At 41.4% G+C, this 62873-nt stretch overlaps 1 protein-coding gene across 2 annotated transcripts; it reads right to left on the reverse strand.

Moving 5' to 3' along the window:
- Positions 1–15407: 15407 nt before the first annotated feature.
- On the reverse strand, positions 15408–60732 carry flrt2 (fibronectin leucine rich transmembrane protein 2). Of its 2 annotated transcripts, none has more exons than XM_080048013.1 (2): positions 60422–60732; positions 15408–22148 (listed from the first exon to the last, which is right to left on the reverse strand). In XM_080048013.1, the coding sequence occupies exon 2, from the start codon at positions 21698–21700 to the stop codon at positions 19718–19720; it is 1983 nt and encodes a 660-aa protein (XP_079904139.1). In that variant the 5' UTR covers positions 21701–22148; positions 60422–60732; the 3' UTR covers positions 15408–19717. The 2 variants fall into 2 exon arrangements, with proteins under 2 accessions (XP_079904139.1, XP_079904138.1); XM_080048012.1 differs by lacking the exon at positions 60422–60732 and adding an exon at positions 24536–25099.
- Between the last annotated feature and the right edge of the window lie 2141 nt (positions 60733–62873).

Below are 62873 nucleotides of genomic sequence, written 5' to 3' on the forward strand. Positions count from 1 at the left end.
TGTGCTGGCCTTAGTGAACTGCCAATGCTCTTGATTTCACTTTTCCTCTTTGTAGAAACTCTGTAGCGTTCACACTGCCTCGTTCAATTCAAATGCCCTATTACATAAAAAGCTGCAGAGGCAAAAGGGAATGACCCGCAAGGTTTTTGCAAGATATCTCTCCACTGCAGAAAACTATTGATCCAGCTGGTGTTAAGAATCTGCTGGTGTGGGCATGAGTATTGGTTTCACCTTAATTCACTTGTTGGGGAGGTATTTTCAAGGTTTGACTGAAAGAACATCTGTCAGCCAACACATACACATAAACACACAACCGGACACACATACTCATGGAAAGGCTCAGGTTGTCCACACCAAGAAGAAAAATACACATCCAATACTAATCAAATGAATCAGTTTAAGTGCATTTCTGCCCTCCTATTTATCCCCTGGCCCTGTCTAAACAGCAGCTCATATGCTGTGCGGTGCGCATTGCGGTGGAGCGCTAGAACTGACACACTGCGGGGGCCTATTTCACGCCTGCCCAGTTCAGGGGGCTAATGAGTGCAGTTAACGTCTCGTAATTGGGCAAACCCAGTAATCGAACATCATTTATTCCACTACGATTCATTTTGTAACCAAATCACTGATCAAAGTCCATTTGGGCTGGTTCTAATAGATCTGATGGAAAAATGGATGCTCTGATGATGACAGGCCTCTGCCTCGCAGTAAACAAATTATGTGGGTTGCATATGTGTCTGTAGCCCTGATTAAAAGCAATGATTATGTGTAAGCTTCAATAGTATCTTCAATTTGTGAATAGAATGATTAATCTAATTCTATGATTGGCTTAAAAAACTGTATCTGTATCTAATGGCCTCAAGTCTTGCAGGGCACACACTGGAATGTAATATTATATTGTAAAAAGCCTGGTCCTCGAGTATCGCCGTATTGCTTGGACAAGTGCTAAAAGTAATACTTAAGTAGTAGAGTCAGCAATATTAACAAAACTGGGATTTTCATAATCAAAATACTTGTGGTCATAAAATCCACAGAGTACCTATAAAAGGTACAATATGGTGTAAATTAATTTTAGCACTCTCATCCTTCTAACCAGATGACCTCTCCTTTGATTAAAATTGTACCAAATGGGAAAAAAAGAAAAGAAAAAAAGCTGCTACCATAGGCTAATTTGAATCGCCCTGAGAGAGTGACTCAGAATATTTCCCCATCCAGATGGACAAGCAGAAATAACTGCAGCAATAAAAAATGATTTCATTGCAAGCGGGAAGAAAAAAACAGAAAGGCATTGCAGTACTAACTATAGAGCAGGGGTTTTCAAAGTGTGAGAGAGTAACCCCCCCTCAGAGAAAAAATTTCAGCGGAGCCCCCCTCCCCCCAAATTTTTATTTTTTCAAAATCCCTGTGTGTTTTGAAAGATCTTTTCATCATTTTACACATTTTAAACACATTTTAAAACATTTTAACATCTTTATCGAAGTATGTTTTTGTTTAGCTTTTTTGAAATACATTTGAACATCTTTATCCAGTGGTGTAATCCTGCTTCCTGTAAGCATGGATAGTAGTGACTGAGTGTGCAGTGGAGTGAGAAAGATAGGCAGAAAGACTTGCCCAAATTATTGCCTACTGTTAAATGGCATTGACACACCCAGTGTTTTTTTCGCTAGTACCTCCAATGTCCTGCTGGATGAAAATAATAGCCAGCAGAGAACCAGACCCTCCTAGGGGGGTCCGGTGGTATGCCCCCTGCGAGATTTTTTTTACCTTTTTAAAGTGAAATGCATGAATCTGGTGCACTTTGAGAGGAAAATTAAGAGGCTAAATCTGAGGAATTTTGTGTGAACAAATACTTTGGAGACACTGGGTCGGATGAATTAGAAGCTATTGAAGAAAGGCACATGGATTTTTCATAAAAATATTAATTTAAAATAAAATATTATGCAGGGTCATCTGGGTTGGGCTTGGTGCTCTTTTTCTTTAACGAGATATATTTCTCTGTGATTTAGTGAATGCATTTAAATGCAGAGGAACAAAGCAGAAGAACTCTTGTCCAGCTATCTTTATTTCCACAGACAAGGCTGAAATAGGCTATAGACTATAAACAGTGCATGGGAAACTGAGGGCAGCCCCATTTCCAAATGTTTTTAAATAAAGTCAACACACACTGTGCATGGACGTGAATGTGACGTGATCAGTTAACCTCGGATTATCTCCCAGATGATCTGATTCAATTATTAGGCTATTAACTATCTAGACCAAAACATTGTATTCTTTTTTTGTATGATAACAAAAACACAAACTCACATATAAAAAAATCACATATTCATCTGCGCACCCCCCTGCCATAACTCTGCTCCCCCCCGTCCCACATTTTGAAAACCACTGCTATAGAGAATACGGCATTATAGTCTTTGCAGCTTGCATTTATACCCGTTTTCTCAGAGGTAGAAGATTAATTCAGCAGCCGTGCAGCAAGAATGTAGCCTTAACATTCGTTGGGCCTTGCACAATGGCTACAAGTGTTTGTCCTAGCCCCAGAAGCCTCATGCATTTTCCAAGTGCATTGACGTGTATGTCCTGTTGCCTGCCTAAGATGACAGAGATGGCACAGCGCCCAAATACCCCGCACTGCATTCCAATGGCCATTAATTGAGTACCTGCTCGTCAGCTCGTCCCTGATTGATGACATAATTAGAGACGGGCCTGTTTGATGGAGATGCCTGGCAAACTCCTCTGTCTGTTGGCCTTTGTGTGGATGTGAGGCCCAGGTCCCAGGAGCTTTGGTCTGTCGCTAACCTTGCCTCAGCACGAGGAGGTGTATGCTTTCATGTGCCTGTGTGTGTGTGTGTGTGTGTGTGTGTGTGGACAGCGCTCCCCAGTCCTGCTCTCCTTAACAATGAGCACAGCTTCAAGCTTGGGGAAGCTGATTAAATTAAAGTGCCTCACAGGCAATCACGCCAAGGTCAAAGAGATGCTGTGCAAACTGCTTTTGGCACCAACTTTCCCCGGTGTGCGGAGACGCTTATCAGCAGATGTGTGCGGTTTAGGCTGCAGAATGGCTGAACAGTCGTGGATATGGAAAATTGAATTGTCACTGTTGATTTTGCTGCTTGCATATCACGGAGAAAATGAACTCTCAACAATAGCCCGATATGAGGTCCGGGGGGCTGCGCCTTGTACAACAAAGATCCCAAGCAGCCCGAGATAATGGGATCGCTGCCTGCTTGTCTCCGTATCGGAGATGCAGTGTTGTTGTTGTTTTTTTCCTGATGCGCAGAAATTCTTTTGATTACCATCTCGGCTATATAAATGATATATATATTCACATCATATCATTTACTCTTAATGAATGCAGATGCTTCTGTACAGGGCACAAGGGTTCACTAAAGGGTTTAATGAGTATAAAATGATGTGTATCATATGCTGTGGCTTTCACAGTCACCGCAGCTCAACCCAATTAAACCCCATCATCAAAACACCAAATGAGGAAAGATATTGTGGTAGAATACTGTTTTATCCTTTGAGGAGTGTTCTAGAGACTATTAAAAAAAAGTAAAAACATGTCCATTAAAATTGATTTAAAAGTTTTAAACCTATTACATTTTAATGACACAAAACTGTTAAAAGTGAAACTAAAAGTGTTGTACTATTTATGAGCAATAGTCATTCAATATATTTTCAATTAGTTATTACTAGACTTACATTTGTAGTGGTTTTCAATATAAGTGGATTAAAAATACCTTCTCTATTTATCTTTTAGTAACACAAGGGATTCACAGGAACTGATGCATGAATGTAATCTCATTATTTTATGTAAATTGATCTCACTGATTTGGTCCTTACTGAGTGAAGTCCCCTTTCATTTTTGAGACATGACAAAGCACATTCTAGAGCAACAGACGACATTAACAGATTTTTATGTGTAAAAAAGGTGGAATGCCCCCTTAAAGATTTTGATTTTTTAAATCCAGTAACGATTTGCATTAGTATTATACTGTATTATCCATACATCCATAATTAATCATCCACATACAAGTAATGAGTTGATTTGGGACTCTTTCCGGTTAGATAAAACTGATAAGTCGGTTCCACTCAACTTTCTTTGGTAACAAAACAACTTCCCATGTAGTACTATTATTTACAAACAAAGATTACCAAAAAGTTCCCGGATAAGAAATAATGCCAAAAAGTCCCAAGACATATCAGAGAACACAAAGGTACATCAGGAAAATGGAAAAATACAGCACATCTTAACATCTGCCCAGAGAAGGCAAATGTCACAAATGAGTTGTGTTTGAAAAGGGCAGCTGAGAAGGAGGCCACTAAAAGGTCTGAGGCATCGTTTGAAAAGAGCTGTGCGGTGAGGTGGGACATATTGTTCGTATAACAGCTGTTGCCTGCGGGTCTTTACCGGTTGCTGCTTTTGTGGTGGGAGAGACACAAGCACTGTTAAAGAAAACTCATGTGACTGAAAGATGTGTGGTCTGATGAGACATCTGATGACAGCGTGCCAGATTTAAAAAAGCTTCTTTCAGTAAAAACTGTTTTTTTAAGGGCCCACATGTGATGCATTCTGCCCTAAACACATGGGCTGTTTTTATCAAGCAGATCTTCTAGGTTGGAGCTGCAGTTCTTCGTATCATTCGGTGCATCTCTCAACTCATTGCAAATGCATTCAAGGGAGGGTCACGCAAGATATAAAAGGAGACACATTAACAGAGGTTGTTTATGCATTAATATATACAGTATATACTGAGATCATGCTACTTGCAACTGTCAGTTTTGCAGGAAAAGTTATTCGTCTCTGAGAAGGAGGCAAAAACACAGTGCGGATGAGATTTATAAAAAGCCACAAGGAAGTAAATGTATGCTAATGATTATAATACTTATACATTGTGTTATTTTGAGTTATAGTGATAGTTTTTCCCAGGTGGCCAAAGTAAATATTTAGTGATCAAGATTACCATGTTATGGTTTATCTTTTGAGTTCACTGATCTCATGGGAGTTCTCACCTCTGATCAGATTTGTCCGGGAGCAGCCGACATAATACGCTGCCTTAGCAAATCAGACCATTTTCCTAGTAAATCTGGCCCCGACTGGTACTGTATGTTTGGTGTCAGCAAAAATGCCTTCCCCACAATGAAGTCTGGTAGTGGCAGTATCATATTGTCGGCCCCGGGCGGGTTGTGAAAAAAATAAAAAATCTACGGAAAACAAATACTGCCAAATACATAGAAACCATGGCTGCAAGTGCGCAAGGGAACTTCTGAGAAGAGGGAAAGAAAGAAAAAATGCCTTAGCTAACAGGACCAGTTTCAAAACAACAAAGCTGCTGTCCTCAAGTAGCCACGCCAGACCTCAATCAAATCCAGAACTTGTGGCTGGACATGAGACACATGGCTCATTCATGTACCTCATGCAACTTGACAGAGCTTGAGTAGTTTGGCAAAGACAATGGGGGGAAAACCTGCAGCTTCCAGACCTCAAGTGTGCTGCCAAAAGGTGCCTTTACTCAGTATCTATTAGAAGTGGTTGAACAATGCAATCAACTGTTACTGTATGTGTTTTTATCACTTGTCATCATTAAGATCAACTTCTTTACACTAGGATATGTTTTTGTCATGAAATAAAAGCTTATCTATTTGGTTCTAGGTGTCTTGCAATGTTGTTGGCCTTTGACATAGCTGTGTCCAGGGGTCCATTGTCTCATAAGCTGTCCATTGCTGTGGAGGCTATTTGGAGTTGCTAATAACAGATATTTATCTGAATAACACTCAATACACAATGTAGCTAAACTACTAAACAAGAACCAGGTACTTAAATATATGTCTTAAAAACATTTATTTATATTATTTTGCAAACATTCTCTCTGCGAATGAAATAAATCAATTTATCTCTCTCTCTCTCTCACACACAGTATATGAAAAACTATTATTACAATGCTTATAAAAACTTATTTCAAATTCCTTCCACTTCGGTAAACCACTTCAGTTACAAACTTAATGTTACTTTAATAAGACGCCATTCCTCAGCTGCTCAGCTTTCACTGAAAAATGGAAGTGCTAAAGCGCTGGAACACAGTTTGTTTACGTGTTCACAGACAAACATCATCACCAAGTCTTAGACTAAACAGATGAGTGAGAAACAGAGAGACGGCGGTGCGCCCGTCAAAAGACTCATTGAAGCATTGAGGTATGATGGAAGCTGAATGAGTGATATCCAATCAGCAGCTGCTTATAATCTTCAGCGGTTTTCAGGGATGTCTGTGGCTAATGACTAACCATTGGAGGGACTCCACATCCCAGAGATTCAGATCTCCAGGCCAAGCTTGAGCGCTATCAGATGCTTGTGTCTGAACACCAGTGGCGTCTGCAGCATATGCTTAATTGGCAGTTTGAGCCTCTGCTTGGCTGTCTGTGTTCCAAGTCATTAACATGTAATGTGCACACCGGACCTGGGGCTCATAAGAACCATTCCTACCCCGCCATAACATTTAAACAGCTTTGAGCCACACGTTCCCCCCAGCTGAGAGACAAAGGGAGCTTCTGCGTACTGTTTCGGGTGGACTTCACTCCAGTCTCGCTGTGTTCCCTGTCACCACCTCTCCACAGTGGCCATTTTCTGACGGGACCTCACTGAAGTTCTGGCTGCGGCTGGCTATTGTCTGCACTACTCACAGCAAAGGGAAGGGTGAAAGAGAGGGAGAGAGTGGGATGGTGGGAGTTGTTAACGGCTTGTAAAACATGGCTGTTTAATTCAAAACCCTTCTGCTGATCTCAAAGGCAACGTTCATCTCCTCTAATGCTAATGCACTTTGCTTTTATGGACCAGATATGGAGAAATGTATTCATACTTCCTTTGCATTTCCGTGCTCTCTGTGGATGTGTGATGAGGCTCTAATGAGCTCCCAGTTCAGACCAAAATGTTTGTTTGGGGGATTGAATTTTTTCCTCTTAAGAGGAGGAAGTACAGGTTCAGCGAAAATACATGAAACTGCAAACAGATGTTCAGGCGAATGAGACAGGTGCATAATTATTTTTCTTTTGAATGTGTTTTAGGTTGTAAGCAGGTAGTGTAGGACAGAAGTGGAAACGGCCGTTTTATGTCTTTCAGCCAAGGACAGAACTAAAATCAGCTACCACACACACCTACGTGTTTCTGCCTGAGTGGGTTCTATTAAAAGCACATTAAGAGTTATGAGCTCATTAGAAACTACTGCTAACACAAAGGAGGAAGAAAACACAGTTAGACGACAGTAAGGCTAACCTTTAATTATCAAACAGATATTAGACTACTTCTGCAGTGCAATTAGTGTGCTGGGAGAAGGCATGGTGCAGTATTAACCAACATTATTATGAACAAGGGAGGTATGATTGAAATGTTAATTTTTTAAAAAGTGATTTCGTACAAACTCTCCTATCTGTTTGTGTAAAACCTTTCAGAATTATGTTAAAGCCTTTTCTTTAGGCATTTGCCTTATGTAAACTGACTGTGTAGACATTTGAATTTAAAGCTATATTGTGTAACTTTTTCATATAAATGAATGTCGGTTACATTCAAGCCATTGTGAAATGAGTTGACACAAAATTAATTTAGCTCCACAAAACTCTCTCTGTATTTCACAGTATGGTAGCATTTACAAACGGGTGTCACCCCCCTATCACAGACACTATAGCTTTAAGTAACATGAACCTCTTTTAATGCCCCTCAAAACAGTCATTGACCCAATCAAATTCATACTACCAAAATCGTCAGACGGGAGAAAATTGGCGCTATAATGAAAGAAAAATGAAACGTAAATTTGCACTTCTTGAGACATGACACAAGTCAAAACAAATACTCAGGGCATATATTTATGATTTCTTGGACAAACGTTTTAGTCATTTCAGTCTGACTATAAATAAGTGCACATGAAAAGCTGTATCCTGTGTAAGATCAGCTGCAGATGTTTGCCAGGCAACAAACAAACACTTAGCAGTCTTTCCATCACAAATAGGAGAATACAGTATGTTTTCCCCATAAAAGCCCTGTTCTGATCCTGAAGTACCACAGACTGTACTTTACATAGGGTATTTATGACTTCCACCTAGACGGGAAAAAAGGAGTTCATGACTCAAGGAGAAAATCCTCACTCTGTTTTTGAATCACAGTTGCAGGATTCCTTGAGGTAGGAGTGATTTTTAGGCAATGTTGAAACTTGAGCCGACAGCATATACCTGAACCTACATAACTCGAATGCACAGTTCACTTAAAATGTCATAGCAACACATTTTTTTCTCCATCTTTTACTAGTTGATTAACATATGATTTTATTATAGGCCTACTTTGTCACAACTTTGATTAATCATATGCAGTGTCACTCTCAGTAACTCAGATTGTACACTGCACACACTACTCATTTTCTAATCAGGCCTGGTTTCCAATTACTTTAATTTTGTCGCTATAGTGTTATGTCAAGTCTGGTTACTCATATGCTGTGTCGCTATCAGACACTTTTCAGCCAAGATCAGTGCTAATAGATACGGCCTTTGTGGCTTCAATGAAGTACAGAGGAATAAAGTACATAGGATGAGTCAGGGTTGAAGTTGATACCTGACATCATTTGGGTTCCATTCATTTTACTTTTTTTGAAACTAGGACCCGTTAATAAAGACAAGCATTAAGTCTACAGTGTGTACCTTTCTTCAAGGTTACACACTGTAGACTTAAAGCTGGGGTGGAGGATTTGGGGAGAATATGGCAGTTGGGATTGAGATTCGAATGTGTGTTTGTTAGTTAGTAAAAAATAGTTAGTTAAACAACCAACCAACCATTCAGTCAAATGTAAAGTTACAAGTATGACTGACTTAATAATAAAATAATAACTGATTCAGCATAATTTATAACAACATGTTACGGTGTAGTGGAGTCTGGTAGAAAGCAAACATGGACACCACTCTGATACATAGTTTTCCTGCATTCCACAACTTTAAAAAATTAATAAAAATAAATTGGCCTATTGGTATAACTTCAATGTTTTCTTTAAATGCAATTTCTGTTTCATTCTAAGTCATAACCACCTGCTGTACAAGCGATAACTTGGCATTTTCACGGAGTGCAGCATACTTCAATTTCTGCTATCAAGGTTCCTCTTAACTCATCAGAAGAAACTTGACCCTGAATGAGCACGTCATTGTCACTGTCATAAAAACATCCCATAAGGCCTTGCTGTGGGATAAATCTGTTTGCTGTGAAATCTTCACCGTGATATTATGGGTCAAAGTTTGGTTCTCAAATGTTTTTATTTCTATCTTAGTCGTTGCCATTTAGTATTCATCATCTTACACCGCAACCATTTAAAAATAAAATAGACAAATAAATATAATATAACAAGCACACTATTTGACTTCTGCACTGAATATGTTCAGATCTTGTTTAGCCCACTTTTTAGAGTAATCCACTTTTTTAGCATTTTGAAGTTCACCTTTTGGCAAAATCGATGAAACTCCCTCTGCTGAGGCCTGGCACAGTTTGAACTTGCATCCTACATAAAAGAAAAGAGAGAAACCACTTTCCGAGTTCTCCTCCTGGTCACCTCCAGAAAGCCTTGAGCTCTTTGCCTTCGCTATTCATCACCGTCTTCATTCATTACGGGCCAAGGCAGACGGCGAGTCGGCGCTCTAGGTCACAGCTGCTCCGTCCCACCTGGAATACTGAGTCCTGTGACCCACTGGCCCGACATATGGAGGCGCTACCATGCTCCATGTGGTTCAGGCTAGAAAAGTTAAACTTCAATCTGGCCGACTACTGGAGAATTTGTTTTGAGTATTCTCTGACAGGTGGTGTTTTAATTACTGCAAATGCTCGGTTCATATTCAGTGCAGCCCGTGACTTACTTTCCATCGAGATCAACAACTTGAAACCCGGAGCTGTGCGTTAATTGCGAAAAGGGAAGTATCGTTAAGCCCTTCTGCCTTCCTCCTCTTTGTGCTGCCGCGTTGCACATGCATAAACATCTTCTCTCTATTAGGCATCTCCTGAGCTTACCCCTCTACAACATTTATACTGTCTATTTTTATGAAAATTCAAGTGGCTGTTTGTGAAAGCACAAGTACTCTCAATCAAGCCAACCAGACATAGAGGAAGTGTTGTGTAGATTCATACCAATTATTTCTCTATGCTGATTTGCTTGCAGAAATCACCTTTCCCCATGATAACAGCTTCTCTACGGCAGTCAACATCGGAATATATGCTAGACGGAGAAATCGCCAATTAGCATACAAATATGGACAAGTTTCACTCTGTGTAGCTTTGTGTTTAAACAAGTGAAGAGGAATGTTATACATGAGGAAAATGTGTCCTTGACAGTGAGGAAGTATGCATTGTTCGCTTGAGAAACAAGTGAGTGTGCCAAGACAGCTTGATATTTTATCCAACTAATGAAGTGAGTCTGCTCAGCCACAGTGCCACTCAGTTGTGGATTCAGGCTATGAAGCAGCTTCTTAAAAAACAAATGAAGGAATTATTCAATATAAGATCATTGCATTGTAACAGTAACATGAGTGCAATTTGTACTGATCTGCTCTGTGGTCTCATTGATTAAGCTCACAGCACAGAGCATTCCATGCACCAGCTGCATTTACATAGTTCATATTTAAAGCTGAGCACAAGGGCAATTTAGAGCAGTGGCTTTTCAGGTAGGTAGCCACTGTATTTCATGTAAACCAGGTTATAACAAAAGCCAACATGCTGCCACCAGTGGAATGAAACTATAGGTCCATTTACACAAGCACTGTGCTTAAAGATATAGAGTCAGCGATTCTGGAGAATGCTTGTTGTCAAAATCACTTTTTGACTCTACTCACGATCCTCTGCTTGTCAGTACTGCGTGTCCGCTGAAAAAAATCTGGTGTAAAAACAAAGCCTGGGTTCTGTAAACTAGCATGATGCTAGTTAAGGTAGGGCCCCGTTGTTTACCCCTTGTTTAAATACCAGTTAAAGAGCATAGGCTGTGTACTGGATTTGGAAATGGTATGGACAGGTGATGGATCGTGAGGAGCTACTTGCTGTTTTTGACAAAAAGTGATTTTGACAACAAGCATTCTCCAGAATTGCTGACTCCACATTTAAAGCAGCCATAATTTATGTATTTATATATGTGAAAACAGCAATAAAATGTGAATAGGGGTCGCTTATTGTGATAACTATCAGTCCATCTGCAGCTCAAATTTTCAGAGCTTTAAAGTGGTTTTCAGTTCATTTTTGCAGCTCGCGGCTCGGCGGTTTTGGTTCACTCTCTCTGCTCTCATAGCAGTGTTTTTAGCCGCAGCAGTCAGCTGGGTTTTAAAATGTTTCGAGCTCTTATAAAACGTCCTCTGTACACTATGTGCTCAGCAGCAAGCAGCAGACAGACATTAGTTTCCTGGGGAACACAGTGGAGCATTTAGCAGCTAAAGTGCCAGCTATTTCTCTCAGGAGCTGGTTTAGAACAAATCAGGGCCAACAACATAAATGAAAATGTTCACCATGTCAACTAACAATCTTACTGTTGCCCTTATTTGACCAAAATCCCCATTTTAGTAGAACTTGTACCTTACTTGAGTATTGTATGTAACTGCATGCTTCTGCTCCACTTTATGCTGATCATGATTTTAAATTGGCTTGTAGAACATGGTGCATTGATATTGAATGACTATTCAACTTATAAAGTAGTTAAACTAAGCTTTATTTGCGGGTAAACTTTAGAATATGATTGAGCCCGATACAGCAAAAGCACAAACTACAGACTGGAAAAGGACCAAATTGTTGAATCAATGCCTCGAGGACATAGTGTCAAAACAAATTGACAATTGCAAGCTTCACAATGGCACTGTTGCATTACCCTGTTTGTGGGTTGCATCATACTGAATACAGCAGGGGTTGCCATCATTGTGTCCACACCTGTGAATGCCTTCCAGGCCTGAGAGGATTTCATGCAGTTAGACAACAGTTTGTCCGTGTAAAACTCATTTTGGCACCAATTAGGACTCTATACAGCTGGCAAGTCACTTTTCATAAGCTGAAAAGGGGAGGAAGACTGTCTATACTGTGTTTATATTTTTAAGAAAAGTGCTGTGGTATTCTTGTTTTTCTTGCAGACGCTAAAGACTTGTCAGGCAGTATGCATCATATGTATTTTGGTGCAGAAAATGTCTTACTTATCTGAGTGGCACTAAGCACATTTTCTTTGCTGCTGAGACAGAAAAACAGGCAAGAATTGTGTCTGCAGTTTACCCTCACATGGTAATCTGCAGCTCAGTAATCTACAATTGGGAGGACAAATTTAATTTGCATCTCAAAACAGTCCCCTGATTGATAATTGCTTAAAATATTCCTTGTGTTCCATGTTTAGATCTTGGAATTCCTATGGTCTGTGCTGTTTTTTGGTCTCTTTCAACTCACGACATCAAATTTTAATGACTGCCATCAAATGTAGTAAGCACCTTCAGGAAACAGCAGTGCTCAACAAAAAGCAGAAACAGACCTTGCAAGTTTTTTTTTTTTCTTTCTTCCGCCACATGGATTTATGCAAACATTGTGGCCTGTTTAGACCAATTTTCCATTCCTTTAGTTTTTTCATGGGTTCTCAAGAGTACAGCAAGGTGACCATGCATCGATTGAGTGGGTTTTTACCTATTGTTCATGGCATTCACTTTTGGCAGCAAGTGATCAGAAATCCAGTGACCCATCGTGACACGCATTAGCCTCAAGTACTGCAAGGAAGCAAAGGTCTCCCCAACATCCAGTCTTTAATTAAAGGCTACCAAGGGCAATATGAGATGAGAATAACAACAGCGCACAGCTTTAAGACACTTCAATGTTAAGTCTATGCCAGATGCCAATGTATATATGTAATACCTGGAATGAAATTGCTTTAAAAAGGCATCCTCTAATGCTTTCCCCTTCATACTGAGGCTGAATAGAAGGTGTTTGAATGAGAATCACAAAGTGAAGCTCTTGATCTTGTACTTAGCAGAAAACTGAATATTCTTTTGGCAGTGAGATATTAGAAAACAGCTACTCTGAGCTAACACCTGTTCAGTGAGCAGTTCAAAGGCAAAAACCCACATTTCATTAGTCCCTGGCATATGGAATATGACAAACAGCCACTTTCTTTCAAATTAATCACAACGTTCGCAAATGTTGGGACACATTTTTTAAGCGATGAGATAATTTACTTAGTGGCCTGGAGCTCTAGGTTTAAGCTTAGCTATGACATCAGTGTTTGCTCAGTGGAGAGTTACACATCACTACATTAAAACAGGTAGCAACACTAAACTAGTTCTTACAGCGAGATACATTTGTACCCTTGGAGAAGGAGGTATTCTGATACTTGGTAGGGATACATTACAAGTAAGAATTGCATTGGTAATGTTACATAAAACAATGTTTGTATTAGGAGCTAAATGTACTACCTTTAATATCAAAGGTAAATGTACCCCTTATTATGCATAAAATATGCAATTTTTAAGTATAAACTAGCTATATTATCGTATCATCATTACTGCTAGCTTTATGTGTAAGAAGCTGTAGTAGTTTAAATATATAGCTAGTTTGAACAGCGTTTTGCTGTTGAATAATTTAATCCATCCTATGTGTCATATTTCAACTAAGGAAGTCATTATTTCATCCTGCTGGGCTGTTGTTGAGTAAAGGTATAAAATAACATAAAATATTCAAGAAAATGTACTTAATTACTTTCCATGATTTACCACTGTATGTGTAAAAAAACAAATATGCAAGGTGGACCAGCCGTGTAATGGATTGAACTGACAAAGCTAATGCTAGCTTCCTGATTTGACACATTTGTGTTGAAGGGGGTCATCCCAATGTTCCCAGGGCTTAATGTTAGCCATATTTAGATGAAGGCTAATATGCCAGTGGAATGAAAAGTGGAATATGGTTTTCTGGAAGAAATACAGCTGTAAAGTAAACAACACTGACTTGATATTCAAGATTTATTTGTGATGTGTTAACTCTACCTGATTGATTAATCTCTTAACCACTCGGTTGAGTTATGTAATGAGAGTAATAATGAGCTAGTTTCCCCAAAACATATTATCCCTTTGAGGCCTGGGAACATGTAAACGCTCTATTGAAGACAGAGAGAGAAGTAACATTGACTATGGGCGACACATCACATAAGACCTGTAACTTGACATCAAAATGCTGATTCATTCTGATGTTTTCTGGAAAGCTTTAGAATGACATTTTACAACAAAACAACAGTTACGTAATAATGGAGCCAGGTTAGCATGATAGCAGATGTTCCTCATTGACGGGTTCATACTAACTGCGGAAAACATATTTCTCCCTGTATGCATTTATAGATAAAAAACACATGTGAAAGCGACATTTAAGGGGCAACGGGTAAGTTTAATATCAGGTTTTCCCACCTGACCCTGTGATTTTTTGGAATTTATGCTACAGCTTGTTATGCTACAGTCGCTCCCTGTTTTTAACTGACAGTGTTACCGAAAGTTAAGTCTTTTTCACACAAATAAGTCTTTATGGGATAAGATATTCTTTAAATTGTAATGGTGCAGTGCAAATGGGTAAATCACTACTTTGAAACTAGCAAGTGATTATTTAGAATTTAGGAAGAACCTTAGGCACAAACTTATCGACTCAGTCCTGATAAATGCACAGGGGTGAGATCACACACTCTAAATCTTTCATGGTACTCATTACACAGCACGCTAGGAGGGGAAAATAGCAAAGTAGGCGATTTTGGTGCCAAAGTCTTGGTTCTCTTCACTCACTTGGCCTCCCCCAAAAAGCCCACAATTCTGCAATAACAAATCACATTTTGACATTTGGGGATTTTGGGGAAAAAATACCAACTTCCTGCTCAAAACACCAGAGCGGCACACCCTCTTCTGTTTCAGCTGAATGTATGTGGTTAATTGTCATAGTGAGTTAAGATTGGGCTAATGTGGGTTTTTCAAGCGGGGTGGAGGTTAAAACAGCCACATTGGGATGTGGTCACGGGTAGAAAAAAATAAGTTGGACTTTAGGTAGAACACAGAGATTTGGAGAAAGAGTCCATCCTGGGATTTAGTTGTGCCATACAAGTTGAACCAGAGAGCATCCTGGATTTTCCCCCAGCTAAACGCTAAGCTGCAGTGGCTACGCTAAGATGTCTCAAGCTTCCCATAGAGAAAATAAGAGGATAACTTGGCATGGTGTGGCACGGCACAAATCGTTGACCCAGAATTACTAATGTCTGAAGCAAAATAGATTTAGCTTGTTCCTTGACAAACTCTCCTCAGACTGCTTGACAGCTCATGCCAGCAGACAGGGCCAACATAAAAAGACAGAATGAAGGATCACTCATTGACACATGACAGAATATGAACTTTCTCAAACAAAAAGGGAGCGGTCGCTCAAATCCAATGGCTCTTTTATTTTCAAAAAGCTTCACTTAAGTATTTACAGTTTGTGCAAAAACATTTAAAGGTTTCAAGGACTTTACATTGTAAGTTCAACCTCAAGGCACATACATGGAACAAACATCAATATTTCATCATGAGAACAGAATTTTAACTTTGGTTCCTAAGAAAACTCAGTGTGGATGGCCAACGCAACACTGCAGTGTCCCGATAAGTATCCCAACATAGCCGCTTTACATGCACTGTAAATCTCCAGCATTCTTTCTTCAAATCATATGATAACCTTTCAGTACGGTTGCTCATACTGTACCCCAACCACCACTGGGTGATTGCATGGAAGAAAAAAAAAATACTATATATACGTCCAAAACAAAAACGAAAGGCTATGAAGCTAAATACAGTACATGCAAAAATCCTTGATTGAATGTCTCTGGCTAATGGATATTTGCAGTGAGGGTTTGGCGCACAGGAATAAAAAGATGACTTTCAATGTATTCTGCTTTTAAACCACTTTTTTTTATCTGAACTGACCTCTAAGAGATTAAACATAATTATTTCTACGTGATTCAGTGAGCTCCAGGGGAAATTACATCTCGGCACCCTGAAACAGTAATAGTCCCACGTTAGCAGTCTGTAATACCTTTTGTGTAATTTCCATTGGTCACGGCACGGCTGCCACATTCTTTCATCAAGCAAGTAGAAAATTAAGAGTAATGTAGGCTGCAAAACAACCACCAAAGCTCCTTCTACCGCCTGCTTGAATCATTAGCCATGCACCGCTTAAGGTCTGGCACTGTGGACCAACAGTCTCTCGTTAGCTACTGAGTGTCACGCTTAGTGTTGTTCCTCCTGTTAATACTGTTATTGTTGCCACCGCGGCTTCAATCTGTTTTAGAAAATGTGCTTTCTGTTCAGCATTCCTGTTGTCGTCTTGTACGTATGTGTCTCATCCTTTTCTTCTCTGTCTTGCTGCCTCCCACCAAACTCTTTCGGTCTCTCTAGCTATTCATTCAGTCCTGCATAAAAGGTAAGGCAAATATCCGTCTCCATGACACATTCACAGGGGCGAGACGCTATCTGTTGCAATGGTTTGACCCCCCTCTTGTCTGATCTGTACGTGGCCTAAAATATGGGCTTCCGTCTATGACAAAATATAATAAAAATAATAACAGATGCAAATGTTCAAGTGTTCATGGTCGGCTGTGGATATATTAGTAGAAAAAAAAATTCAAATAAAAGAGTGGACATGCTATGATAACCACAGAAGACAGTATAAATGAACCCCAGATCTAAACTGCTTCGAATAAATGTAATAAATTTGCCGTTGGAATCAGATCATTACAAAAAAATAAAATAAGTTTGTTGCAATGCAGATTAACTTATTTTTTGATTTTTTTCTCTCACTTAAAGCAATAGTTTGACATTTTACAGAATATGCTAATTCATTTTTATTTCTGTAAGATGACAGGATTGATACCACTCTCATCTTTGTATGATACATATGAAGTCATTGCCAGCAACCAGTTAAGCTTAAAAGAAAGGTGGAACGCAGGGTGAACCAGCTCGTCTGAAATTGACAAACTCCAACTATCAGCACCTCCTAAGGTCACAAATGAGCATGTGTCTGTTAAATCGATGTAAAAATGAAATGTTGCTATTTTACAGTAGATGTTTTTAAGAGTGGATGGGGGCTAGTCAAGCTGTTTACCCCTGCCCCCAGTCTTCATGCTATGCTAAACTAACATGGCTGCTGGAGGTGGCTTCAAACTAAAGTAAATGTATCTCCCGAAATGCTTAACTATTGCTTCGTATATATGTAGGCCTATATGTCTTTTGAAGATATTCTAAATGAATGTCAAAAAAAAGGGAAAACAGTTGTTTCTTTAAAAAGCATGATTTAAAGACATAATGGCACCAGATGACAAGTTAAGACAGATTTCATTCACTGTGTTTTTTCAGTTCTTACAACACTGTCTTTATTGAACAGAATTGAAACACTGCGGGCTGTGGAAGTCTTGTGCATCCCATGTGATCGTAATCGGAGCTATTGCGGGAATTACAGTAAGTGCAGCTACTTTCAGATATTCCAACTGCAGAGGTGAATCCTCTCAGAGATAATCTCCACAATATGGAAATACTTACAGTACAAGCCCTTTAGAAAACATCATTCCACTTTAGACGTTCGGCCTAGTTAGTGACGATTCCCCCCCCCCCCCCCCGCTCTGTGTATATGTCCGTAGAGCCGTATATGTGCGCCTCACAAAGAGTTAACACACCCTCTCTCTCTCTCTCTCTCTCTCTCTCTCCCAGCATGAGCTGCACGCAGCCAAGTGAAAATAAGGTCTACATATTTTTCTCCCTTATTTGGTCGAGGATTATGAGGAGAGTAAGGGGTAAGGGGGGGATGGCGGGTGGCTGGGAGCTGAGGGGGTCGTCGGTGGGAAATTTCTAAGCTTGGCCCCTCAAAATAAAATCGTGTCAAATCAAATAAAGTCTCCTTAAGAAGTGCATAATGAAGCCCTCTCACTGGCACCTCGCACGGAAAGGGCTGCCACCGGGAGCCAAGGAGCTGAAGGGCTGCAAAACGGTTTTAATTGAGCCCATGCAGGGATCAGAAACGTACCGACGGACAGGGAGACCATGAGACAGAAAATGAGGGTAGATGGGTACAGAATCATAATGGCAGACACTGATGCCGCGGAGTGAGCAGGTGCATTGTTCAGGTGAGCACGAAATAAATGATGTTGGCAGCCTCATAAGTGTATACACAAAGGGGATAAATGATGAGACGCTGGATGAGACGCTCAGTCACAACGGTGCGGCATTGTGAGGATCATGGGCGGAGTGCGATCGTATTGTTCTAATTTCCTAATTCATCAAAAAGCCTAATGAACGCTGGGACAAGGCTGAAATGAGTGGGTGTGTTATTAGCATTACGTGAGCGCTTCCGCAGGATTCATCAGGCTGTCTACACAAAGACACAGATACACACACAGGGAGATATGGAGGCCTTCCCGCGATAGACCACAGTGGTGAAAATCCATATTATTTAGCCATTGAACGCAGAAAACACTGTTAGTTTTAAATGATTCCACATCATTAAGTTGCTCGATGAGCAGTAATACTCTAGACAATGCTGTTTGAGCATGAGTAATGTCGTCTGGGTAATGGACTCCAGGGGAATGGTGGAGGTAAAGTGATATATGCAGCTTTTCTTTCTTTCTTTCACTCTCTCTCTCTCTCTCTCTCTCTCTTTCTCTATCTGCCTTGCCCTCTGCTCCTCTGTCCCACACACGACGCTGAGGCAAAGCGCCCCCTTGTGGCGCCATTTGCAAAAACATGAAAAACCGAGAGTACAGCAGAACAAATCAGAGCATTTCTTCAAAAGGATCTGTGAGTCTCAGCACATCACTGCACCTCAAGGCCACAATAACCCTTTGTTGCTTTTTTTTTAAAACGTGTGTTAATTATTGCACCTCTTCACAAAAAAAGTGCTGAAAATGACAAATCCTTTTTTCAGAGTTTTCCAAAAAGTGTCTCACCTTTGATCCACTAGAAACCAATAGAACAAAGTTAGTGTTAAGGCGCTTTTGGGAAATCTTATTCCAGGCTTTTTAAGCACACCGATGATATTCCCACCTAACATCAGTCTTTGACACATGATCACCACCTCTGCTCATTTCCTGACTCGCTTCCATTAATAAGAAAGTGCACTTCAGTTCTCTTTTGTACACCATGCCACCAGTGAACCAGTGCTATATTTCCACAGCGCTCTAATCAGCAATGTTTGGATTTCTCCTGTGCCGTGTTGTCTTTTCTACTGTTCTGTTGTACTGGGGGGAGGGTTTGCAGTTTCAAAGCGCAAGAAAGGCCATATTTTTGCTTCTGTGGTTAGCAAAGGATCCCAGCCCTCTAAGCGCCCCGACGTTTCCCGAGGCGGACTGCGTTTTGTCAGAAGCTACACCCAGGGTGCCTTGATTGTACAAATCCATGTTCATGTACAGTATACTGACCATTAAAACAACTTCCAAACCCTGCTGGTTATAAAAAATTAACACTTTTATCTCTTTTTCTAAGAATAAAAAAGATAGCAGAGAATCCCAACATTATTATCCACAGTATAAATTACACATCGTAGACAGAACTTGGAAATATATATAGTACAGTTATATTTCACTAGAATTTTTATGTATTTCTGTTGTCTACACAAACAGTGTACGTGTATGTGTTTATGCATGTATTGTTAAGTTTCTCTGGTGTGTGTGTGTGTGTATGTGTGAATGCCACTGTACTATTTGCTGCGGCATCACGTGTGGCAGAACTCTGTACTGGGCACGTTGCTGCTCTTGCAGTAGGCTATGCTGTTGTTACTGTGGTGACAGTCTCTAAATCCAATTCCCCCGTTGGGCGTGTAGATGGGCTGAATGCGGAAATCTCCCTTGAGCAGCTGCTCATTGTTCAGCGCCACTATCTGGAAACTGGTCTCAGTCATCTCAAGAATGGAGTTATCCTTCTTGGTCCCGGCCTCGCAGTAGTCGTCTTTTCTCCTGCCCCGGTTGTATTTCCACTTGTTTGACTCTGACCGGCTCTTCCTGTGCATGTGCCAGCAGAACAGGCTGAGCAGTGTCACCAGGATGATAAGCACCGCCCCGCCAATGATCCCTGCCATTAGCAGCGTGGAGTTGATGCTCTCCTGAGGAGCTTGCTCTCTACCAGGAGGCTTGGTAGACGTGGCAGCCTTGGTCCTGGCCTCGGAGCATATAGTATCCTCTCCGGGCCGGTAGGAGTTAAGGGTGTCCAGCACGTGCACACAAATCCGATACACTGACCGCGGCTCCAGGTTGGTGAGGCTTATGTGCCGGCGGTCCCCACTCACCGTCCTCTCTCGCATTCCTTCGTTTATTTGGCTCTGAGCTCTTTTGACCCAAGTGACCTTGTAGGCTGTGACAGTGAAATAGGAGGCCCAGCTCACCTCAATATTGGTGGAGTTGATTACGTGGAAGGAGATCTGAAGGGGGTCCTCGTAAGGAGGCAGGGGCCCCGAAGGGTTGTTATGGATCGGGGGTAAGGGAGGGGAGGGTGATTCAAAGTAGTAAGGAAGGGATGTGGTGATGGTGGTGGAGACAATGGTGGTGATAGGGGTGGTGGTGGGTGGGGGAGGGGGTGTGGAGCGGAGGGTGGGCCAGGGTGGTTGGTCAGTGTCTACTGGGCACTCGATAATATCCAGCGTGAGCTCTCTGATCGCCATGCCACGCACCTGGTCTGGACTCAGGCACACGAACCCTCGGGCGTTGACAGAGGACGGCAGGGACTTGAGCCACACCACCACCCATTTCACAGCACAGTCACATCGCCAGGGGTTATTTCGCACCATGAGGTGCCTGAGGCTCGACAGGCCATCAAACACACCCTGTGTAAGAGTCTGAAGCTGGTTGCTGGAGACATCCAGTTTTTCTAGCCTGTTTAGGGCAGCGAAGGCCGCTACGGGGATCTGGTCAATCTGGTTCTCCTGCAGGCTGAGTTTGACCAGTGACTGGCTGGGTAGGAGGGGAGGGGGGAAGGTGAGTGAATTGCGGGCCAGGGCCAGCTCACGGAGGGTGGACAGGTCCTGGAAGGTCCCTGGTGCAATGCCCTCGTCCGTCAGCAGGTTCCCGTCCAACAGGAGGCGTTGCAGGCGCGTCACATTCTGAAAGGCATCCTCTGCAATGACAGCAATGCGGTTCTCGTCCAACCGCAGCTCTTTAAGGTCCTCGGGAAGGCCTATAGGGATACTGCTTAAGTGGTTCTTGGTGAGGAAGAGGAGTTTGAGGCTTACCGCCTCCCTAAAGGCCCCTTCTTCCACTCCCACTGTGGAGATGGAGTTATCGTCCAGGTGCAGCTCCTCTAGTTGAGTCAGCTGAGCCAGGGCTGCCTTGGAGATCGTTTGGATATTGTTCTCCTGGAGGTGCAAGATCCTGGTGTTTTTGGGCAGATTGATTGGGAACTCGTCCAGCTGGTTGCCATAGAGATACACAGTTTCTACAGTTTCCACATTGTGAAGTTCCATGGGAAAGCCAGCATTGTTTATCTGGTTGTTATGTAGGTAGAGGACTTTGAAGCCCTCCTGTATCCCCAGAGGCACTGATGTCAGGCTGCGTTCGTTGCAGTACACAAACTGGTTGTCACAACGACATTCATCCGGGCAAGAGGCACCCGGGCTGAACTGCAATTGGAGGCTTAGGATGACAGTCAACCAACATTGCAAGAATGAAGCCCAATCTTTATTCCAAGGTCCAGCCAGAAACTCCATAGTGGAAAAACAAACCAGGAAAGGGCAAAACCGACAATAAAAAAGAACTGTGAGGGAATAAGACGAAAATGTAAATCAAAAAAGGCAATGACGTATATATCCACCAAAAAAACAGACGCACGAAATGCCCAGTTAGGAGAGTTTGGGAATGATGCAGTTTAGCTGCGAAACGAGCAGGAAACTGTGGGAGTAATCCTGTAAATGCTAGTCCTCAGCTCGAGAGCGATGGTCTCATTAGTGGTGGCCGGTCCTCTGACTGACTCCATCCATGCTGAGACATCAGACCATTGCAGGACTCTTCACTCGTTGCTCCATGCAGAGCTCAGCCAGGGCCAATTTGAAGCCACACAGTAGAGAGCCACCGCGGGCTCCACTCGCCTGTCCGTCACACACTGCTGGTCCCCGACCGGGGCAGAGTCCAAGGGGGGTGACATTTGGATTCAGAAACCTGTGGGAAAACAAAGAAGTACCAGATTAGTATAGTTTAGGGGTGGCCTGTTCTTGGAAAAAGGGCCTCTCTTTCCCACCGTCTTCCTCTGTTTCTTTATTTGACATACAAACATGCACACGAACGTACGCACTCACACACACACACACACACACACACACACATACACACAGAAACCAACTGTTCCTTTCCATGCATTGTTTCCCTCATGGGCTGGGTATTAATGAAAAAGCTTGAGTCAAAAATCTGATAAATATTCAGAACTGCTCTTGCACATCCGGTTTCACAGACATAAAGAAGGCTATTATCCCTTCCACTGAATCAAAGGAGGGAATAGACCACTTCAAGGACACACACAGACTTATGGATTCAGTGGTTCTGAGCAACATCAGTGCTGCTTAATGGAAAACATGCTAAAACGAGATTACGCCAATGAAAAGACAACACCTTCTTTGTGTGACAACATTTCCTAGGGGGAGAGGACAAACCAGAAAACAAGTAACAGCTGTCTTTTTTGTCGTATGCTGACCGTGTGGGCAGAGGTACACGAGTAAACACACAGGTGCTTACAGTAAACAGAGGCAATTGTTCTGCCCTTGGCCAAAGGAGGAGCTCGTTATCAAGCACAGCCCTGTACACACCATCAAACGCAACAAAGATTTAAGGCCAAGAAGAGTGGAATTAAAAAAAACAAAGGACCATGCATATCGGCTCCCCCTCTCTCCAGAGTGACATACACGAGCTGTCAAATGAAATGGGATTGGAAAATAATTTAGTCCCACCACCTGCAATAAATGATCGATACAGGCTATTTTTCAGCACGGAGAGGCTTGTAGTAAAGCACAAGGCCACTGGCTTACAGTAGACCCCCAGATCCATTATTCCAAGTTTTATGACCCATCAAACATTTTTTCCCCTCCTCTTCCCCCGACACGATTGAAAGATACCGCTTGTCATCGTCGGCTTTTAGCTTAACTTGCAGCTCCACCCGGACTCAATGTGGGATGACACACACTAATGGGAGCGATGCCTTGAATGCTAAGCACAGGCACGGCCATGAGCGTTGGCTGAGGTGTCCTGCAGGGTTGTCAAGGAAAAGGAGTAGCCCAACAGCCTCATAAATAAGGAAACATTCAGAATTCTTGCTGTTTTGCCTGAATTCTGTGTTACACAATTTCAGGTTTTCCAGATGTGTGGCAGCCATGACAGAGAGCTTTAATGTGTAGAGAAAGAAAGAAAAAAATATATATATAAAATAATAATTGAAATTGTGAAAAACATAAAATGCATCTATTTGCCGTTGTGGCCCTGCTTCTTCAAAGTCCCTGTATTGTTTGTGGATGCGCCAGTATGGGCTCATTGTGGCAGTAAGGAGAGGAAAAAAAAACACGATCCTTTGACACACTTCTCTTATCTACTTCTCTAGATTAAAATAGCAAAATGTAATCAAATAAGCTTTGGGGAGTAAAAGCAACCACATGAGGCGATCAAATGTGCCTGACACAGCAGCAGAATCAACAGCAGAAGGCAGCACCATCAAGATTATTATAGCTGCATAAATAATATGTCACCGTGAATTCAAATAATAATGTCAAAAAAAGAAGAAGCAATGATGTCAGGTCGCTCTTTACTTGACACGAGCAGACCTGGTAAATGGCCGACATGGATAGATCAGGGAGGGAAAGTAAATGAGGACTCTTTTTTTCCCTTTCTTTCTTTTTAAAATTGTATTTCCAGCCGAGGGAGCACAGCTTCTCACCGCCGTATGAACGCTGTGTGATATGTGGCCCGGACAATCCGATTAGAATCGGATTTAGCAGCAGAAACGCAATTAAAAGTTTAAAATGGATCGAGTGTTAAAGAGGCGATAAGAGGCGGATCAGGTAGTATACTTCAAAGCCTGCCACACCGAGCGTTGTTCATTTGAATTAATTATTTCAAAAGGGGAATTGAAAACCGTGCATTTTATTGAGAGTGACCCTCTCTCCCCCCCCCCCCCCCCCCCCCCCCACCACACACACACACACACACACACACACACACACACACACACACACACACAAGAAAGGAAGAAGAAAAAAAGTCAGATTTTCTTTGTGGGGGCAATCTTTTAGGCGATCCAACGCCAAATGTACCTCCTGATAAAAATTTTTAATTGATTTTAAAAAGTATGTGGGATTTGAGGAATGGATGTCGTAATTATGAATATATTTGCCGGCTGAATTTTTGGGGCAATAAGGGAAAAGCGTTATTCTGGATCTGCTTTTATATGGGCTGGCTTTAGGTTTATACATCACACATTTCATTGAGATTTTATTTTGCCTGGCATTTAACCTCTACATTTCTATGCCCTGTGTTGATTGAGAAACATCCACTGTGTAGCCTACCTTTGGTGAGCCTTTATCCATTACAAACCCCCGCTATCGCGTTCAACTTTTCCCCAGTTCTCCGAGCCACTGTCCTTCATGCGGTCCTGCTGTATGACCGTGCGTAAAGGTCCGTTCGGCAAAGCTTGCGCGAGTCTGTTCCGATCGGCAGCGTGAACCCGGTACACACGATACACAGCATATTCCCTTGCATGGGTCCCCGGCTGTCCAACACTTTTTTTCTGTCTTTTAAAAAATGTATGGAAAATAAAATGTTTCCCAGCTCCCGTGCGCTTCACAACGCAGCTCCTCCGCTTTAAGTCAACGCCGTCTGCAGAGCACGGGGACCGGAGAGAACGGTGGCGGCAGGGTTATCGCAGAGCCCACTTCTTCTCCCCTTCCACACTGTGCCAGAACGGTGAGGAGGACGCGCTCGCCCAAGTGTCCGCCGCCTGATCCGCCACCACCACGGGCCATGACGGGCCAGCTGCGTTCGTCCGCTGAGCTCTTTTAGTGGGGAATCTAGACAACTTGCCTTCGGTGTCTCCTCCGCGCGCGAGTCTGAGACCGGTCTCCCTGCGAGTTGTTTTCTTTAGATGGATTCAGTTGATAGTGCGACGTGTGTGCTCTGCTCACCTCTCTCTCTCTCTCTCTCTCTCTCTCTCTCTCTCTCTCTCTCTCTCTCTCTCTCTCTCTCTCTCTCTCGGTCCCTCCCTCCCTCCCTCCTCCCCTCCTCAGAATAAAGAATGCACATCTCCTCCAGCAGCTTTCAGCCACAGATCCTCCCTGCTGCCCTCACACTGCAGAAAATAGTTTGTCCCTCAACACACTTCATACATGCTATCTGTGTGTCTGGCCGATCTTGCCCCACGACGGTGCCTGAGCTGCCATGCATTTGATTTTTTTTTAAATGCAGGAATTCGGCTTGAACTCACATTTTGAACGAAAAATCACTACAGGCCAGAGTCCCAGTTCGTCTGGATATATATGGGGTTGGGGCCATAAAGTGCCCCTAAGCCGTATTAGCTGTTTTTTAGGAATATGTGTTGACTGCTATAAGATCCTATTTTAAGGCCTGTTCTCCCCAGTTCTTTCGGAAGGATGAGTTTTTTTTCTTCATAATTGCTGGTTAATTGAGAATCAGTCCCCCTTTTTCTCTACTTCCAGAACTTTCTCCCAGTGATTTGAAGCATTTGCCTGCATTGTGTTGTGTTCCACTCCCTGTCTCAGTGATAATAGACTCATTAGGCTATTTGTAAGGCTTTGTTACTTAACATACACAAGCCTAGAACAGGTTGATCATATCAGTAAAACAAAACCTTGCTATCTCTTAATTTTGAGGTTTTGACAATAGTCCCAATCGGCTGGAATGAATAATTAGCTTAGGGTGGCTACTACTTTGCTAATGTTAGCAAATGGGAAATAAACCTGCTTTTCAGTAACTTTATTTTTTTCTCCTTTTCCCAAATACAGTATATTCAGCTTGTGTTCATGACTGTAATGCTCACTTGGTCAAAAATGAGCAAAGAGTATAGGCTATACATAGGGATTTAGACACAGCAGGTAAAACATAGTATTTTTTCCAGGTTTAGTAGCCCATACCTTGCCTGTTTGTGCTATATTATCAACCAACAGACATTATCTCAACATTTGTTCAACCATAAACCTCAACTTCTAAAGCACTTACATCAACTAAACTTTCCATAATGGTTCTTTACTCTGCAGGTCATCACATCAGGATTTATTCATATGTTGTTCATTGTCTGGTTTATAATACATGCTGAACATGTATTGTTGAGATCTGTATATAGACTTGTTGTATTAATAATGTGAAAAGAAAGTCTGTAAAAACTTTGGACACTAATATGTTGTACAATGAAATAAGATTTTAATTCTGGCTTTATCAAACATCTTGATTTGATTTTGTTTAAGAGATGCAAATGTGAGCATAATTAGTCAGCTATTGCCAAATTTGCATAATTATTCAACATTTCTGGAAAAAAATTGTTACACAAAAAAAATCATTGTCTTAATTGAAGTTATCAACTGGCAAAGTTTCATGATTTAAAAATGTTTCCCTGTTCATCAGCAGTGTCTCAACCTTAGAAAGTGTATTAATAAAAGTGATAGTGCCTCTTACTTTGGTGACGTGACTTTGTGGTACCAACTGACAATGTCATGCGGGTAACGTTACAAAGCTAGGCCAACTGGCTTCCATTAGCTCGCTCGTTTCCACTTTCAGAGTGAAATGCAAAGTAGCACAAGAGTTCCTCCCAAATGTTGCAAAGTGACAGGCAGCTGCTAGGGGACATCTTATTGGCACATTAAAACCGGAAAAAAATACTTTTATTATAACATTTTCTGTTGGCTGCACAGGGCATTGGCGTGCAAGACAGAGCTTCCTCTAGTTCACCATGGTCAAATGCCTGTACCCAGAGGCTTGAAGATTCAATGCCGTTTCCACAAATATGTCAAAAGCAGTCCAACAATAAAAGTACAATGGCCATAGCCTCAATACAATTTGTATTTCCTTACACAGGAAAGGGAATGCAACTAACTAGCAGAAGATAGGAGAATTCAGTCTGCATTCAGTCTGACTTCAAAACTACCAAAACTGTCATGATCTGAGTTTTGCATATTAGTTTCTAGCCAGGGGGGCACACAGGAGTCATGAGACCCCCATAGGTCAGCAGGTGCACTTCTGCCTTTGATCTTTGCCTTTGCTTGCCAAATATTATTCATGTACAGTAGCTCTCTGGCTTTTCTGCATATATAACTCCAGGAAACTTTCCGGACAAATTATGCGTTTCCGGCTGAAATCACTAATGTCATTTTGTCCAATCAGGCGGTTTCGTTGCGCGTGCCATTGAAGTCTTCTGATACGTCGACTGTGCACGGGATGATTTGGTTGTTCTCAGTGTTTGCCTTTCATGTTTAATTTGGGCCGCCACGTCCCCGAGATAGACGGCCGTTGTGAGGCCCAGTCCACAGCATTTAATTCCTTCATAAATCAAGCTTCTGTACGTGGCATGAATTATTGATTGAGTGAATTTAGAGGAAACAGCCTATTTTTATTTTCCCCTTGATGGACATGTTTTGCAGCAGTGCGCTCTCTTCCTGCTCGATGCAGCACTACGGAACGTCTGTCTCTGGCACGCCACCGGGTATACAATGACAGACACTTAAATGGACGAGAGAGGGGCTCAAGCCATTGTCTGGCGTGTTAATTTGATTTTCTTCCTTGTTGTCAGGCAAAATAACGTGGTGAGAGTTGGATGTGAAATAGCCTGAGCATAGTGATTGCATGAGATCAACATTTATTTTAAATAAAGCTTATTGGAATTGATTTTAATCTTCTGCAAGTGAAAATGTTAACCATGTTGTACCTTCTTCTGTCAGCCTTGCTCTTAGTCCCTTTAAACCCAAATCCACCAAATCCTTCTAACTATGTCATTTTGAGAATTAGGGGATATCAAATCAGATTTTTGTAAAACTTATTGAGACTGACAACTTTAATATCATGTACTGTATTGTTTTTTGTTTTACTATTCTTGAACAGATTTCCAATGGCTTCAAGGTTGGTGAGAAAAAAAGTGCACATATTTACAATCTTTAGCCTACTGCACAAATGCATAGAGATATTTCAGTCTACGCCCTCTACTGAGTCTCAAAGTGGAAATTCCCCTCGTCAGAGACCTTCCCATGGTGTTTGGTGTGGCATATTTACTCAGCACGCTTGTGTACCTTGATAAAACTGCTGATACACGTGACCCCGGAGCACATCAAAGCCCGCTCTGTCCACATGTGACTGTTCAGGCCGCTAGCAGTGTTAAAGAGTGGGTAAATAGGGCTGGGTAAAAAAAGAAGTCTACTCAGATGTGCAGATATAGGTTTCTCCCTTGTTGGTGTTCATTCAAATCCCCTGAGACATCATTAGCTTATCACATTTCTCCTTGCATGAATTTACATCTGGACACCGAGAGACACTTCAAAAGGTGCCAACAACATCAGTGTTTAAAAACCTCCCCACAAGTATTGGCAAGATCTCTTTGCAAGAACAAACTGTGTGGAAGCCACAGTGATATTGCAAATAACTGAAGCCGTGATATAATCAGTCCTTCCCCTGGAGATTTCAGTGGCTTAAAGAAAAATATGCGGCCAGTGTTTAGAGTGGGCAATCAATGCCTTCATTAATTAATGTATAAGGCAATGTAATTATGTTTACCCCCGTCGATTATCAATCAACAGGTATCTAATGCAACAGCATGGCCCCCAGAAGAGAACAGTGTATTTTCACTGCTGAGGAAACTAGTCAGCCAACAACATATATTTTACTCAAGGAGTGATGTTAGGGGAGGCCATGGAGTCAGGAGATTGCACCGAGTACCAGAGCCGGCTTTGGCCAGAATTAATTTTTTTCTTTCACTTTTAGATCTTTTTTTGTTGTTGTTGTTGTTGTTCTTTCTCTGTGTACTGTAAACACATCAGGATTGACACAGAGAAATTCAATATACAGTTCAGGCACAACAAATGCAAAGTAAACACCTAGTAAGACACCATGTTATCTCCCACATGATAAAACACAGCCCTGTAATCAGAGTGAGATTAACCAACATTTACCTCCTCACCTTCTTCCCTGGTTAAAGTCAAACAAAATCGACTCCTGAGTCCTGACTCAATACAGCACTGCTGCGTCTGAGCCTCCCTAATGCCACATGGGCTGTACTAATACAATATATTGGTTTGTAAGGGCGTACAGTTGCTAATGGCAAGAAACTGCAGGCCAAAACATTGTTTTTTTTAAGAACTGGTCAATTTTGAGATTATATGGCTATTTTGCTTTCATTACATGTCTTACTTCATATAGTACAAATAAACGGCCCAAAATATACATTCAGGTGTGTATTGGACGAAACCTTGTTTGTTTTTGTCTGTATAGTTCTCCTATACAACCATCTTTAAAGGCCATTATCTCAACATTCTTTTTTTAATGCTCTGAACCAATAATCTTAACTTCTAAAGCACTGTAAACATAATAAGTAAGATATTGATACATTTGCATATTATTTCAAATGTTTCTGAAAAAAATTAATACAAAAAAATACTGAATTATTTTAGTAGTGAACTGGCGCAGTTTCAGGATGATATATATAAGTTAAAAATGTGTCTGGCCTTAAAAGAAGAGAAAAATAGTGTGTGGGCAGTCAAAAGGCCGGCGGCGACGCTCAATCAGGGTCATTTCACGAGTAGCAGCACACTCTCACATGAGCATGTGAATTATAGGGGAGGCAAAGTGAATGCAGTGTCCGGACTGAATGCTGCCCTGTGCTAATGCCAGGCTGTAAAAACACTGACTTGACAACAAGCAAGCCCCTGTAGTTCTGCTGAGGGAGGGACAGGGGGAGAGAGAAGCAGTGAGAGAGGCGAGTAAGGGGAAATATGCAGAAGAAAAAAGAGTTAAAGAGGTTTAAAAAATCGCTCAAAAAGAGGACAGGGAGAGAGGATTGTGGATTAGAGCTGTGTATCTGCCATGTGGCTGCCATGTCATCCTTGTCCTCCTAAGATGTAATACCTCAGACAACTGCTTAGCAACGTATCATTTGTTGAGATAAGCGGTGGCCATTTTGAGCCGCTCTCTGCTATAAACACAGCATGAAGGAAGGATCCACGCTTGCAAGGTCCTACTTGGTTTGTACTGTCCTGTTCAGTGCACCCATAGGTGAGCACTACATTCAGTACATCAGTGAAACCCCAAACCTTACTCTTATTTTCAGAATCCTCAAAGACTTTTAGATCATTTCACAACTTGTGCATCTTTTAAGCCACGGCTAAATTAACATTTTGTACGGACTGTAGATAAACAGTTCTAATTTATTGATCGCCTGACTAGGGCCACCATCTATTTGCCTTGTTTATATTTAGTGATGTCTTTCAAACATTTGCATGGACTATCATGAAATTTGGTACATATCTATGCTGCCCAGAATATGAACCCTACTATTGATCGACTTGATTTAACTCTTTAAAATACAATTCCATATTTGTGCAACCTTCATTGTTTTTATAAACAAAGTTGACCGTTTACCTACTTACTTCAGCATGTTAGCATGCTAACATTTGCTAATCAGCAATAAACAAAACAGCCGATGTCATAGGTTTTGCAGGTATATCATCATAAACCCAAGTATTGAGCCAATTATAATGAATTATTTTTGACCTGATGGCAGCGCTGGAAGAAAAGTCCAGTGATCACCAACGTTGTTACACTAGTGACTGTCAAGGCAAAGTGCTAGTGCTAGACCTGGTCTATTGTCTGGATGGAGAAAACGAAGGGAAACAAAAAGGTTTCAAGCATCTGAAATGCATGGGTTTGAAACAGAATTTAGGATTTAATGAGATGTCTAACTCCGTATGACATGGCACAAACAACACATGATTGTTCACTCAAATATGTTATGTTGGTGTTGTATTGCTTACGTTAGCATACACATCCTCACACTGCTTCTCCTGCTGGGTGTACGCTCAGCTTTGAATGAAGGTTTCCAGGTATATACGCATATTTCTTTTGCAACTTCAGGCATTAAGGCATGCATAACTTGGGGATATAGGTCAAACGCCCTCATTTATACTTTATCTGTATGTCCACTTCATTTAAGTCGTTTCCTCCAGTCCCCAGTGTGACTTCAGGCATCTTCTTGGGATTAGATCTATGGGCCGTGTAATTATGTTGGTAGATTAAGTTTAAACTGGTCGTTTAAATGAGGAAAAAGGTCCTCGAGATTTGTGCTTCAAATACAAAAAAAAATAAAAAATGCTTCTTCCTGCGTGTGCAAGAAACTAGAGAGAAGCCCTTGTTTTGTGCTGCCTTATCTCCCAAAACCTATTGTTTAATTACCACTGGTGTTTCACAGCTAAACATTTTTCAGCCCTAATCTTCACTTAAGCGTTCCCTGGAAATGGTGGTGGGCAATAATGCTGTCTACATTTGGTCAAATATTCATGAGAAAAAGATACAACGCAAGGTTGCACAATCCAAGTTCTTTATGTGTGGTTGTTTTTAGCATTAAAAGGCTCAAGTGTGCGTGTTTTGAGAACATTACCAATCCCATGAGTTTCACCTTATTTGGTGAAAATATGCTGCTACATTAATTTGTGTAGCGCGGTGTTGGGTATCTTCTCAGCCAAAAACAAGAGTAACACAGCACTGACTTGCTAAAAACACCCGTGCTTTTTAGGAGTCAAAGTAAAGGGACCTCTGAGACCGGAGATCATCAGAGGAAGAATAGAAGAGGAGGGAAATAGACAGATGCCAGGAAAGAGCAGGTCTTGGGGTCACGCGAAAGATGGGCCTGATCCCACCTCCAATCCCTGAAGCTTTTCTTTTGTTTGAAGTCACATCTGGGCTACATTTCCCCCTCTGAGTTGAGTCAAGAGGAAGTCTTCTGGGTGGGTGGAAGGGCCGCTCCTGCCTCCCAGGCTAAACTGTACAAATAGTGCAGATCCATGAGTCACTAAAACTAGGGACTGAACCAGCCAATGTCCAGACCATGATTCGAATCTCATCTCTGATGACTGTTGCAAATACAAAAGGTGTCTTATCAATATCAGTCATGCCAAGATGTTTGAGATAAGATTAAGATAAGTAAGCAAAATTGCTTAATCCATCCTGCAAAATGTGTTAACTTCCTATGGGGGTGCTAGGGGTAGGAAAACATTCACTACGGATCCAAACATAAAGCGTAAATTACCGTCTTCAGCAATGCCAACAAACTGGGTTAATTGTTTGCTGCTGACTGGTGAAAAGGTTTACGTTTCCCTCTAAGTAAACATCAGTTCAGTGGTTCCCAACCAGATGGTCACGACATGTATCTAAGGGGTCAGCAGAGGATTTAAGGGGGAATTTATTATTTAAGATGTAGGGAAACTACAATGAGAGTCTTATTTTGCCAAGCAAAATTATATGGAGTTTTTTAATCTTCCCTTTTTTCATGTGAAACATTGGCCGATTTCTCATCTTCAGACACAATCCGGACACTGATTTGAACAGTATTAGGGGTTCACATGCAATACAACACAAAAAGAAGGTAGAACCTTACATTGGCATCAGGATTTCCCAAAACACAGTTGTGCAAGTTATATTACAGCTTAAATATTCAAGTATTAAAGGGGCACTCCACCGATGGAGATCAGCTTACTCATCACAAGGAGAATTGCTCAGCTTGTGAAAACAGTCATTCTGTAGTAAAAAGTATTTAGCCTGATGATGGCATCTGAGTTATCTCGGCTTGGGTTTTAAAATTACATTGGAAATTATAACAGAAATCTAGCATTACATACTTTGGCTTCGGAGTATGAAAGACGTGGGCGTTTAGCAGGCAGGGAGCGTCTAATGAAAGACTGTTGGGCTGCAATATGGGAAATGTGAGATCCAGTGTTTTTGGAGTTTTTCCCGTACTAGAATAGAATATCTTGGTTTCTGCTCCTTTGACTTTGACCATTATTTGTTATCTCCTAAAGTGGCCAACTTTATTGAAATGCAATACCAGATCATACAGAAGAGTTGAAACTACTGCTTTGGGCTGTTTAGTTTAAACCAACTACATGTAGTTATAAGAAATGGCGAAACACATTAAAAAGGTTTTAACAGTAAAAATCTAGATTTTATTATCACAAATAAAATGGTGCTTCACGGGGCTTTAAAATAGTTAAAGCGCTGTAAAATTACTTTTTATTCAAATCAGTGAATATCTCCTCCTGATTATGCTACCTGTCCGTACTGTGTGTGCAAAAAGAAAAATGCTGTTAATACACAGCCTAGGCTCTGTCAACAGGTATGTAAACAAAGGGTATGTAAACAAAGGGGGCCCACATAGCTTGCAGCATGCCCGTTCACAGACTAGGCTGTGTATTAAGTCTGGAATTTTATTCGGCGTACACACAGAATGTACAGGTAGCGGATTGTGAGGAGATATTCACCTATTTCAACAAGCATTCTCCAAAATAGCTGGCTCTACCTTGAACTGAATTAAAGTTTCAGCCAAGGTTTTTGAGCCAATCATTAATTTCCTGTAGAATATTAAATACGAGCATAGTACTTTACAATTTAAATTAGATTACGAGCCAAGACCAATAGAAAGGGGGAAAATGATTGGTAATGCATTTTCATAAAAAATGAATTAAAAAAACACAATTATTTCTTCTTAAATAATTAAAGAACAAATTAGTGATAAAGTATGTCTTAACCTGTGACCAGCACCTTGATTTGATCAGGCCCTTACAGCTGTGCACAGCTGTTTAAAGGCTCAGCCTTGTGCTCAAGTGACAATCTATGTTTATCTTCGGCTTTCCCCTCCTACTAATTAACTAAGCCCTGAAACACCACAACACCCAGGTCCCCTGAACCTTTTTCTTTCTGACAGCTTCCCCCTGCAGCTGATTTATTATTGCATGATTTCAAATTAGTGCTGAGTGCAGAATGTCTCACAACAATTTACACTCACATGACCCAGGCCACTTATTAATTTCTAAACTTTAATTAGAGATCATTACTATGTAGTGCAGATAGTGTAGTTTAGTATGTACAGATATATAATGTAAAACTGGCTTATTTATTTAGCCCCAAATAAAATAAAGAGTAGATGATTAGTGTTATCATCCTCATAATATTTTAATTTAGCGAGTTAGATCATCCCAAACACACACACACACACACACACACACACACACACACACACACACACACACACACACACACACTCTCTCTCTCTCTGGGGTTGAGGCAAGGAGGTTGTTCATTTTTTGACTTGGCTTCTATGCTCCCTCGTCCTGGCTTCCAGATTAAATACTAGGCCAATCTTTATTCCTCGTGGAAAGTTTTAATTGCCTGGGAAGCAAAGAGACATTTTAGCTTGCAGTGCAGCCGGAAGCAAACATGGTAATGGGAAAGGGTTGTATTATGTATTCCAGCCCTCCCCTTGCCTTTCAGAGAGAGAGAGAGAGCAATCCCTGTGATGCATGAGGCAGGAATTTTGGATAAATCCAGATTACATCAGAAATCAGATGAAAACAGGGTTCAAAAACACAGACAGCTAAAGTATAATCACACTGTCAGATGCCGCTAAGCCACAGTGTTTAATCCTTTGCCACTGCTTGTCCTTTTCTATCAAGCTTCATAATTTAATATTATTATCCCATGCCTTAATGATATACCCGTTTTTCCCCTCTGGTTAATTCATCATCATCAAAAAACATTTTTCAAGTATTTTTTTTTCTTTCTAGCGACAATCACAGCATAAGCCTTGGCGAGCTTACACTGTAACTTAATGCTTTATGGTATTAAAGCCTGGCGTGTGTTCATTTGCTCGTATTCTGGAATTATTGCTCACAAGTTGAAATAAAACTCCTTCTCCACAATGCCATGCCCCGGAGACAAACAGATGCAGATGAAGCGGTCGGGATTACTATTTTCTTTTTCCGTCGCGTGCTGACAGCCCTAGTACTTTATCTTTTTGTTTACAGGATCCTCCAGTGCTGCTCACCACGTTGTGAAGAGCATAATTTGAGATTTCGCTAAATAGCATTTTTGCCCCATATGGTTTTGCTGAGGCGGTAGCCCCCTTTAAAACAATCTGCGGTTCCATCTGGTCACTGTGGTTTTTGCCCTACTCGCCTGTTTGTCCCCCCCCCCATCCCCTTTGCTTTCACTTACTGCCGCAGCATGTCACCCCACAAAGAGAATACAATCTCACGACACATCCTGAGGGGGTGTCTCTAGGTAGATGCCGACACAGTGGTGTGAACCTGAAAACCATACTCGAGTAAGAGTAGAGATACCTTACTCAAACAATTACCCTTTAACACGTCACCCTTTCAAATCCCACTTAAGTAAAAGCACAAAAGTATCTTATTTTAAAAGCATTTAAGTATCAAGAGTAGGAAAATGTACTTATTTTCATTGAAATATTGATTGTCTTTGCTAGGTAAAGATGATAAATAATTAAAAAGAAAAGCAGCTGATTCTCAATTTGAGAAGTTGGAGCCATGAAATTTTTTGGCATTTTCGCATTAAAAGTTACTATCATCAAAATAGTCACACTGTTTTATATACTCTTCATATGTTTCGACTTCAAAAATCCTTATTGTTAAAGTTCCTCGTGACTTAAGTCATCAGATAAATTAAGTGGAGTTAAAAGTAGAAAGCAGCATGAAAAGAATATACTAAGGTGAAGTACAAGAGCCTCAAACTTGTACATAAGCACAGTGCCTAGTTACATTACACCTCTGTGCTGACTAAATAACCAGCGCTCCTTTTGGGGGGCTTCTGGGACTCCCGATGAATCAGTGCGCCTGGTCCAGCTTTTACTGGCCTGGTCTCACCGAGGAAGAGAACAAAGAGGCTCAGAGGAAAAGGTAGCCGGCGAGAAGGGGAAAGAGTGGAGGGGCTGAGTTTGGTGTGAGCAATAATGTTCGGGCGTAATCGATTCATTGGGATCTGCTTTCATTGCTCATCCCCTCACCGCGCGGCAGATCACTCTTCCTCTCTCTCGCTCAGGTGGCATGGGGCCCAACCCTGGCGCCTGCCACCCTGCCCAGATTAATTGAAGCATGCTGTTGTAAATGAATCACATATGGCTAATATCCCCCCCCCCCCCCCCCCCGTTTCCCCTCTCCGGCGCACGCTAGCATTACCTATCCCCGTTTGGGTTCTATTTTTGGTAATGGCCGACTTAACTCATGTCCCTTTCTCTCTTATTTTTAAGGAAGTACTTGCTCATCAAACACAAAGAGAGCGAGAGGAAGACGTAGAAGAGTGTTTAAAGGTAGCCAAGGTCAGGTGCTCATTGCTTTCAGTTCACTGTAAAATTCATGACTTCCCTTTTGGTTTTTTCATTTGTCTCTTTTCGACGCTCCACTCTTTTGCTCTCGACTTGGCACAAAGCAGATTAATTACGCTGTCGTACAAAAGGTAGGAGTAAGCCGGTGCACCTGTCCCTGATGCCACCTATAGCATTAAGATGAATGTGTCATAGCTTTAGTCTTTATTAGTTATTTATAAGACCCGCTGCCCAGAATAACAGCACTACAAGAAGGTGACAGAGCAAACGGCCCTCCACAGGCGTTTTTGGCACTACTGCTGCACAAGGAAGTCATATGAATGAGTGACGGATGAATGTTGACCAAAGTGACATTAACAGCAATGTCCTGCCAAGCGACGAGATCGGGTTTTATGTCAACACAGCGTGGTTGTCATGTAAACATCATGCAAAGTCGAAGCAGCGAGAGCAACACCCAGGGGGAGGTTTTGTTTGTCTTAACCAATTTTGACAGAAGTTGTTGTAACCCTTTAATGGCCCTACAAAAAAATAAGCCATTGAAGTTGTTGCATTTAATTACACCCAACGGAAATGTGGAAAAAGTTATTTTTTATGAATAGTATTGAACCCTAATATGTTCCATAATAATACCCTTATAATCACATGATATGCAGTGCTCTCTTTGTAGTTAGCAGTGTAGACAATGTCTATTAATTGTGATTAAAATATTTTTTTCTAAATCATCATCACATTGGTATTGTCTGATTAGTCACTGTAATTAAATGAAAGTATATGGCAAATGTATTCTAATATCAAAATTGGACTCCAAGCCAATATTTTTATTTTTTATTTTTTTAAAGCAAAATATGAAATGCTATGTACATCATTCTGTTCAGTAACGATTGCTACAGCACCACATTCACAACATCAATGAACTGAATGTCTAATGTTCTCAAAGTAAAACATGTTAGCATGCTAATTTTTGATAATTAGCGTAAACACTAGTTTACTATTACTATTACTTGCTATTTTGGAATGTAAGTGGTCATACAACTGAAAGTGAAAGAATCGTTAAAGATGGCAATTCAACCTGAGTGGACATGCATGTGTGCAACAGATTTTCTATTATTAATCCGTCCAATAGTTGCTGAGACATTTCACTCAACAGACGCACAGAAAGGCTGAAGCAGAAGTCACCACAGTTGGTAGGGTTCGTCTTCTGGGGATCATAAATGTCTCTATTAAATGTCATGGCAATCCATCCACACGTTGTCGAGATTTTTTTGGTCTGACCAAACCGACACGCCGGCATAACAATCCATAAAAGTGTTGGTAATAACAATATGATTCCCTATAAACATTCCAGACCATAAACACACTTTACTAAGATGGAATCATCTGCCACTAACTTTCCAGAAGCAAACCACCTCTAAGGGGAACTTTGTTCAACAAGATCTCAAAAGTTGCTTCCTGCCCATCTGATATGAATGTACCAGTCTTTGGGATTATTTTGTTGCTGTCAAAGAGAGATGTTGGAGCTCTTTGACTCAGGGAAGGCGCTTGGAGACTATGAGCTAATATCTGAACCGACTCAAGATGTCTGATAGCTAACAAGAGTGTGGCCTTTCACCAAGCCCCAGTGCCCTGTTGGTCCCCTCTTATCATCAGATTGATCAGGGTGCATTCACTCACTTGGCAGAGCCCCTGATTGCATGGTTAGACATTCAAGTGGTAGATGTATCAGGTTTGATATGAATATTGTGCGGTTTGCCCATGGGGACAATTCCATTTGTAAGATCTACTCCCACCGCCTTTCTTTTTTTGTCTGAACTCTTTTGGATTTGTCACTTTGCATTTACTTTAAGAGGTAAAGCTTTTAAACAATCGGGATAATGAAAAGCATGCTTTGGTGGTGACACCACTATGATCTATATGAAAGCCATCTGGAAAATTAAAGTCCCCCGCTTGTCTGTAAAAGTAGCATATACGTGCACATTGAATCCTGTTTCTTAAATTTCCACATTGCATCCTGTGTGGAGGGGGGGGGGACAAGATAGTGAATCAGCTCATGCAAATGTTCTACGTGATTGCACTTCAAACGGTTTGAAGATGATGATGTTAAATTTAGACGCAGTAAACTAAACCCTTGTCTATCATTGTGGCTGTGTTCATCCCCGAACGCCCTCACATTCCCCGATCCTTCTTCAAAAACAGATGTTAGTAACAACTCGCTCCTTTACGAGTCTTACTTTCAAATGCGGTGACCTGCTTTTTATTAAATACTGTCTTTAGGCATGTACTTCTCACACTAAACGCTGTGTTTCTGCTCCCAGCGTGCACTGCCCACATGCATTTGTCACGCAGAGACACTTGTTCGACCCGCCGCTGTGATTAATTGTGTGGTTCTGCGCAGATTTACTGTGATAGTTCCTGCTGTCAGTGAATGGGTGTGCGGCCTGCGCGGCGCTATGACATCCACTGCAGTGGTTGAACCAATAGTGCATGCACACTCTGGGCAAGTTGGAAGGTGCTTACGCCGCACACTGAACCTCTTTGTTCTCCCACCGACCTTCATCCAGACACTTTTATTTGACAACGAGGAGTGCCCCGCAAAAAGCAGATTGGAGCTGATGTCCCTACGCAGCCGCCAGGGGTGGTGATTATGACTGTCATAAAACGGCCTTGGCTCCGTCTCCCTGGAGTATGAGAGCAGCAAAACAATAGCCGGCACATGTGCAGGAAAAAATAGAAGGCAAAGGGAATGGCAGAAATTCCCCCTCCTGTTATTTAAAACTGCGAGGAGCTAGCAGGTATTTCTCATGACTATCTGCTTCCCCCTGGGTATCGGGTATCTTAGGGAGAGAGTCTCGAAATGCCTCAGAAAGGTAGTCGGAATGCAGACTCGGCACATGGAAGTATTTTAGACGACTGCAAAGCAGGCGGCCGCTAGAGAGATGTAAGACGAAACATTGCTCAATGTCCTCTTCAATGTATCTCTTGGAAAGAGAGTGTTAACACATGTCCCGTTCCCTGGGCAATCTAGCCCTTGGTGTGTGTAGGTGTAGGTGTGTGTGAGTGTGAGTGTGTGTGTGTGTGTGTGTGTGTGTGTGTGTGTGTGTGTGTGTGTGTGTGTGTGTGTGTGTGTGTGTGTGTGTGTGTATGTGTGTGTGTGTGTAGGTGTGTGTTTGTGTGTGTGTGTGTGTGTGTGTGTATGTATGTGTGTGTGTGTGTGTGTGTGTGTGTGTGTGTGTGTGTGTGTGTGTGTGAGTGTGGAGTTGCAGAATAGTAACTGCCATGTCATAGCAGGGGTTGTGTAGTAATACGCCCCTGAGACTTCAGGGCTGGCTCAGGTCCAGCTCGACTGATACGTTAACAAGAAGAACTTGTTCTTATCAATGGGGTGCTTTATTCCTGCTGTACACACACACACACACACACACACACACACACACACACACACACACACACACACACACATCCACACAGTGAAACATCAACACACATACTGGACACAATGCAAACATCAACGATTCCAATAAACTCACAGACAGACACACAGCCAAACACTATCGAATGATGGACAAACACACACACAGTGCAAATGAGCACACACACACACACACACACACACACACACACACACACACACACACACACACACACAGTGACCAAAAGGCTCACAGACAAACAGGCAGACAAGCACATAAACCAGTCTCAGAGAGCCATAAACACACACACAGATGGACAGAAATACACAGACACAGACAGACAGACACACAGACAGACAGACACACACACACACACACACACATACACACACACACACACAGTACAGGCAGACAGCCTACAGGTACAAAAGCAGCATCAGGAATGCTCCTCCAGATCCTCATCGCGGCACCTCACACACTGCCCGCTTGTTATTATTTCGAGTAAGAGGAAACTGAATCTTTCCACCAGGAGGAATTATGTAAAAAAAAGACCGCCCCATGCAGTGCTATAGAGGTGTCCTGTTAGGTGGGTTTAAACCCCTACAACCCCCTACCCCATCAACCCCACAACCCCATGACTACTGAATGCATTTACATTACCACAGTGACACTTTTTATTATTTGTTTATATTGCTACACCACACACTAAAACACAAGACCATTGTTAATGGTAAATAACGATTACTGGAACTAATGCACTGAGAACCTGAGAAGTGTCTGTATGCCAAGACGAGACGGATCCATTTTCTGCTTTTAATACCAGTGCTATTATCGATAATAAAACAACACTTTGGCAGTTATGATACTTAAAGCTGCACTTTGTACCATTTTCAATTCAATTCACTGGCATGTTGTCCACAATAACCATTCCAATGAAATTAGACGGTGACTAGATTAGACTAGACTCCTTCTCTAAACACTATTTTGAGTCATGCCAGAATCACGCAGGCGGTCTAGAAGTATCATGAAATTGTCCAAGTATGGCTAGCCATGAAAAAGGAAAACAACACGCTTTGGATAACTATTCTGCTAATTATTTAGACATGGCAGAGCAGTCAATAAAGCAACCACAAATTCCTGTTACGTGGCTGTAAGGCATGGATGAGCCTGCCCCTTCCCTCTCTCAGACTAAACCACAGAGAGTGGACCAGCTTGCTTAAGCTTCCATCCTGTTGAGGTAACAGTGGTCCAGGTGGCATTGATCATCAACACCTGTGAACCCCCCACTGACTACATTATGTTGTCTAATCACCGCCCTCTAAAGACGCCCCCCCCCCCCCATCCCCCCAACCCCCTGACCCCCCTCTGTCGTTTCTTATCATTGTCTGTGTGGCTGACAGTTCGTTAAGGCAATTTTAGTTAAGTGCTTTGGTGTCTCTGCCTCATATACTGTATGTAGTGCTTGGGCAAGATAAGATAACCTGTGTGTGTTTGAATGTGTGTGTGTGTGTGTGTGTGTGTGTGTGTGTGTCCCACAAGCTCACAGATCAGGGAGAAACACTTTAGCCAGAGCTTATTCTTAACCCTGCGTTGACTGATATGTTTGCCCACTTTTGGGGCTGTACAACAAGCTGAGGTGTCACCACTTCAGAAAAAGTTGGGTGAATACTCCGGTTAACAGTCTATTTACGTGTTAGCATTCATCTGGAGTTGTGCTTCTTGCCACATGTTGAATGTAAATACAATGTTAGCACTTTACTCTCCACCATCTATTAGAGGAAACATGTGGCTCTCCAATGGCTAAACTAAATGGCGTACTACATCTTTGGCTGATAAATGCTCCACTATGTTCGCCAGCTAGTCTCCAATATTTTTTTGTCTGCCTTTTGGTTGCCGGGCAGCTACTGCAAAGTGTTTTTTTCCCCCAAGCTTTTTGAAGAAAAGAGCTGCCGGCTAGAAACAAGGCTGAGGAGAGGGGAAAGAGTGAATCAAAACACTGAGGTTTTTGGACTGTGAAAACCAAAACAAGGAGCTGTGAGGGCCTGGAATACTAGAGCTTAGGGGAAATGCAGAGTGCGAGAAATAATCATCTGTTCAACCCCCACTCCCTCCTTAAATTGTCCCACAGGGACAAATAAAGTTTCTTGAATCTTGAATTGAATTCACTGTACACATAGTGATCCTTCTTTAAAACTAAAATATTGATTAGTGCAGCTTTTAGCTCTTCTTCCCATGCTTGGTGTTCCTATTCTATAGTGACTTAAGTTTAAGTCCCTTTATCCCAAAGGAAATTATTTCGCCAGTTTGCTCCAAAATTACGGAAAAAATTTAATATGAATATTACAAATATAAAGTGTTATGCAATTTCACAAAAAAATGTGTCTTATTTTTTTATGCATTTGAATGCCCCTATAAAGCACTTTGATTTGCCTCGCATCTGAATTGTGCTTAAAAAAATTATAATATACTTTGTGTAAAGTAAATGCAAAGAAACCAGGCCTCATAGAATAAATACTTACTAATATTTAACATGATATTGAAGTTAAAATAATTAATTGCACAAATGAATGAATAAACAGCTGAAGTCTACCAACACAAATCTCCAACAGATTACCAAAACGATTTCACACTGATAAGATATAACTGGCTATTTCTTAGATGCTGTATGTAGTAAATCCCAGTGGTGTGTATGCCTGTTTATAAAGTGGATGAGAGAGTCAAATGCAGTGCAAAGGTAAAGAGGCTTTGAAACGCCTAAGATCTCTGATGGTAACGGTTGATTGGAGTAATAGGGGCTAAAGCATGAGGAGAGGCTTCTGCTCTGGTCAACTACAGGGGTGAATGAAGCAGAGTGTCTACTGCCGTGCTAATCTCTCAACAGGGCCTACCTAAATGAAAAGGCTTTTTGGCAGTTACACACAAGGCACTTCTCACTCTCTCTCTCTTTCTCTCTTTTCTTCTGTTTCTATATCTTCTTCTCCCTCTTCCTTTCTCCACCAATCTCTCCCTGTCATTGCAATTGCAATTAGCCCCCTCCGCCCAATGCCAACAAAAAGATTTTATTTTTTTCTTCACCAAACTCGGACCGTTGCACACGTGCAGAACAAAAAACACATCCAAGGCATGCATGTATGCGTGAACTACGGCTCCAGCTTCCAAGGCGCAGCGAGGCCAAGTGCAGCATTACTCACACTTTATGCCACGTGGCTAAACAAAAGAGTAAAAAGGTCTGCGTGTGCAGGCTAGGTGTTAATACCCTCTCCTCCCAATGTGCTATTTATTCTGGAAATGTCTGAAAAGCTCCTGCCATGGGTCCGCTACAGCCAGGAGCGTATGTGCCGTCTGTTTTTCATCCCGGAAGTCACAAGATCCTTTTCGAATCCAGACGTCCATTAAAGACAGCTTGCACAACATAAAAGCATACGGCCGCCTTGACGAACACACTCCATCATTTTTAAACAACACATGCATTGTGTATTTTTATTTTCTTCCCCGCTCATGTGACTTAATCACACAGCTCATTATTGCGTTTAATGACAACTATTTTCACTTCTGCCATTACGGAACACTTTTACGATACACTTGGTTTCAGTACTTCTGGTGAGTAAAATGAAACATTATGTGCAAATGCAATTACATGCCGTTTCTGCATATTCCAGTTCCACTTCCATTGTCTCCAAATAGATGGAGGTTTGATGACTGTAAGTGCAGTAATTGTGGTATTATAAAGTCACGTAGGGATATAATACATGTGTTTCTGTAAATGATGGATCAAATTAGACATTTATTGCGACAATATTAGTTTTTGAGCAGAAGCCTGGTTTCTGGGAGGTCGTAGAACCTACAGCAGAGATTATTTTTACAGTGGGAAATACAGTGGGGTGCTTCTGTTTCACAACTTCCCACTAGATTCATGCCTGGTCACTTGACACTCAGGAGCAAAGATGATATTTGTCATTTGACCATCGTCCACATTTAACCCTTGGCGAGGAAATTTGAAAGCGGAAAAATGTAATGGATTGATCCCACAAGCACGCCCTTCCAATTCTAGCAAGGCTGCTGTGTTTCACGGCAAATCAAAAGTGTGAATACTTCATTCAGGTGATAGAACTGTTTCATTGCCAGTCCAAGAATAGCTGTTGTGGCCCACTCTGCCATTATACAAACAAGTACAATAGTAACAATTTTGCCACATTTCACATTTTTCTGCCAAAACCAGTGAGTGATTGTAGGCTGACTGCTTGATAGACTGTAAAATCCCCTTTTCTATTTTTATATGTTAAAGACCATGGAATTTGAGGGTGGGGAGAGTTTTGAGTTGTTGCATGTCATGTCACAAATCTGCAATTTAATTTGTAATATTATGTAATAATTTCATTTTAATGAGTAATGTGTAATCAGTAATACGTAACACTTTTAAAGTATTTTTCCCAAATGGTCATTAATACAACTAAGTGTTAAACTACTTGAATGAAGATTCATTATTTTGTAGAGCTACGGAACACATCTCAGTCCTTACTTTTATGGTATAACATATTTGAAGAACTCAGTTTTAAGATTGGTTTGTTTCATTGTTTTTTGTTCTTAACTGTAAATTACAGTTTTCTTGTTCCAGTCAACTATCCTATGAAGTAATAGTATAATTGTTAAACATGTTAATATCGGTGTTAAAACATCTTATTATGTGGGAGGTATTTAAAGACTGGGGACACTGATTTAGGGAAACCAAGGAACAAGAGTGATGCAGTTGAGCTCATAAATCATGTTTAATGTGGATTAATATCCGTGTAAAAATGTGTTACATTTAAAAAAAATATTCCCCAAACTATTGTTTTGAATATGACTCAGAGTACATATGCTTTGGCGCGGGCTGAATTTATTTAGCAGATGCTGTCTCTCAAGGGTCATTTTTGCTATAAATACTCTTCAAAGATTATTCTAGCAGTAGGATTACAGTTGTCTGCTAGAGTTGTGTTCAGGGACACACTGTGCTCGGATTAAATGCTGCTTTTTAGGCATCAAAAACCCTGAAACAATAGAAAAACTGAGGACCTGACGTGGGTTTAAGTCCATTTGTCTTCTCTTTCCATAGTCATTTAAGGCCTTCATGAAGGCAACTTATCATTCCACTAATGTCCGAAGGAGCTTTTGGGAAAAACTCCCCAAAACTTTTCTCTCCCTTGAAACAGTTTAGCGATGTCTGCGGCCGACTCAATAAATAGGAACACTTTTTTTTGCTGAGCTCCTACAGCTCCCCTTCCTCTGTGTGTAGATCCAATTTCAGCCCAACGGAGGTGATCTTTTCTCGGTCTTGTGTGGAGGCCGGCGGGCCGTTTACACAGCGGAGTGAGAATGAGGGATTTCTAATGACTGCACTGTGATAGTCTTCCAGTGGTGCCCAAGGCCTCTCGCCAAGGACCTTCCAACTCGACACAACCACTCATCAACCGGTCACATAATTCTACAGTATAGGCAGAACACGTGTGTGTGTGTGTGTGTGTGTGTGTGTGTGTGTGTGTGTGTGTGTGTGTGTGTGTGTGTGTGTGTGTGTGTGTGTGTGTGTGTGTGTGTGTGTGTGTGTGTGTGTGTGTGTGTGTGTGTGTGTGTGTGTGTGTGTGTGTGCGTGTGTGTGTGTGAAGGGTGGGAGGCTCTGAGTCCAGGGAGCTGGGCCGCCACGAGTGTTAGCAGATGCGGATTTGATGCTCTTTTTTTATTCTTCTTTTACACTCAACCTATCTCTCAGAAAAAACTCACTCCAAATGGGACTTTTTTAAATAACACTCATTATCGAAATTGCAATGTTAAGAGGAGTTAGTATGTTAATCATTACAGATTATAGCAGTTATTTGAAAATTTTGAACTCAAACCTATGGTGCCCTGGGGGAGAGATATGAAAGGAAAATCTTTAGTCAATCTACCAGTTTTTCTTTTTTACCTTACTGCAAATGTAACCATGAATTATGAGCACCATGTCAAAGACATTAGCAAACTCCTGTAACTGAGTAATTAGCACGTAGCAGTAACGCTCTCTTGAAGTATTAAGTAACCTCAAAGCTTTTGTAATTGTTTTTCAGCATAGTACTGCCAAGTGGATGTCTTGATTCTGTCTAACTGAAGGCTGCCATCTTCTATGATTATCTTTTTACAGATCTCGGTAAGCATAGGGATCACACATAATTATTCTCTCCCGTGATAATTTGACTTACAATACTGCAAAATTATTCAACTATTTACTGTTAATTTTATTTTCATTTTTTGTATATAAACTGATTAATTCTCACCATTTCAGAAGGTTTTTGTGTTCTGCAGTGCAACTTTTACCATCACCATAACAATCTATTCTTTTGAATTGCCAGTGAGGACGACAGGGCAAAGGTTTTCAATGATGATTTTCACACATTGTTTTTTACGGTTGACTTTGCTTTCATTTTGGTTTGCTCTCCTAAACTACCAAGACATAACAGCTGTCAAAGCAAGCGCTTGGTTCTTCATTGACAGCACTGTCTGTCAGCGAGATGTTACATGGATTTTGATTGAACTTTCAAAATAATAATCTCTTATTTCTGTTGTGTTTTTTTCCTGCATCACCTCCCAGATCACTTGTCAATCAATCAAATGAGTCCAGTACTGGGAAGTCTTTGTTTCTTAGAGTTTCTGCATTTTTTTTCTTTATTATTTTATCTGTTCAATCATAGTTGCTATCATTACTCCTGGTAACTTCGCAACTTCTGTAGGCTAATTACTTCATCTCGTTTTACTTTAATTTCAGGTTCAACTCATTCATATTGTGGAATTAAACTGTGGAAAAACACTTTGTCGAATACATATTTTACTGTTATAGAGTTTATTATTATCATACCCTCAGTTGTTATTTTTCTTTATTTTCACTTATGTCACTTCAAACCCTTTGTGTCCATCAGAAAACATCTTCCTAAAGCTCTTCCAATGTTCCCACACATTTTAACCAAGCTACTATCAGCGTTAATAAATCAACGGACATATTTCAGTTCATGCACATTATTCAGTTTTTTTTTTTCAGGACCGCATATTTCAGCCGACACCCCCGGGCTCTTGTCATCACTCACACTTTTACTATTTTCAAAGCTTGAATTCCTGCCGAATATTTAAATCCGTCCAACACTTCCACTTCAACCGATACCTCAGCTCCATCCACTGCTCACACTTAAACTCTATCAGCACATTCATTTTAACTGTCAGTTCAACTTCTATCACTAAATGCATCTGCACTATGATTCCAACTGCTGTATCAACTTTTTTTTTTGTATTTTATCTTTTTTGTTTAAGCCTTTTAGTAATTACCAAAACCATTATTTCTTTTTTCATTAACATTTGAAGCCATCTTACTAATATTAAGGCTTAAAATGATAACACTTTCTTGTCAATTCATATTTAAATCATAAATAGTTTTATTCTATAAAATATCAGAAAATAGAAAAAAACAAATGCCCATCACAATTTTCCTGTGCCAAAAGTTGAATTATTTTTAAATTGCTTGTTATTTCTAACCATATTATCCAAGCAACATTCAGAAATGCAAACATAATTATTTTACTCATATGTACTACAAACATAAACAGCAGATTGCTATATTTGAGTAGCTAGAAGCAGCAGATGTTCGCATGCTTTCTTTGAAAAATGTCTGGAACTATTTATACATCTACTGCTGTTCATCGCAAGGGAGAGTTGAGAGTGTAGCTGTAACAGGTTTGATAGAAGCAAGGAAGTATAATGTGTTTTGCAGTAATGTTACTTTGTAACATGTTCAATGGTGTCAGTGGACTGAAATAGCAGGAAAACGAGAGAGATTAAAGGTGAAGTCAGTGATTCTTGAGAATCTGCTGATAATGCACATCTTAGGCTCTGTACACTGGTAACAAAGGGTATCATCCAAAGGGAGTCTGCAGTTAGCAACACACCTGTTTACTGAGCCTAGGCTGTGCATTAACACCAGATTGATTTTTAGCGCACACAAAGTACGAAAAGGATGATATATTCACTGAATTTGACAAAATAAATATTTTGACAACAAGCATTCTCCAAGATCAGCTGACTCCCCCTTTAACAAAAAGGTTTCTTTCTTTAACCTGCATCAATTCAGAAACTGGTTACACTTCCAGGCCTATTACTGTCTCAGCAGGGGAAGTAGGTGTACAGTGGCACCGCAAGGCCGCTAACCTCATCCATGTGTCCCTGAATGGAAGCATTAGGATGGGGGGGGGGCAGGGGTTGGTGAACACTTGACCCCTATTGTCTACGTGTTTGGTCATATTTCCTTGTCACAGTCATGTGGCTGAGCTAAACTCCACTTCCTCTAGTAGATCACAAGACAAAGCAGGACACCTCAGGCTTTGAGAGTCTCACACTTAGACAGTGTGTCATTGCAACATGGGTTCATCACCTTCATAAAGAATGCTGCAGCTCTTCCTTTCAGGAAGGGGACAGGGGAGTGAAAACGTGCAATCCCACATGACTACATGTCTCTGTCTCATCTAGGCATGCCCAGATGCGCATGTCTTAGCAGCGTTCTTCCCTCGACAGCGTGGCTCCTTTGACATTTAACCAAAGCAAAACAAATTCCACTCATGAATGCACTTTCAACGCACAAAAAAAGAAATGTGTAAAAAACCATAGTCGGAGAAATCAGAGTGTAAAAAGTCCCCTGATGATTAATACAGGGACGATGGTAGCAGGAGCAAAAACAGTTTCCTCGCCGACTGGCTAGGGATGTGTGTGTGTGCCTGTAAAGGAGGCCATTTTTTTGCCCATAATGATGCGGCTTTACACAGTTTACTGACTAATGTAAAAAGGGGGCCCATTCCAACGTGTGACCCGGGTTGCGAGTTGAGTGGTTTTTATTCCTCTAGTCTGAGCTCTGTTATTTTTTTTAAGAAATGTTCTCACTAAACCGCCGTTACTTTTACACGTCTGGGTCCATTTATGTGAACGGTCCCCATTGTATAATTCCTCCCCCTGTGTTGGCAATACTAGCCGAGGCTCCCCGCTCGCTCGCCTCCCTCTTTGTCTCCCTCTCTCTCTCTCTCTCTCTCTCTCCTCCACACCATGTGGGAGACAGAGACGCAGCAGCGTGCTGTCGAGATGGAAAATTGAATATAAATAGACAATGTGAGGGATCCACGGTAATGATGGCGGAGAGAGTGCTCTGTCCCACAGCACAATGTCACCGCAAGCTATCAGCTGCCCCCGGTGCTGCGCTTTGATGCAGCCTGCTGCATATTCTTATGCTTTGACGCGGGTAAGTGTATATGCCTCCAGAGAGCTCGCCTGGGGGTCAACTAATGGGACCACTGCCATCATCCCGCTTTGCTTTGGAAAGGCATCTACTCCTTCTCTCTTTCACTCTCTTTCTCCCTCTCCCGAGGACTTGGTTACAATAACTACAGCTCTCACAAACCCAGATGGGCAACACACCGGAGTTGTGGCCACGTAAAGAGACGCAGAGAAAAGGAGGAGTGTTAAATAACCAGCCAGTGCAATCAGAGCCAACACAAACCGACTCGCACCTAAATTTGCCAAGTAATAAATTGCAGTAGGAAGCAATTGCGTCGCTGATGTGCTGAGGGCGATGAAATTGAAACGTATGCAGGATTCCTGAATCTTTCTCTTTTCTCACTAACACACACACACACACACACCTACAGAAACACACACACACACACACACACACACACACAGCTTCGGGGCCACAGGCAATGTTTGTCAAACCAACAGACACGTCTCCATGTCAACTTGTCACCTCGGCTCACATATTTTCTCACAATAAAAAAGTATAGACATCAGTCTGGTAATTACGGCAACAAAACAGATGTGGAAGTCAAAATGTGACAAAAACCAGTCTCAGGAAGACCATAACATCTTTTAAATATTTGTGTACACGTTAGTCGGTGCAGTAATACTGCTGTAATACGGCTCTAACCTCCCCTCTTTTTCTGCTGCATTGGTGCCCAGCTGAGTGGCGGTCAGCTCTATCTTGCTCTAACTGCGGGTGGCATCGGGGACGTGCATTAAGTCTCCTCTTTAGCCCCCATACCGGAGGAGCAAATGTACAGTAAGCTCCCTGGAGTGCAGGGGCCCCGGGCGTAACTTGATAAAGACTGTCGGAAGGCCTTAGTCTGAGTCACAAGTGGAAACGCAGGCCCAATCTAATAAGAGCTTAAACCCGCAGTGCAAGTAGACTGTATCAAAACAAACACTCCTAAAAACTAACTTCATGTTGCAGGTAATTTGGTCTCGGCCGGGCCCAAACTCATGTTATTCTGTTACATTCCCTCACGCTCCCAATTTCTTGCTTCTGGTTCGTTGCTTTTAAAAGAGGTAAAAAACAGACATTCGCCGACCTCACAAATTAAATTGCAGTCTGCGCAGACGGATTTGAGCTTAATAATATCGTCAGTGACATCTTGTTTTTTCCGAGGCTTTTCTTTCTCACAAGATGAAAAAATAAAATCTCATTGTAAAAATCGCCAATAAAGGCTGGTTTAAAAAAAGAATTCGGAGTAGGGGAGCATGAGATTGGCAGAACCTTGTTTGAACGGAGAGCGTGCGGGTATCAGATAACGCCGTGCGTGTTTTATTGGGTGACGGACAAATAAAGAATAGCAGAGCGACGTGTGGGAAGGCAGACACAACGGTCTGAGAGCCCCGCATTCATCCCTGAGTCATGTTTCACGGGGCTGCAGTGTCAGGCTGCTGGACCCTAATCTCCTCCAGATGCCCCCTCGCAGGAAAACAACTTCCCGCCTGGAACACCACCACAGAACAAGAACAGAACACCAGGCCTTGATAGCGTAATTGATTTGCAAGTTTTATGTTGTTGTTTAAGCTCTGCATCCACGTATTTACTTGTGTAACCCTCCTCTGTTTGGTTACTTCGACATCCTCACTCTCTTGTCTTGATCAAAAAGTGGATCTCTTTGCACTTATCATGCAGCTCTCTCTCTCTCCCTGTGTACTCCTTTCTCCTGTTCCCGTTGGATGGGAAGAGACAGGGAAATATTTACATAACCCTGCACTGACACACCGGTATCTCCTTTGATGTGGGATTCTCAAACAGATACCCCGTCTCTCCGCCGTTATTGGGGATATTAAAGTGCTGCGTGCCTCTGTCGCTCTGACGCTGTAACACAAACACACACACACACACACACACACACACAGACCATCATTTGCAAAAAAGCCAATTCCACATCCTGCTTTAGAAGCCAGCTTCACAGCTTTCCTTTGTTATTCACAAGTAAATAAAAAGTCTGGAGCAGACGCAGGGTTGCTGGTGCACTTATTTTTGATTGCCGGGTTCCAAAGAAACGATGCTTTTCATTATCTATTCATGATGTTTAAGGTTGAGGGTTGTAAAAGTTCCCTGAGAAAAATTGCTGACTTCAGATGAGCCTGTTTTCTGTCCACAACAATAAGATATTCCATTTTGAATCCTATGAAATAGAGAAAAGCTGCATATAGTCATATCTGAGAAGCTAAAATCTATAAATGTTTTGCATTTTTTGGCATGTGTAATAGTAATAGTTTAACATTCTGGGAAAGGCACACATGAGTTTTCTTGAAATGATTAGCTAAATAGATCGCTACCACCTTCATATCCATGATATTCTAATTTTTTTTTTTCAGATGCCACATTATGTATGTATAAATCATGAGCGTTCAGGGCCTGATATATACAGAGCTATAGCCAGTAGCCAAATTGCTTGGCTTAGCATTGAGACTGGAAAAAGCTAGCCTATCTGAAGAAAAGTAAAAACTCCTACCACCACCTTTGAAGCTCACTGGATAACACGTTATATAACATGTTTTTTTTTATTCTATTAAAACTGAACCATAAAAGCTGCAATTTGTCCCACATGTAATACGATACACTTGGATTTTTGTAAGGATTAAATAACTGATACTTAGGCTACTGTGTTCTGTAGCTAATTTTAAAGTTGGTTGTCAGCAGATTTTATAACCGAGTCAAATTAGCTGTTTCCCCATGTTTCCAGTCATTCAGCTTTGCTAGGCTAACCTGTATATTTAGTAGAGCGACATGAGATTGGTGTCAGGCAGCGTTCTAGTCTCTCAGCGAAAAAGCAAATAAAATGTTAAACCAATCCTTTCAGCAAGGTATTAATTGTAAAAACAAAATCATAATAATCCTCTAGTTGTGTCAGGACTAGTCGTCTGACTCCTACATTAAAACAGTCCAAACATCGAAGCAGGACTGAAAAATAGCTGACACGGCGCCAACACTATAAATTTCAAAGGCCTCCAGTGTTTGAGCTGGGATGTATCTGCCCTTGTAAAATCGAACTGTAAATTGCATCTCTGGAGTTGAGTCAAACTTTTGAACACAGAGAAGGAGGAGGAGGAGGAGGAGGAGGAAGGGGAGGAGGAGGGAGAGAGGATAAGCCGGTCTCTGCATGGGAATCTAGGCCAGTCAAACAGAGGTGTGGTCGGGGACGGACGGTGCGGCTCTCGCTCCAGGCCAGGTCTGTGAGAAGGTCATGTGAAAGTGGAATGTGATCGAGCTGGAAACTTGCCAGAGGCTGTTATGGTCTAAAAAGGTTATTTTCCTTAAAACAAAGTGAAAACTGTATCCCTCCTGGGAGATTATTCCCTTACTGTGTCAATCCAGTCCAGGTATAATATTCAAATAATTAGGTTTGGAAGCCTGTGACAAGATCTAAGATTATTATCTTAGTTTTCGACGGTGTATTGTTACAATCAAATTAAACAGAGGTAATTAGATACCAGGCTTTTGCATGCTGCGTTACTGGACAAACAATTACCCGGCAATTACTCATGAAGCTTTTTGAGATAGAGGGGAATGCGTCAGTCGGCAGGTAGCTGACGGGGTGAGCTAACTCAGCGAGCCACATGCAGTAGTAGTAGGGAGATATGATGGTGTAGGTTGCCAGGAGAGACGACCATCTGTACAACACAGAGACATACCATACACAAGATGGAGAGGGCAACGCATAGATTGGAAGGACTGAAGAATGTCGACAGGTGAAGGGCACGCATTCAAACTTAAAGACATGTCCAAGGAGAAGTGAACTCGCCCACACATAATCAGACTCTCGAGTCAGTGCTGTTGAAGCCTGGCCGTCAGAGTGAGTACAGGGCGTACAGGAGAACATCGGCCCGGGAAGGCATGTTCCAAACGGTTTTATTGAAAGTGAATCATGTATCAGCTGGTATTAAAGCAGCACATGTAAACAGAATGATTAATTTCATTCCCGTCGGTAAGGATTATTTCATTTCTTGATGCCATGCGGTGGATTTTACAGCGGTGGGGGGAAGTTTAATAATGAAACACTTTAAGGCGAGCAATAACAGGCAGTCCAGGGAGTTGCATTATGTCTATAAGGTGCATGGTTTGGAAAAGGGGGCTGGTGTTTTGTGTTGACTACTAGACCTTGGATCCAACCCGCATTAGTGAGTCATAAATTTGGGGTATTGCAACAAGGAAACTGCCAATGTCTGGTGAGAGAAAGAGTGAGGAGAGAGTTAAGGTGAGTTGAAGGCACATATGCAGGGTAGGTTTAAAAACAGAGGGAAAGAGAAGAGTAGAGAAGGAAAAAATGTGTAAACACAGCCACTGGGGTAATGTCCAGACTGGCAGCACAAATCAGATTTTTCAGGCACATTCCGATTGGAATCAGATTGGTTTTGTCAAGCGTGGATAGCAAAAAAACGCCTAAGAGTCATACTTCAGGGTGTTTAGAAATCTGACTCAAATCAGATTCTAAATTACTACAATCAGATTTCAAACCGACCTTTACATCACTCAATCAGTATAACACAGACCACATGATGGTGACTTCACATCTGGCTGTCCCTGACGCGCAACCTAGGGTAAAAGTGCCAGTGAAACGACGTAAAAAATCTTCCTAAAGAGTACAATTTTGTCATTCAGAATCCTCCTTACAGTAAGTACAAAAGTATACATTGGGAAATGAAAATGTTGGTTATTTCTGCTACTTCATTTCTGTATTTGTATTTGTCTTTTAATTTGGAGAGTCATTTCAATGAAACCATCTTAAATGATTAAAGAAGTACATGGATGAGTAAAACAAGGAGCTTAGTCTGAATAATGTTTTTTGAAGAGTCGTAAAACTAAAAAAGGTAGGGATCTAAATCTGAAAAGCATCCATCATGTTCATGTAGTGAATTCAAAAGTGTAATATAATCCCCCTCTTAAATGTAGTGGACTACAAGTAGCAGAAGAACAGTCCACTTAAGAGACAACACTCGAAATAAATTACTTTCCCCACATCTCTGAGGAATGCCTGCACACCACCATAGCTGTGCTGCTCCACTGTGAAAACATACATCTTCATTCTTGGTCTAATTTGCAGCCTGCTGTTCAGTTTCATTCTAGAACAAATGAGTCACTGTATGTGAAGCATGTGTGTGTTGTCACCACAAAAACTAATCCTGATGGGTCTAGGATGTCATGATCACAAGATGTGACACTAAATGACAAAGGATTTTAGTCCTAAAGATTTAAGGGACTAATTGAGTTTTAACGAGGTGCGAACATAAAATCTGAGACAGGGGGAGAGATGATGATGGTATATAGAGGGTGAGGATGGCCGGGCTGGTTGGGTCGAAAATGCGTCAGCAACACGAAGCCTCCTAAAAGTTCAGTGCGGTTGGAGTGGAAGATCAAGGAGCGGGACTTGTGTGCTGTACGCCTGCTGGCAACCGCTCTGGCTGGCATACACCATTGCCTTTTTGGCTGCTTTCAGAAGACTCCAAAGCAAACAAGAATGGCCCTGTTTACAGGCAGTAAAACGTGTGTGTCAGCCCACTCCATCATACGAAGCAGTGCACTTCACAAAATGGCATGCAGCGTTTACACTTTCTCATCAAGTGATTTCAAATTATGATCACAAACGATTTAATGATTTAAGACTGTTTATTCAAACATTGTATGTCTCTTTTAAACTACACTGATACCCCGACCATAAAACACACTGTATATTTCAGTTTTTTATAAAAGTATTTTTTTTCTTTTTCTTTACATATTTGTGGAAGCAGCGTCTAAGCTTCAGACCTCTGGGTGGGCAACATGGCAGCTGTTCACTGACATTGGAGAGCATTACTAAAATATTTGCCGTCAACTGTGGCGGGCTACTGACAGCGGGCACGTCATGGCCCTGTATAGTCTACTAAGATTGATACAGCACACACACACACACACACACACACACACACTGTTGGTTAGTGATTCTAGACATGTCTCCCTTTATTTTATAAAAATATTTGGAAGGACCAATGGTGCTGATCAGTCACTTGGAAAGTCAAACCAAAAAGCCATGCTAACTTGCATCGACTCAGACAGAGGGCGCTAGTTAGATAGCCAAGCTAGTAAGATTGGCGCTTATTCTGAGTCAGCTTTTAGTGAAAAGAAGTGCTAAGCTAGTCTTGTAAACTCAGCCCTCAGCCCCCCTGTACGTAAAACAATCAAGATTCAAGCAAAAACACAGAAGAGCAAAAGACAGTAGTTATCACATTTAGCCAGGTATTTTCAATTAAAGTAGCTAACGTCTGGTAGGCTAATGGCTCGACGTTGCTGAATGATGCTAGGTTAAGAAGCATAATGATTTGCAAACCAGGGAAGTCAATGTATAACGACTTATATAATACATAGGATCAATGAAAAAAAATCTTTCCAACATTCCTTTAAATCAGGCTTAACTTGGCTGACTTTAATTGGCTTCTTCAGTAGCTCTATGTTGTTTGTATGATAAAAAACATGACTATAAATGATTGGTTGTTTGGTAGCCAATGCACATAAACATCTTATTCACCTTTCTGTCTGTCTGCTGATTGGTCAATTGAACATGCTGCTGCTGTCCACCGCACATTCCCTGAGCAATTTAGCAAACTCTCTAAAAGTCTGGAGAGAAAGTCGCTAAGTCGGCAACATTGGTAATGAAGTACGCCTATTGTACAAGATGTCCAAATTACAGATGGAACTAATCAGTGGCTAATAGCATTGGCCCCCAGCTGGAGAGCTACAAGCATGTCCATTGGAACTGAAGCGATATGAAAGAAAACATTAGTGCTTGCCCAAACAGATATTGGACCAATCAAATGAATGTGCCCACACTGTGCGTCATAATACAATATTTTGACATAATATAAACACAATTCAAGACAAAGCAAGGATATACTGTGTGTATATACCTACGTCTTTCACGCTCTCTTGCTTATGTCAGGCATGTCTTCGGCAAACAACACTGTTTAACAAATTTCCTCCAAACCAGCCAAATTACAAGCCAGTGTAATGACATAATTGGTTATTTCCAGTGTTGCAACTCTTTCATCTATTGCATACAGAGGAGGGCACGTGAGCCACATTTAAATGGCGGTTTTGAATGTTTATGGGTTGTCTTCGTCCTTGAGTGCTTTGAATTACAGGGGTTCTCAGAACATTGTTACTGCAACAATCAAAGCTGTGATTTTCCTTTTACACCGCTCGGTAAAGAACAATCGAAGGTGACAGCAAACGTTGAGTTATTTTAGAAAAATAAAATCATTCATCACCTGTGACAAATTAAACCATTACAACACAAATGTCAACGTAATTGCCTAAATGGGCATCACAAGAGCTGATGTATGGCAAAAGTAAGCATTTCCCCCCCCTCCTGTCTTCAGTTCTAGACGTCTTTTGGAGGTCAAGGTTGTATTGTGAGCTGAAGCATTTTTACCTTTGCGAGGGTAGGCTGTCTTTCTGCGCGACATGCCCCACATCATAAGGATGCAATGGTCACGAGTGGGAGATCACGAGGGTTTGATGAAAACAGCTATGGCTGAGATTAATCATGGGTGGCACTGAGTCGACCTCCAGACATGTGTGAGATGCTTGCAACCGGGTCGCCGAGGCAACTTCAGGTTTTTTGACATCGGTCTTGGGTGTTATTCTAATCACATGTCGAAGCCATTCGCTATAATCTAATGATTGGACTCCAAATGTCCAGGTATTATCTTTAGAAAATATACGTTCGCAACATTCCCGGAACTATTGAGCCATGTGTTTATTTTAAAGGAGGCGGTAAGAATTTGATCCCCACGCTGGCAGAATATATAGGTTGACATGCAGATGTATATATTTAGGGTGTTTTTTTTATAGACACTTAACTCCAATTAACCTCCATTCTCCTATTTTACTGTAATCACATTATCCTCTGGTATTTGGCTCTATTTTTCTTTCGTCCAAGGGAGGCTGTGTCCTTCTTTGCTACATGCCCTGCGAACGAGGCAGGGCCAAAGAACAGGCTTGGCCTTGTGCTGGATCTCCCAGTTGGCCCGAGAATCAGCCTATACTCTCTCTCTCTCTCTCCCTCTCTCTCTCTCTCTCTCTCTCTCTCTCTCTCTCTCTCTCTCTCTCTCTCTCTCTCTCTCTCTCTCTCTCTCTCTCTCTGTCTATCTTCCCCTCATCACCCTTGGATATTTTTCAATCCTCTCCTCAAGCTCTCTCTCTCATTTTTTTACTCTATCCTTCTGTTTCCTCATTGCATATCTGAGCTCTGCCCTCGGGGCAATCTCCAGCGTCGGACAACGTCTGATTCATGCCTTTAGTTGGCTGCCGTGGTCAGCTGGTTCTATAATACTACTGGAGTGGAAGATTGATTTTTTTTATCCTGCCTGTACACTGATCAATTCCAGTGCACTGTAAGTTTATCCTGGGGGTGCATAAGATGGTAATTTAAATGAACAAGTTTAATAATTAAAAGACAATAGTTCTGAAAAAGTATACCCATCATGTCCTACTTTATTGTATCATGGCTTCATGGTTAGTCTATATAGACACAAGTTAGACATAAGTCAAAATAATGATTTCAACTTAATATGTCACAATGGACAGGTAGAAACAGAGACATGAGTCTGTGCCCTTTTTTCTTTGTTTATACCGCACAAAACACATTCCAGTTGTCAAATGTGTTCATTCAAATATTTCTACATGAAAACGGTTCTGACTGGCTGCCTGTTCCCTAAAGCAATTATAGGTAAAGAGCTCACTTTAAGCACTCGAACCTCGGCGCTCCAAAAAGGTGCATGTTGAGCTGTTACCCACATTGACATCGTAGTGACACATTTTCAGAAGTGTTGCAGGTCAGTAGAAGACATTTGCAGTGATTTTGAAAGATTTGGACATGTCACCTCTGTTAAGCTCCACTAAAGCTATGGGTGCTGGGCACTATATTCTATATGCAAAATATGATGTTATGAATTAGGGTTAACCCTAACCATTTTTTCCATATTGATAAATAATTTTCTTAGTCTAATTTCCTCCCTGTCAAGATGATGTCATTAATTGTCTGAACAATGTCTTAAAATCTTCACTTTATAATGATATGTAAGAGAGAAAATCAGCAAGTTGTCTCAAAAAGAAGCCATAACCATAGAAGCGTTGGCATTTCTGCTTGAAAAATGATAACTCCTACTATAGTAAAGTAGTTGAAATAGTGCCACCTTGAACAGCTACATTAAATGCTACTTGCATATGAATGCATCACATTATAACCCAAATAAAAAAGAGAAATATATTCTAACTTCATAACAAGTGCTTTTACTTTAAATACCTGTGTACATTGAGCTACCTTCTCGTAAGTAACACTTTGAATGCAGGACTTTTACTTGTGGTAAAGCATCTTTACATTGTCATATTGTTATAAGCAAATGATTCGATCTGATTTGCTGTGAAGCTGCCTTTCAGTAAATTCACTGTCATAGTAAGCAGTAAGAATGCCAGAGATTGAATAAAAGTCAGAGATTGCAACAACAAAAAAATAGAAAGCAAAGCAAAACACTAGCATAAATGTTTATGTCATTACCCTTTCTACCCCATTTCATCTGTCTCCGTATCAATAAAAGCATAGAAATTGCGTTGGTTTGCCTAAATGTAATGGATACATGGTTGAGATGATCAGGTAAAAGTAATGAATAAATGGTTAGCTTAAAGTCAGGGATAAAAGTTGGAAATGGAGGAAAGTCATTTATACATGTTAGGAATTATTAGCTCAAAGTAATGGAGAAATGGTTTAAACAGTGTATCTCAATGCAACTGTAATTCAAACTTGACCATATTGAAGCATTTACAACCCCACTTCAAGGGGGGGACAGATCCTGTAATAATATAACATTGTATGCAAGTGTTTGTGTTAAAATCCATTGAAATGACACATTTGGGGAATCTGTTAAGGATGAGGGTCTGTCAGACAGAAAAGGTTGGGAACAACTGATGTGTAGTTTGCAGTATATATTATGTGAATTACCTGCTATTGGATGAACTGTATGTGCAAACAACTTTGTTCTGATTGCTTTGGCATAGCAATGATTCACTAATAGTGGTCTTTGCAACAAGCTGTGGAAAAAAAACATCACCTAAAATCTCTACATATATTGCTTGAAAATAAAGTGACTGTATTAAGATAATTAACTATTGGAGGTTATATGTCAGTGCTAGTGAGGTTATGTGCTGTTTTTTCTTGATAGGTTGTAGTGTTTGCTCGTTAATCATGTTCTCTGACATAGCTGTCACGGTGTGGGATTCGGTGTGTTCGTGTTGTGCTAAAGTAAAACCTGTGAATATGGCGCTTTTGTAAATTAAGTGCACTCAGGGCAGTGTTTCTGGCATAAAATAGATAAATAAATAAAAAATGTTTTGATCATTGAGATGTCATTATTTCCCAAGAGGTGTTGTGTGTTTACCTGTGAGGAGCAATGGAGCACTTCACACCCATTTAAATAATGAGAACATTGCAAAAGATGTTAGGCATAATTGTTACTTCTTCACCTCATTTTTTAGAGTTACTCCCTGAAACACTCACAATTATTTTAAATTGCTTTTTTTTTGCTCACAAAGGAAGCGCAGTTTGCACATCTCAGGACGTAAACTGTCTCTTGCACTGTTCTGTATTTTTTTTTGAACAACCCCTGAGAGAGGATGTGAACCTTCTCTTTTATTATGCGTTTTTCTTTTCTTTTTTCTTTTGTACATTTAAATAATGTGTTCTGAACCTTTCATGTACCGGCTCCTGTGGGCCACCCATTAAAATCATCTGCCCGTTCAAAACTTTGCTTTAGTGGGATTCGTCAGCCCAAAGGTTGACAAGACAAGTGCATGAGGTCAGCGAGAGAGACACAGTGAACAACAGGCAGTGAACTAGAAAGAAACCACGGCAGCAGGCAGCCATGAATAATGCATGGACAAAAGGTGTATCTAATGCCACTCTTTGAACATTTTGAAAAGTTGATCTTTGCTTTAAGCTCTTGACTAAAAAAGCTCCTCACTTTCCAACTGCCGTCATCCTCCTGAACTCAGCTTGAGAGGAACACTGCTTGGTTTTAATTATGCTTGCCGTGATTACACTTCTTCAGTATACTCCTCACCACTATGAGACATGAATCACAATGATTCTGAAGTAGTGTGACATTTGGGGAACAGCTTTGGGAAACATTTGATTTCTGGAGCAGATACACTCCTTTTTGTCTGTTGCACTTTTTAACACACAGACAAAGCCACACAATCCCCAACACTATGCACACAGACACACACACACACACACACACACGCACACGCACACGCACACACGCACTGAGACGATCTAAAGAGGTACACCTACCGCCTTTGGACACTTGCTGGTCATGGCAGGGTCAGAGACACAGGCGGAGTGGGGAGCGCGACCTCACGGCATTACACTCAACATCCCCCAGTCCCGCTTTCCAGACACACACACACACACACAAACACACACGAGCACTGGACCTTCGGGGCTCGTTAACTTGAAAGCGCCGATGGAGGGCTGCGCGGCTCGCCGGAGTGTGTCAAGAGGAAATGGCAAGGCACCAGTCAGTCAGACAGCAAGAGGGCTAAGAAACAAGACAGACAAAAGCGGAGAGAATTCAAAGACGCCAGCAGTTTCTTCCTTCCTCTTTCTCCTCGCCTTCCACTGCTGTAACTTAACCCCCGAAGAGCCCAGACGCACAGAACCAGTTCCAGACCTGTCCTGCCTCCCTCCCCACTCTCCCTCTTCTGTCTCTCTCTCTCTCTCTCTCTCTCTCTGTGTTTTCTCTCTCTTGTTTTTTGGTATCATTTAAAGCCCCCGTTAATCCCACACCCACCAAATTGTTCTAACTATGTCATTTGGTGAGTTAGTTGCGTGATAGTAAGCACCTGAAAAGAGTTAGGCATTTGTATCAATCCAAATGAAAGATATTGTCATTTCACTTTGATAGTCTTCACAGAAGTTCAGTTTAGATGAGGCGGACTCTGCTCTGGTTCTTATGACACAATAAGTATTTTGAACCAATCGCGGCGGTTCTGATCCCGAAACTTTCTATAAAAACTATGACTTTTGCCATGGAGACCGGTAGATACTGCCACGCCCACATAATCCTGTCAAACTAATCTAAACAGTAAAAAAGCTGCTTTTTTACCTACGTTTTATAACATCTTTGAACATTTATTCTGAATCAGAAAAGCTTATTGAGACACACAACTTTGATACCGTATGTTGATCCTAACTATTTTAGACCAGGTTTCCAGAGGCTTTAACTCTTGATTCAGTGGCCCCCGCCCATGAGCTCATCGCTATGGGCTCGGGTTTCACTGTGCTGCCTTTACTGGAATGCAAGGGCAAGACGCACAGAGAGGCAGAGGTGCTGGGGAGGTCAAAGGCTACCGGGTAGAGTGTGTAGGAACAGAGTGGACAGGGGTGTCTGTCAGCTGGGGGGAGCTCGAGTGGAGGGATATATCTGAGGGGGGGCCCCCCTAGTGCCGAGGACAAAACAGGAGTTAAAGGGGTCACGGGGGAACGGAAGTTGCGGGGCCAGGCAACATTTGACAGCTCTGGAGGCTATATGGACTTGAAGACACCGAGTACATTTACACACTCAAATACACACACGCACACACACACACACACACACACACACACACACACACACACACACACACACACACAGACACACACACACTAGGACGACCTCTCCCAAGTGCCAGATTTATTGCTCACTTAAGAGACTGGGGTGTTCCCTCAGGGAGCAAAGCTTCTTTTTTTAGTGTGTTTTCCTTTTGTGGAGCTGCTGTTTTCACTTTTGAGCAGTCTCAGGTCGGAGATAAAAAATGTACACAATTAAAACATACATAACTTAAGAGGTTGACCAAGATCACAGAAATAACAGTCCTTTTATTTGCATAGCACACATTTAGCACAGATAGCGTCAAGGTTTTTACAACCCTGATCAATCAGAGGCAAAATGGAAATAATTAGATAAAATGTGACTGAAGCAAAGAAACTAATAGGCTCTTACTCAAAGCAAGAATGTTCCAAGGACATTAACAAGAGTAAAACAGTATAACTTACAGCGAAGAAACATTTCTAGGAAAAAAAAAATAAAAATAACACAGAGAAGAGCTTCCACAGCTAGCAATGCTCATCTCGGAAACCCCTTTTGTGGAGAACAATATTCAAGCTATCATGCCAACCCGGGCTAGTTAGCCAGCTACAGTGTCTCAATACAATTTGAAATTTGCGTCTGTGCTGTTTGAAAAGTGATTCAGTAAGGAATGTCTCCAGTTTAAAAACATGCAGACAAAATGCAATACAATTCAACCGCAAAACAATACCTTAAAGTTTAATCGACACATCTCTAAAACAGTTCCATCATAATCTTTAAGCTTATTGAAGGTGTTTTTATTGTTATACAAGGTTGTATTCACTCAAGCAAGACGGACCTAATACATTGTAGAAATATTTCCATCAACATGAAGCGATCTTTTAATTCAGTTATTTGTGTCATTTTGCACATATAGGCTTTTGTTATAATTCTTCAGGGTGCCATCCTCACTTCTTTTAAGCACTATGACACAAAGGTTTCAGTTCACAGTTGTGTAGAGTGTCTATATGTGAACTTTTGACCTGACCCCATTGTTTAATTTAGAGCTAGAGCTTGAAATGTAAATGAATAGCTGTTACATGTCACTCATACCTGTTTTGTGGGGCATTTGCATGCACATTCGGTAAAGCGATGCAAAAGGACTGCAGGTACAATAATTATACTGTGTCTGTGCGG

This window comes from Ammodytes marinus (assembly GCF_949987685.1).
Source record: "Ammodytes marinus genome assembly, chromosome: 19".
Taxonomy (NCBI): domain Eukaryota; kingdom Metazoa; phylum Chordata; class Actinopteri; order Uranoscopiformes; family Ammodytidae; genus Ammodytes; species Ammodytes marinus.

What these genes read in the sequence shown, in the direction of transcription:
- flrt2 (XM_080048013.1), bottom strand. Translation starts at nt 21,700, where the DNA reads ATGGAGTTTCTGGCTGGACCTTGGAATAAAGATTGGGCTTCATTCTTG.